The sequence below is a fragment of the Phodopus roborovskii genome, unplaced genomic scaffold (assembly GCF_943737965.1).
Source record: "Phodopus roborovskii unplaced genomic scaffold, PHOROB, whole genome shotgun sequence".
Lineage (NCBI taxonomy): Eukaryota > Metazoa > Chordata > Mammalia > Rodentia > Cricetidae > Phodopus > Phodopus roborovskii.
The window spans coordinates 484,844-556,932 of NW_026125489.1; the positions used below are offsets into that span (position 1 = coordinate 484,844).

At 37.6% G+C, this 72,089-nt stretch overlaps 5 protein-coding genes and 2 pseudogenes across 5 annotated transcripts; 6 read left to right on the plus strand and 1 right to left on the minus strand.

Annotated features, from left to right (window-relative positions):
• Positions 1 to 9,949: 9,949 nt before the first annotated feature.
• Positions 9,950 to 10,900, plus strand: LOC127215830 (olfactory receptor 6C76). The gene has a single exon (XM_051176322.1). The coding sequence runs from the start codon at positions 9,965 to 9,967 to the stop codon at positions 10,898 to 10,900; it is 936 nt and encodes a 311-aa protein (XP_051032279.1). The 5' UTR covers positions 9,950 to 9,964.
• Positions 10,901 to 16,129: 5,229 nt separating this feature from the next.
• LOC127215765 (olfactory receptor 6C65-like) lies at positions 16,130 to 16,933 on the plus strand (annotated as a pseudogene).
• A 10,542-nt stretch (positions 16,934 to 27,475) lies between these two features.
• Positions 27,476 to 28,411, plus strand: LOC127215831 (olfactory receptor 10P1). The gene has a single exon (XM_051176324.1). It carries the CDS (start codon positions 27,476 to 27,478, stop codon positions 28,409 to 28,411), a length of 936 nt encoding a protein of 311 aa, XP_051032281.1.
• An 8,823-nt stretch (positions 28,412 to 37,234) lies between these two features.
• On the plus strand, positions 37,235 to 38,221 carry LOC127215832 (olfactory receptor 6C68). The gene has a single exon (XM_051176325.1). It carries the CDS (start codon positions 37,283 to 37,285, stop codon positions 38,219 to 38,221), a length of 939 nt encoding a protein of 312 aa, XP_051032282.1. The 5' UTR covers positions 37,235 to 37,282.
• A 9,901-nt stretch (positions 38,222 to 48,122) lies between these two features.
• On the plus strand, positions 48,123 to 49,058 carry LOC127215833 (olfactory receptor 6C2). Its single transcript, XM_051176326.1, has one exon. It carries the CDS (start codon positions 48,123 to 48,125, stop codon positions 49,056 to 49,058), a length of 936 nt encoding a protein of 311 aa, XP_051032283.1.
• Positions 49,059 to 57,606: 8,548 nt separating this feature from the next.
• Positions 57,607 to 58,580, plus strand: LOC127215834 (olfactory receptor 6C2). Its single transcript, XM_051176327.1, has one exon. It carries the CDS (start codon positions 57,607 to 57,609, stop codon positions 58,540 to 58,542), a length of 936 nt encoding a protein of 311 aa, XP_051032284.1. The 3' UTR covers positions 58,543 to 58,580.
• Positions 58,581 to 64,542: 5,962 nt separating this feature from the next.
• Positions 64,543 to 65,481, minus strand: LOC127215835 (olfactory receptor 6C3-like; annotated as a pseudogene).
• Between the last annotated feature and the right edge of the window lie 6,608 nt (positions 65,482 to 72,089).

A 72,089-nucleotide genomic window follows, 5' to 3' on the forward strand; every position in this document is an offset into this window, starting at 1 on the left:
ACAAGATAGACAAACCTTTATCCAAACCAAAAAGCAGAGAGAGAACATGAAAATTAACAAAATTAGAAATGTAAAAGGAAACATAACAATAGACACTGAGGAAATCCAGACAATTTTCAGGTCATACTTTAAAAACCTGTACTCCACAAAATTTGAAAATTCAAAGGAACATATTTCTGGATAATGATCACTTACCAAAATTAAATCAAGAACAGATAAGCAACTTAAATAGACCTATAACCCCTAATGAGATAGAAGCAGTCATCAAAAGCCTCCCAACCAAAAAAAAGCCTTGGGCCAGATGGCTTCAGTGCAGAATCTACCAGAAATTCAAAGAAGAGCTAATACCAATACTCCTCAAATTGTTCCACACAATAGAAGCAGAAGGTTCATTACCAAACTCTTTTTATGAGGCCACAATTACCTTGGTACCCAAGCCACACAAAGACACAACTAAGAAAGAAAACTGCAGACTAATATCCCTGATGAACATTGATACAAAACTACTCAATAAAATACTGGCAAATCGAATCCAAGAATACATCAGAGAAATCATACACCATGATCAATTAGGCTTCATCCCTGGGTTGCAGGGATAGTTCAACATACGAAAATCTATCAACTGATCCACCATATAAAAAAACTGGAAAAGAAAAACCACATGATCATCTCACTAGATGCTGGAAAAGCCTTTGATAAAATTCAACACCCTTTCATGATAAAGGAGAGATCAAGGATAACAGGAACATACCTAAACATAATGAAAGCAATATACAGTAAACCAACAGCCAATATCAAACTGAATGTAAAGAAGCTTAAGGTGATTCCTCTAAAATCAGGAACAAGACAAGGTTGCCCTCTCCATATCTCTTCAATATCGTACTTGAAGTTCTAGCTAAAGCAATAAGACAACAAAAGGAGATCAAAGGGATCCAATTGGAAAGGAAGAAGTCAAACTGTCTCTATTTGCAGATGATATGATAGTTTACATAAGTGACCCAAAAAACTCTACCAGGGAACTCCTACAGCTGATAAACACCTTCAGCAAAATAGCAGGATGCAAATAATACTCAACTTCATACGGAAAAACAAAATCCCAGGATAGCCAAACTATCCTATAAAAGAAAAAACCTTCCAGAGGCATCATCATCCCTGACTTCAAGATCTACTATAAAGCTATAGTAATTTAAAAAAAAGCCTGACATTGGCATTAAAACAGACAGGTGAAATAATGAAATTAAATCAAAGACCCTGATATTAACCCACACAACTATGGACACCTTATTTTTGACAAATTAAAACTATACAATGGAAAAAAAGAAAGCATCTTCAACAGATAGTGCTGGCATAACTGGATGCTGACATGTAGAAGAATGCAAATAGATCCATATCTATCCCCATGCATAAAACTCAAGTCTAAATGAATCAAAGATCAACAAAAATCCAGTCATCCTGAATCTCATAGAAGAGAAAGTGTGAAGTAGCTTGAAACACATGGGCACAGGAGACCACTTCCTAAATACATCAGCAGTAGCACAGACACTGAGAACAACAATTAATAAATAGGACCTGAAACTGAGAAGCTTCTGTAAGGCAACAAACAGTAAATAAGGCAAAAAGCCAGCCTACAAAATTTGAAAAGCTCACCAACCCCACATTGGACAGAGGGCTGATCTCCAAAATACATAAAGAACTCAAGACATCAAAATACCAAATAATCCAATTAAAAATGGAAATCAACCTACCTCAAGACCCACCATTACCACTCTTTGGTATATACCTGATGAATGTACTCTCATACCACAAAGACATTTGCTCAACTGTGTTCATAGCAGCATTATTCACAATATCCAGAACCTGGAAACAGCCTAGGTGCCCCAAAATGAAGAATGGATAAAGAAAATGTGGCACATTTACAAAATGGAGTATTACTCAACAGTAACAATCAAATGGCATCATGAAATTTGCAGGCAAATGGATGGGGGAAAAACCATCCTGAATGAGGTAACCCAGACTCAGAAAGACAAACACAGTATGAACTCATAAATGGATATTAGATGTAAAGGAAAGGATAACCAGCCTATAGTTCACAACTATAGATAAGCTAGGTAAGGTAATAAGGAGAAACCTAGAGAGACATACATGGATACCCCCAGAAAAGGGGAAATACATAATATCTCATGAGAAATTTGGGAGCATTGACAAGGGGAGAAGGGGCCACAAGCGTGTGGGGAAGAGGATAAGGAGAGGGAGAAAGGAACATGAGGGAATGAGGAAATGAGATGGTTGAGATGGGGGAAGGACAGAGAGGGAGAGCAAGGAAAAGAGATGTCTTGATTGAGGAAGTCATCATGGGGCTAGGGAGTAACCTGTCACTAAGGAAATTCCCAGGAATCCACAAGGATGACCCCAGCTAAGACCCTAAGCATTAGCAGAAAGGATAACTGAACTGGCCTTCCCCTATAATCAGACTGAAGACTACCTGAATTATCATCATAGAACCTTCATCCAGCAACTGATGGAAGCAGATGCATCAGTTACATCAAATAATTCAAAGAGTTTAAAGAAGACACAAAGAAACAGCTCAACAATATTAGGGAGAAAGAACTTAAGGAAGATAAACAACTGAGTGATACCCAAACAACACATATGTAAAGTTATTGGAAATGGTGAAGATAATCCAAGACTTAAAAACAGAATTCAGTAAAGAGAAATGTTGGAGATGACTTAAGGTGGAATGAAAACTAGAATATTCAATAGAGAGCCTTACAAGTAAAATGAATCAAGTATGAGGAAGGATATCAGGACTCTAAAATAAAGTAGAGAATCTAGACCAAATAAGCAAGGGATATTTTTTTTTAAATCCAACACATAGAAATGGAACATACAGTGAATGTAGAATACCATAAGGAAAAAAAAAAAAGAAAACACTTTTAAATGTTCAGCGTAAATGAGGGAGAAGAATCCCAAGTCACTTGCACGATCCTCAACAAGATCATAGAAAATTTCTTTAAGGAAAGAAAAGGCACACAATATAGATATAAATAGCACATTAAACACCAAGTAGACAATACCAGAGAAGAATTCCCATAGCATGTCACAATTGAAACACTAGGTATACAAACAAGAAAATGAAATCTGCAAGAGAAAAAATGCAAATCACATATAAAAGGAAACCCATCAGAATAACAGCTCGTTTCTCAATTAACTTTGAAAGCCGGAAGAGCAATGCATTCCAAGATCTAGAAGACTATAAAGGAAAACCTAGATTACTAAACCCAGCAAAACTATCTGCCATGATTGAAAGACAAAGAAAAACTTTCTATGACATAAATATCATTTTAAAAGATTTATACCAAGCTGGGCATTGATGGCACATGCTTTTAATCCCAGCACTTGGAAGCTAGAGGCGGGCAGATCTCTGTGAGTTTGAGGCCAGCCTGGTCTATAGAGCTAGTTCCAGGACAGGCTCCAAAGCATACAGAGAAACTCTGTCTCAAAAAAAAAAATTTATACCAACAAAACAAACATATAGAAGCATTATCAAGTGTCATAGGGTTTCTATCGCTGTGACAAAACACCATAATCATAAGGAAAGGATTTACTTGGTTTACACTTCCACAGTGTTGTTCATCTCTGAAGAAAATCAGAACAGGAGCTCAAACAGGGCAGAAGGAGGAGCTGACGCAGAGACCATGGAGGGAACTGCTTACTGGCTTGCTTCCTCTGGCTTGCTCAGCAGTCCAGAGATGGTACCGCCCCCCACACCATGGGTTAGGCTCTCCCCCATTGATCACTAAATTAGAAAATGCCTTACAGTTGGATCTCAAGGAAGCATTTTCTCAGCTGAGGCTCCTTCCTCTGATGACTATAGCTTGTGTCCAGTTGACATACAAAACCAGCCAGTACAACTGATCCCTTGTAAACCTAACACACAAACACATCACTGTTAATCCACAACCTTTCCTTTCTTATTCAACCGCAAGATCTTAAATAACTTTAAACAGTCCCTTTACAAACTCAAACACATTTAAAAATTCCAGTTCCTTTAAAATAGTCAATCTCTTTAAAAATACAAAGTCTTTTAAATGTATCTCTCTCAACTGTGGGTTCCAACAAAATATTTTCTTACATCCAGATTGAAAAAAAAAATCAGGGCAAAGTCATAATCAAATCAAAGCAAAAGAAAATTCCAACAGTCCAGTGTCTGGGATCCATTCAGGATATTCTGGACTCTTCCAAAGGACTTGTGTCACTTGTTTGGCTCTACCCTCTGAAGCACACACATCTTGTCTTCTAGTCAAACAGCTGGCTCCACTCCATTGCTACTGCTGTTCTTGGTAGTTTTTCCATGATACGGGCATCTCCTTTTGGAGATGTTTGGGTCCCTTGCTGCCAACTGGGCTGCACCTTCCCCAATAGCCTCTCATAGACTCTCCTCATGATGCTAAGCTGCTCTCCATAACCTCTTCATGCCTTCAAAACCAGTACCACCTGAGTAATGCCTATACATTACCAGATGTCTGCCAGCGCATGGTACAACCTTAACTACCTCTAGAACATAGCTTCTCTGTGCTTTCAGGAAATACTTCCCAGAAGATTTCATCTCAGTGATTCTGATCTCTTATTAATCATCACTAATTTCTTAGTTCCAGCTGACCAGCATCAAGTATTCCAGCAAAGCAAAACTTCCCCTTAGTAGTTCTGGTATTTTGTTAATCAGAGCTGATTCTTCAGCCCCAGCTAACCAGAACTGCAGGATCTTAATTCAAAACAACAGAGGTTCCTGATAGAGTCTTTGAACTTCCCTCTGAAACTTTGCAAGCCAGGCCTCCACCCTCTGTATTTCTCTGAATATTCTTAACTTCCAAGTTCCCACACAAAGTCCACTGAAGTCTTAACACATAATGGTTTTTCTAGTCCAAAGTTCCAAAGTCCTTCCACAATCCTCCCCAAAACACATGGTCAGGTCTGTCACGCAATACCCCCACTATACTGGTACCAATTTGTCTTAGTTATGGTTTCTCCTGCTGAAATGAAACTCCATGACCAAAAAGCAAGTGGAGGAGAAAAGGGTTTATTTGGCTTGCCCTTCAGCATTCAGAATTCTGCTGTAAAGCCATATGGTCCCTGAACTTTTTTGTGGGGATGGGCAAGACATTCTATTACTGTTCTCATTGTAGGATATGGAACTGTTTAAGCTATGTCATCCTGGTTTAAACTGAAAAAGTAACTCAGTCCCAGTACTTGAAGCTTCCTTGTATTGTTGACAAGAGATGTCCAGCGTGGTCTCTGTGTACCCCATTATTAGATGATTTCATTTAGATTACCTTCATATAGAAAATTTTACTGTATTAGGTTTTCATACAATCCATCAAATGGCCCTTAATTTTAGCTGTCTTTCCCTGTATTTTTCATCATGGCAGGTAGCATGGCACCAAACAGCAGACATGGTGCTGTAGAAATAGTTAAGAGTTCTGCATCTAGTTCCATAGACAGCAGGAGGAGGGCCATTGGGCCTGGTGTGAAACTCAAAGCCTACCTCCAGGGATACACTTCCTCCAATGATGCCACACCTCCTAATACTTTTAAATAGTACCACTGCCTAGTGAGCAGGTATTGAAGTCTATGCACATATGGGACCATTCTTATTCAGACCAGCACACCGTCTAATCCATCCCTTCATGATTCAGGGAACCCAGCAGAAAATGAGGCAGAATATGTAAGAGCCAGAGGGGGTGGAGGACACACACACACACACACACACACACACAGTGTCCTCCTCCTAGTTTCTTCCCATCCCCTACCCACCACCCACCCCACCCCACCCCCAGCCAATCTGGATCTATCCCCTTTCTGTCTCTCATTATAAAACAAACATGTTTCTAATGGATGATAAAATAAGACAAAAGCTAACACATCATAATTGGACAAAACAAAGAAACAGAAGGAAAGGAACCCAAGAGAAGGAAAAAGGACCCACTAGCAGGAGTAGATGGAGGAGAAACCATAATCAGGATACATTATGTGAGGGGAAAAATCTATTTCATTAAAATGAAAAATAAATGTGTGAAATAGCATGATATATGGTGATTCACATCAATTTCACAGGTACTGAACATGTATACAAAAGGAAGAAGACAGTTGTTAAAAATACATTATGTGAACTACTCTAATTTTATTGATTTCCTTAGTTCAAAAGGTAAAATTAATAAGGAAGTAATAAAAGAATAGGTATAATAAATAATAGTTATAAATTGCAATTATTATAATTAAGGAGGTAATTAATTAATTACAAAAATTAAGAAATAAAGAAACTAAACTTTTGTCACATAAAATTTAATAATTTGATCTGTATGCAATGTTCTGTTACAAGAATGTACCTCCATATATTTGGCTTAAGAAAAATAACAACTGAGAAAAAATACTTAAATGTCATAAGTAATCTGGAGAAGGAGCTAAAGGCTCTACATCTTGATCCACAGCCAGCAGAAGGAAATTGTATGCCACATTGTGAGTAGCTTGAGCATATAAATCCTCAAAGCCCACCTCCATAGTGACACACTTCCTCCTACAAGGCCATGCCTACTTCAATAAGGTCACACCCCCTAATACCTAATAGTGCCACTCCCTATGGGCCAAACATTCAAATGCTTTTCTCTGTGTGGGCCACTCCTGTTCAAACCACCACACACAGGAAAGTGAAAGCTCCCAACTACTTTCAAAAGCTACAACAGTGAAACCAGTCCAGCACAGAAATAATGATGTGAAACTCAGTGGAAGAAAGGGTGGTGGGTGTCAGTGAAAGACGTGGAATGCATGAAATGATGGGTGAAACGGTTCAAAAAGCTAAAAATATTGTAGTGCATTGGGTGTTTCTGTTACACACAGAGAGACAAAACTCTACATATGCAAATCAGGATTCTGTTTCATTTTGAAACATAAGAACTCAAGAAAATCAAAGGGACTGGTAGGAACCACATTATCTTGTGGGAAAGACCATCCCAGACATTCCCTAAGGAGATGGCATGACTGAAAGTACACACAAATACATCCACACACACCGATGCAGACCATCACATACTGCAAAGTAGACTTAGCAAGGGATCACCCCTCTGCCTCCTCTTTAACAATGAGTGTGCTATGTTAGGTGACGAAGCACACATTGAACCTAGCCATTAGACTAATGCACTTCTCTCTCGGGTTTTTGCATTAACTCATTTTGTGCTCAGTGTGCCTTCTGTGGTTTTTCAGATCTTTTTATCTTGTAATTTTTTTCAACCGGGGGCAGAATTTCCATAAGTATCTTCTGTTAGGATATCCTTGTGAAGAAAATGGGAAAGAGCCTCTCCATGGTAGCAGAAAATTCAGCTGAAACAGGTTAAACACAACACTTTCCTTCATTAAATGTGCTCATAAAATAAGATGAGCTAAGACACCATATTTCTCTCTGTGCAGTCAGCCAGCTGCTGTCAGTGCACGTAAATGCAAATGGAACTTTGTGAACAAAAAAAAAAAAGAGTTTCAACTTCAGTATCCATAATCAATATACTGTATTTAAAACTTCAGTGGCTCACAGAAATAAAGCAGACTCCAAATTGTCTAACAGAGAAAAAAAAAATCAGAGGATTATGATGGGGAAAAAGTAAATTTGTTTTTTCTAACATGAATTAAATAATCACCAAGAAAATATTTAGAATGCTGGTTTTGTGAGTTGTAAAAATATTGTCTGTTTTATTGTATCTTGAGGATATGTCTATCTTGCTCAAATTACCCAGTATGTTTTTATTATCAAATAAAATAATTACATGGCACACTTCATGTCCCAGTGGATATTTCCTCTTGCTATTTTCTGCTTCATTATCTGCTTATATGAAACAGGAGTGTGTTACCGTTTTGACTTTAGGAAACACAAAATGAATTTGGTGTTGTTTCTTCAGTACTGTTTGCTCTCTACATTTCTCCAACATGAAATATTTCAAAAGCTAATTTCTATAACTCACCTAATTATTCAGCTTAGCTTTAGGGCACGATCATCAACATCATCTCTCTCCAGAGACATGTTAACTCTGCTTTCCTGGAAGAATCCCTTGTGTCTGTTTTAAGGAGGTGAGAACATAAAATAGAAATGCTTCTTCTGCAGAGACTACTTAGGGGGGAAAAAAAAAACATTTTCTAACAGTGATGTAAAAACCAAATTACAACCCATCTTTCTTTCCCAAGAGTTACTGGAAACTAAAGAGGAAAATGGTGTTTGTCATTTTTCATAGTTCCCACGGTAAGGACTTGGTTCTTTCTTGGAATTTTGGAAAACAGGCACTTGCTGTTAGGCCTACAACTGGGAATTACAAGTCACGTTCTGTCTCAACAACTTCTACTCACAGGTCATGTAGCTCAGCATCTTCCACAGATGTTGATTCTTGATTCTCACTCACACTTTGTGCCTTTTCCTCTTTTACCAGGTAAGAACTTCACATGAGGAACAAGCAACATATACAGCTTTATTGCCTCCTAGCTGTAAGTATTGCTCCAAATACCTTGACAATGGGCATGCTTTCTTCCCATTTTTTTCTTTCTTAGTTTTGTTCCTTTCTTGCCCCTCTCTCTTCCTTGCCTTTCTCCATCTATCTTAAATGTTCTTGAGAGTTCCAAGATACCACGACCTCTAGTTCTGAAACCCTGTTCTTTGTCGGCTGCATTGTTTTGTTTCCACAGCATTTAGATTTACTACTAAATACTGAGTTGCAGCCAGAGACACTTTTATTCAATTAAAAAAGAAAAAAAGGAAAAAAAATCTTTTTCAGTCTGAGACTGTCATGCACATGTATACCGTGCATTGACCTGGGAGTACCTGTCCACTGAGCTTTTTGCTGCTCTTTGGGACACAAGGATTTCTCAACTTTATTAGATCATGGATTGTAGAACACAATACTTTGATGAGTTTGGCTTTTATCAGTTCCACCAACACCCAAGACCATACCACCTATCACACCCCTCCTAATTTAGAGATTTTCATCTCCATAGTATGCTCCTGCTACTGTGTTTAGCCCAATTATCTTTCCAAATTTAAGCTACACAATGTACACGTTTGTTATGTTTAAAAAATCACAGTAAACATAAATGAGAAGTGTGAACAAATGTCCAAAAGCAAGGTATCAAACACTGACAGTCCGTTTAAAAGCCCCACTGAGCACTGTTTGCATTCTTCAGCTGTGACCACATGGCATTATACAATTTTAAGTCTATTTTCTGTTCCATGGTTCATGTATTCTTTTTCTTTTTTTTTTAATTATTCCATGCCATTGTTTATTGTCTTGCTGTTAGGATCGAATCCATAAAGTAAAAAATATTATTTAGTTCAATAGAGAAACACTAAAAAGGTTTTTAAACTTCGGAAATTTCTGAGTTTGTTTCTTTAGGGTTGTATAAATATTGGTTTTGATGGCCCTGACTCGTTTGCTAAATTATTAATTCTTCAGACACTCAAGAATAGTTTTACATATTTTCTAAAATTGACAACATTTAGAATGATTTATTCACATAAGTAATACATTCCTTTGTTGGGATATTTTTGAGAATAAAATAATATTTTTTCATTTTTAAGTAGTTTCATCATTTTCAGATATATCTACTCAGACTACAACAAAAGACCTACAGTGGTATTATTTTCATCTGTTGCTGAACTTGCTAGATCTATCAAATGACTACTTCAATACTAGATAGCTCTAGATTCAAGTCAATTATCAGACATGTACTTGTTTGTGGTAATTAATACTCACTTTTAAAACTCTGTAATTTGGTGAATGACTTAATGTTTCAGGTTGTTAATGGGTTTCTACAAATATTGCTACAAATCTTCAATGATGTAACAAAACAAACATATATCACAACACAAATATAATTCAAACTTATCCTGACTCTCTAATTCATTCACAATTATAGACCTGGCAGAACTCAAGAAGAAATGAAAAATCGAACATCTGTGAAGGAGTTTATTCTTTTGGGATTAACAAATGACCCAAAGCTAAACATTTTGGTTTTTACATTTTTATTTCTCACTTATATTTTGAGCATCGCTGGAAATCTGACCATTATTACCCTCACTCTGGTAGATTCACACCTCAAGACGCCCATGTATTTCTTCCTTCGGAATTTCTCTTTCCTAGAAATCTCATTTACAACTGTTTGCATTCCTCGGTTCCTTGTGAGTATTGTGACAGGGGATATGACCATCTCCTATAATTCGTGCATGGCCCAGGTGTTCTTCTTCATACTCCTGGGCTCAATTGAATTTTTCCTTCTGGCCGCTATGTCCTATGACCGATATGTGGCTATCTGTAAGCCTTTGCATTACACCACAATAATGAACAGCAGGGTCTGTATGCAGCTCCTAATTAGCTCCTGGTTGGCTGGATTCCTCATCATCTTTCCACCTGTGATCATGGGGCTTCAGCTGGACTTCTGTGACTCCAACATCATTGATCATTTTGCCTGTGACTCCTCTCCCATGTTGCTCATCTCCTGCACAGACACAACCTTCCTAGAGCTCTTGGCTTTCTTCCTGGCAGTATTCACTCTCATGGTAACCTTAACATTAGTGATTCTCTCCTATCTATTCATCCTTAAGACAATTCTAAGGATCCCTTCTGCTGAGCAAAGAAAAAAGGCCTTTTCCACCTGTTCCTCACACATGATTGTTGTCTCCATCTCCTATGGAAGCTGCATCTTCATGTATGTCAAAACATCAGCAAAGGAAGGAGTGGCTTTGACAAAGGGTATAGCAGTGCTCAACACCTCCATTGCCCCAATGCTGAATCCTTTTATTTACTCCCTTAGAAACAAACAGGTCAAAGAGTCCTTTAAGAACTTGGTCAAAAAATGTGTGTCAAATAAAATTTAATGGTAAAGAAATTCACTGTTATATGAATGTGTATTCAAATTGTTGTATTTCCCTATCCACTGCTGTATTTAACTTAGATGAATGTTTGTTGACATGACTTTTTTATTTTAAAACAATCTTTTCTCATTTTATATCCCAATCCCAGTTCCCACTCCCTCCCTTCCTCCTTCTCTCCCCACATTTCCCCCACCCCCACCCCACTCTACCCCATCCACGCTTCAGAGAGAGTAAGGCTTCCCATATAGAATCAACAAAGTCTGGCACATCTCTTTGAGGCAGGAAAAAGGCCCTCCCCCTTATATCTAGGCTCCAAAACAGCCAGTTCAAGCATTAGGTCAATTCTGGTCCCACTGCCAGTGGCCCCACAGACTGCTCATTCCACACAACTGTCACCCACATTCAGAGGGCCCAGTTTGGTCCCTTGAATGTTTCCCAGCTGTCAGTCCAGAGTCCATGAGATCCCACCAGCTCAGGTCAGCTGCTTCTGTGGATATCCTCAAAATGGTCGTAACCCCTTTACTCATCCTATCGCTCCTCCCTCTTGGACTGGACTCTGGGAGCTCCGCCCTCAGAGCTTAGCTATGGATCTCCGTGTCTGCTTCCATCAGTTAGTGGATGAAGGTTCTGTGATGCTAATTCAAGTAGTCATCAAACTGATTACAAGGGAAGGCCAGTTCAGGTACTCTCTCCACTAATGCTTAGGGTCTTAGTTGGGGTCATCTTTGTGGATTTCCAGGAATTTCCTTAGTGCTAGGTTTCTAAATGGTACTTAGCTAAATGTTTTTTTATCTTTTCCATTTCAGCTTTACTTGACACAGTTATCTTTTAAAATTTAGATGCACCTCAAAATTTTCTGAGTGTGACTGATTTGATATTGCCAAAATAGGAATGACATTTTAAAAGAATGATTTTATTTTCAAATAATTTATCCTTTGGGCAACAAGCAAAAAGTAAGAAAAGAGCAACAGGTAACTCTGAAAAAATCATTTTCCCACCATATAAGCACTGATTAAAATGAGCTCTTCCGTGAGGCAATGTCTCCTACCTCTGCTGTGTGGTTACTTCTCATTGTATCTCTAAAGGTCTACTCATATTAAATATTGCCCTGTATGCTTCAATCCACCCTTTATTATTGTAATGTGTGGTACTTGGTGCTTTTTTTGTGGCTCAATTTCCAAAAGTTGCATAAGAATTAGGGGTGGAATGGGATGGGAGGGCAATTGGAGGAGGAGGGAAGGAGGGGTGAGAGAGAGGGAGAGGAAACTGGGATCGATACGTAAAATAAGATAAATAAATAAAAAGAAAGAAAGAAAAAAATAGAATTACTGGTAGCTGGGGAGATAACTCAGCCGTTAAGAGCACTGGCTACTTGTCCAGAGGTCCTGAGATCAATTCCCAGAAACCACATGGTTCACAACCATTTATAGTGTGATCTGATGCCTCTTCTTTTTTTTTTATTTATTGATTTTTTTTTTTATTTTACATGTCGATCCCAGTTCCCTCTCCCTCCCTCCCTCCCTCTTACACTCTCTGCCCCCTCACATGCACTCTGACCATCCTCACCTCCCATCCCCCACCCCAATTCAACATGTCGGGCAATGCCATCCAGGTGGGGTCATGTAGATCTGTCAAGTCATTTGAAGTAGGGACTAGGACTTCTCTCCTATCTCTAGGTTAAGGCAGTATTCCCTCCATGGGGGATGTGTCCACAAGGTCCTTTTGTGCACCAGGAATACATCCTGGCTCCATTGTCTGAGGTCCCTTAGACTGCTCAGTCCTTCTAGCTGAGACCCATATTCAGGGGGGGCCTGAGTCAGACCCATGCTGGCTTCCAAGCTATCAGTTTGGTGGCCGTTAGCTCCTCCTTGTTCAGGTCAGCTGTCTCTTATGTGTTTCTGCAACCTGGTCCTCTCCCTCTGCACCTGGATTCTAGTTCAACTCAGGGTTTTGTTATGGAATATTTGGGAAAGGGGAGAGAAACAATGGGAGACCAAAGGAGACAAAAGAGAATAAGAATAAATAAAAGTAATCAAATTACATTATACATCTCTATGAAAATGACCTAGGGAAATCCATTATTTTGGACAAATAATGGACACTTATAAATTAAAAACAAAAGTTTAAATGTTAATGAGTGTATCCATTGTCCAAAGTTCAGGATTCTAAGACTAATATTAATATATGCATGAGATGGCTTTCCCAGTTACACTAAGTCTCCTGTGATTCATGTGCCTGATACTATGACTTCAGTCCCACAAACACTCTATGTTATCCCAACTATTAAGTACTATTTTATCTTTAGCATGGCTTAGTATGAGCCACAGGCTAGCAGTCCCATGATTAGGATGCCTCTGTTCATTGGAAACCTGGAATCAGTATGGTGCTAATGAATTGTCTAAATTTAACTGTGAAATAACTACTCATATATCAGACTCCTCCTTGTGTCCTACTAAATCTTTAATGGCTCTTGGTTTCCTTTGAGAAGTTTTGGTACTTCTTAAAATTATTCAACTAGAACTCATTGTCTTTCCCAAGGCCCTTCACATCTACACTGAAAAATCATCTTTTCGTTTTGTGGTATGGTTTCTCCATTTGGAATTTATGAGTGTCTTTTCACTAACAATATGAAGAGGATAAATCAAGGCAATTTCCTCAGCAAGCAATATGTCCATCAGCAGTCTTTTTCTTTGCTTCATGTGACAATGACATTCTACATTCCTACAATGCATAATGGCTCCCGAGGGAACCAGACTAAAGGGCTGCCAAAATCAATTAGTCAGACATGCACTCATTTTTCTATCTCCAGGGATATGCTGCTGTTTCCCTTTCACAGATTCCTCTAGTTTTATATTTCAAAGCATGCAAAATGTGTCTGTGGCTTTTGGAGAGACTTTTGAAAAGCCTTATGACTAAACAATATCAGCAAAGTCAAAATATATACACTGTTTGTGTGACATGACAGAAATTTTGGAAGTATGGTGACTCAATTTTTCTCATCCTTACTAACTGGAGTTTAAATTAGAAAGATGATTTATAACAATGAAGAACATTTTAAAGTGATTAAATTTTAATAATTAAGCTACTTTACAAAAGTGACTCAGTCTGATAAAAGGGATAAAAGTGAAGTGACATTTCTTACCTAAAATAATGTATGTCCTCTAATTACAAATAATTAGCAAGCTAAATTGAGATGTGCATGGGAAAAGATGAAATTGAGTATATATACATATATATATGTATATATATATGTATATATGTAGTCTACACTGGCATTTTCCTTTATAAATCAAAGAAATCAATCATTATTTTTTATTGGTTATGGAGATATTTGGTCAATTCCTGCCTTAGTGTTTCTACCTAGATGGTCCTCAATTTGTTACAGCATAGTTCAAAAATATATACCACCAGCCTCAGGAGAAAGTATATTTTCCTAACCATCTTTATTAAAAAAAAAAAAAAAAACCTTTACATGCTGCTTTCTGTTATGCTAGAGGGGATATGGAGTAAGAGGAATACTCCTCCATTGTTGGTGGATATGAAAATTTGTACAGCCATTTTGGAAATCAATATGTCAGTTTCTCAGAAAATTGGGAATCAATCAACCTCAAAACCCAGCTATACACTCTTGAGCATATACCCAAGGGTAGCTCAGTTATACCACAAGGACACTTGCTCAACTATGTTCATAGAAGTATTATTCATAATAGCCAGAACATGGAAACAACCTAGCTGCCCCTCAACCGAAGAATAGGTAAAGAAAATGTGGTATATCTATATGCGTACTCAGATGTTAAAAACAATGACATCAGGAAATTTTCAGGCAAAAGGATAGAAAAAAAATTCATCCTGAGTGAGGTAACCCAGACCCAGAGAGACAAATATGGTATGTACTCACTTATAAGTGGATATTAGCTGTAAAGTGGAGGATAACTGTGCTACTACATACCAGAGAGACTTGGTAACAAGGAGGACCCAAAGGGAGACTCATGGATTTCCCTGGGAAGGTGAAATAGAAGAGACCCCTAGGTAGACTGGGGCAGGTGGAGGTGGGAACATGAAGACTCAGGTTGGAGCAAAATAGAGGGGGAGAGTAATGAAATGAATGTCTTGATGAAGGTGCATTTCAGGGTCAGGTAGACACCCAGTGCAAGGGAAACTCCCACAAATCTACAAGGATGACCCCATCTAAGATGCCTAGCAATAGTGGAGAGAGTGCCTGAATTGGCCATCTCCTGTATTCAGATTGGTGACTACCTTAATTATCATTAGAGAACCTTCATCCAGTAACTGTGGAAGTGATCCACATCTAAGCATTGGGCCAAGACCATGAGAGTGAAGAAGGATTGTATGAGCAGGAGGCAGGAAGTATCAGGGTCATCACAAGGAAACTGGCCTGCTTTTGGGAGCTCAGACTATGGACTGAGGGCTAAGGAGCCTGCATGGGACCTGCCTAGATGCTCTCTACATATGTATGGTGGTTGTGTGCTTGATCTATTTGTGGGACTCTTGGAAGCAGAAGCATATCTGTCCCTGATGCTTTGGCTAGCTTTTGGATACCTGCTCCTAACACTGGGTTGCCCTGCCCAGCCTTAATACAAGGGGAAGAGCTTAGTCCTACCTCAATTTGATAGGCCATGCTGTGTTGGCACCCTTTATGAACAGAAGTAGAGTAGGGGTGGGTTGGGGAGGAGTATAGGGGTGGGGAGCAAATGGAAGGAGGTGAAGCTGAAATCGGGATGTAAAATAAATGAAAAAATTAATAAAACAAATTAAATAAATAAAACTCCAAAATTTTAAAAAAAAAATGTTTACAACTCAAAAAATAATTTCCATATACCAAGTCATCAAAAATGTATGACATATAACTATCAAAATAGAATATGTTTTGATTTACAAAATACAGGTTGATCATTTCCATACCTAACAACTTTGCCTATAAGCCTTCAACTCAAATATATAGCTAGTTTGCCATTTTTTCTGTCAATAACATACAGTTTCTACATTTTCTAATTATTTCTTTTATTTAGAGATTATGATACAGTCGCCTCATTTCCCTCTTCTTGTTGAACACATCTAGTAAAATCGTGTGCCAAAGTAAAAACACTATCTATATATTTGAAGTGCTATCAGTAGCTTCCCATCCTTTTTATCTTCAGACCTATCAGAATCCAGGACTTAGCCACACCAATTACATCATAAATTATAGAATTTATTGATCTGGAATTAAAGATGACTAAGAATTATCAAATTGTGATATTCTCTTCGCTGGTCACATACCTACTGAGTGTAAGTAGAAACATGACCAATGACCATCATTACATTGACAATGTCAAATGTCCACTTGACATTTCTTTCTCAGGAATTTCTCCTGCTTAGAAATCTTATTTACAACAGTCTGCATTTCGAGATTTCTAATCAGCATTGCAACAGAGAACACAGCTATTTCCTATAATGCTTGCATGGCACTTTTTTGTTGTTGTTGTTTTGTTTTTGTTTTTGTTTTTTGTTTTGATCCTTCTGGGAGTGACAGAATTTTTCCTACTGGCTGCAATGTCCTATGATCGTTATGTGGCCATCTGCAAACCTCTGCACTACACAGCTATCATTAGTAACAAAGTCTGCAACCAGCTTGTAATTGCCTCCTGGTCAGCTGGTTTCCTCATTGTTTCCCCCCACCCCCGTGATCATGGGCCTCCAGCTGGAATTCTATGACTCTAATGTCATCAATCACTTCACCTGTGACTCTTCTCCCGCGCTGCAGATTGCTTGCACAGATACAAAGATTCTAGAGTTGATGGGATTCTTCTTAGCAGTACTCACGCTCATAGTAACTTTGGCCTTGGTGATTCTCTCCTACACACTCATCCTGAGAACAATTCTGAAGATCCCTTCTGCACAGCAAAGGAAAAAGGCCTTTTCCACATGTTCCTCCCACATGGTTGTGGTTTCCATTTCATATGGAAGCTGCATTTTTATGTGAAAACATCTGCTAAAGAAAGTGTGGCTTTGTTTCTCCCATGCCACGTCCTTTAGTGTACGTCTTAACAAAACTTAAATTCAGTGGACAGACCCACTGTGACAGACTTCTCCTGAATGGCAGGCTTTCAATGCAGAAGAAAGTCATTGTGTCATTTTCCAAATCTAGGTGAGATATAGTGAGTGCTGTGTTTTACTGTCTGAGCTCTTTGGAAGCCTGCTGCACCTGCGTGGCCAGAGCATGGAGCTGGCGGAGGGTGTCGAGATTGGAACACTTAATAGACCACAATGAGAAGTGAAGAGGAAGCTGTTGCCATTTATTACAGAGAGTAATGGGCTTATATACCCAAGCCAGGGGATGGGCTAAGCATAGGAGGAAGTCATGCACCATCCACACCTGGGGTCAAGGCACAGGCACTGCACACCAGAAATTTCTGAGAACAACCTTGTTTGCTCATCCTTGAGAACACAGGAGTTCTGCAGCTGGGTGGGGAGGAAGAGCGCTGTAAGGGACAAGTATCTAAATTTCCCAACAGAAACCCATCACCCAGCTTCCAAATAAATCACATGGAATCTTATGAATGCCAGGTCTTAGCTTGGCTTGTTTCTTACCGGGTTTTCTTAGCGTAATCAGCCCATCTACCTTTTCCCTCTGGGCTTTATCTTTCTCTATTTCTCTATACCTTTCTATCTTTCTTACTCTGTTGCTGGCTGTGTAGCTGGGTGGCTGGGCCTGATGTCCTCCTTTTCTTGTTTCTCAATCTTCTCTTCCCTCCTGTTTATTCTCTGTGCCTGCCAGCCCCACCTATCCTTTCTCCTGCCTCAGCATTGCCATTCAGCTTTTTATTAGAGCAATCAGGTGTTTTAGATAGGCAAGGTGTCACAGCTTCACAGAGTTAAACAAATGCAACATAAAAGAATGCAAAACATCTTTGAAGCATTAAACAAATGTTCCACAGCATAAACAAATGTAACACATCTTAAAACAATATTCTACAACAGAGTACCTACCTGAATGGGGCTGCTCTGAAGATCTAAAAACAAGAGATAATCACAAATGCAGTAATCCCAGGAGCACCATTCCAGTCTCTGGATGGGAGACATCTATGAGAAATGACAGCGGACACTGCCATCTGAGAAGTTACAGCAGCACAGACTCAAACTTTGAAGAGTGAGATAGCCAGTGACCCTGCCTGCCGGAAAGAAAACATCATCCCCTGAGAATAATGGTGAAGACTGACAGCCGTGAGGCCAAGGCCAGATGACTCTAGGACTCTCATTCTCTAGAGCTATGTCCTGCCACATGTAGTTCACTGCTGGCCCTGAAACCTGTGAGCCCATATACAGCAGGTCATTTCATTTCTGTAGTCTCTTGCCTAGTGCAGGGTGGTTTACTGCTGAAAAGGATCTAAGAGCATGGAGAACTTCGGAAAGAGTTCTAGGTCCCATAAGTACACCTGCTCCAGGGCAGATCTCAATTCTTTATTTGCCTCCCCCACTCTCCAATGCACTGAGAACACTCCATGGGATGGATGTTAGCCATTCTAATGTGCACAATCAGACAGTCTCTATGGGTGAGAACCTGCCTAGCCCAGAGGCTGGTACACAGGTAAGGGTAGCTTCTAAAGTGAACGCAGTTAAAACAGACCACTTTCTCTTCCCAAACTTAGGATCAACACCAGCCTAAATAGTAATTGCTGCTGGAGGGACCAGCCTTCAGCAGCTCAGGAATTTAAGGGGAGCCATGGAGCTGGTTTTCCAGACTGAACAAAAAATAGAAAAGGTAACAGAATATCCTTTTGAAAGTAGGTTAGAATTAGTGACTACATGATAAAAAACATGAAGAACATGATGGGATATGATGTTAGCTTGGAAAAATATTTGACTCATCTTGAGTTCTCCCTACTTCTATTTTTAGACCATATATTATTTTATTTTTGAGATTATAATATAATTACATAATTCTCCCTTTACTTTCAACACTTGCCTTCAACACTTTTCCTCTCTTCTAAATTCATGGTCTCTCTTTATTTTGCATTTCTATTTTGTGACTTATCCAGCTAGTGAATTGGGTATCTTCTTTGATCTTATTTTTGTAGAGAATAAGCCTTCATCTGGCTTAGATGCTCTACTCTTTGGCATATACCTCAGGGACTCAGCATCCTACTCCACCGATACTTGCTCAGCCATGTTCATTGCTGCTCTATTCGCAATATCTAGGAAATGAAAATAACTTTAATGTCGTTCAGCTGATGAGTACATGATGAAAGTGTGGTGCACATATGCTATGCAATAAAAATAAAATATAAATAAAAATGAAACCATAGACATTAGAGGTCAATGGGTGGAATCAAAAAATATAGGTCATATTGAATGAGGTAAGCCAGACCTAAGAAGATAAATGTCACATGTTCTCTTTCATCACAGGCCTCTATCTCCAAATTTTCAAATGTGAGTACATATCATGAAGCAACTACACAAAAACCAGTAGGGATTGTGGTAGTTTGAATGCAATTGGCCCTCATAAATGCAGAGGGAGTGGTACTAGTCTGAGGTGTGGCTTTGTTGCAGTAGGTGTGGCCTTGTTGGAGGAAGTTGTGTCACTGTGGAGGCAGGCTTTGGGCTCTCATATATGCTCAAGTTACCATCCAGAGACACTTCCTGTTGCCTTCTGATGAAGATGTAGCCAGCACCATGTCTGCCTCTAGGCTGCCATGCTCCCCCCATGAGGATAATATACTAAACCTCTGAACTGTAAGCCAGCCACCACAATTAAATGTTTTCTTTGCAAGAGTTGTCATAGTCATAGAAACTCTAACTAAGATAGGGACCATTGCCAGTATAGAGAGTGTTGGGAAGCAAACGATAAAAATTGTCTGATCAGGGAAATGGAAAAATGGAGACATGAGGAAGATAAATACGGAAGGATGAGAGAGGTGGGTTAAAAAAAAAAAAAAAGGAAGAATATCATGAAAGGTCATAAGAAATCATGCTATCATCATCTACTGAAAAAAAAACCAACATCCATAATTTTGTGTATAAATATACTTGCATAATTTATTGAACTTTTCTCATCTGGACTGATAATGCTCTGTAAGAGCCAAAGATCACTTAAGGAAAACCACAACACTAGAAATAAGAAACTATCTTTTGAGTTGTTAGTCAAGGTTGTCCAAAAGACTCAAAAAAAAAAAAAAAATGACAAGCTGTTGCTGTTGCCCTGGGTTGCCCTCCCCCAAGAGGAAGCTAAGCTCCTATTGTTGAAGACACCATGCACTTCAGAGAAGATCCCCAGGGATCCCTGACCTAACACTGGCCCAAATGTCTCCTTGCTGTGGACTAGCTTTCAGGGTATCAAAAGGAGCCATGTAAGGTTCCAGAGGGGAGAGGCGACTAACAGTCTTGCCCCGCTATGATGCCTATGAACTACAACAACCACTGTCATGGCACCATAAGCCTAAGTGTGCAGTAGTGGCACACATACCTTGATAGCAGCCAACAGCTCTCTCTTTGGACTTAAGGCCTCTCAAAAAGAGGAAACCATGCCCAGTACTAGAAACCTAGCCAAGTACTCAAAGATAGTACAACCATGGACCTTGGAGGAGAACCTGTTGACTTACTAAGCCAGTATAATCCCTAACAGCAATCTAAACATTTGTTCTTAAACCACAGATAAGAGTAGCCTTCAAGGGTGTCAGTTAGGTGGCCTGGGCAGTCTATGGGGTCTCTGGTAGTAGGACCAATATTTATCCCTAGTGCACAAATGGACATTCTCCATGGAAGGACACTCTCTCAGCCTAGATAAACAGGGGAGGGAGGCCCTCCCCCAAATGATGTGACAGACTTTGATGATCCCTCATGGAAAACCTCACCCTTCCTGGGGAATGGACAGAGGGTAGGATGGGGGGGGATTATTGGAGGGATGTGGGAGGCTGGGAGGGAGAGGGAACTGGGATTGTTATGTAAAATAAGATTGCTTCTTTAAAGACAAAAAGAAAAGAGTAGTCCTCAAATCTCATCAAGAAAACTTCTCTTTGCAAGAAATGGCAACCATTACAGAAAACTACAGCTAATCAAAGTACATAGTTGTGGATCCCATTCCCAGTAGATACTATAAAAATACCCCTATATTAAGGCTTGGGGAACACATGAAGAAGAGGGAGTAGAGAGATTTTAAAAGCCAGAGGATGAGGGAGTTTAATACAAAACTGTGAGTCCTAGTAATATCTGAATCTACACCCATAGAGTCTCAACAAATCACTGTCCAAACATGAGCAGGGCAAGGACAATAGACATGCCAAAGCAGATAGGGGAAAGATAATGAAGTCTCAACCCTACACAAAGAATATGGGATGCTGAGAAGGGAAGAAATAGTCTTCCCCAAGGAAGAAAGAGCACACCAATTTATTACCCAATGGTCATCCCTGAAAACATCAATACAATATTATATAGACTCACCAGGTTATATTTAGGGATATACTTGTTTATAATAAAAAGAGGCCATGAATTTAAAAGAGAGTAAGGAGAGGTTTTGATGGAGTCAAGAGAAAGGGAAAATGAGCTAATTCTATTAAAATCTCAAAATATAAAAGAAAAAATATTTTTAAAAGAGAATAGGTTAAGGGAATATCCCTCCATAGGGGATGTGCTCCCAAAGTCCTTTTGTGCACCAGGGAGACAGGAGAGATGGCTAGTCCCTACTCCAAATGACGTGACAGATTTAGATGACTCTTCCTGGAAGGCATCATCCTACATGGGGGGAGGGGCGAAGGGGAATGGAGGGGGCATGGAAGTGAGAGAGAGAGAGAGAGAGGGAAACAGGGAAGGAGGGAGGAAGGGAGGGGTTGAGGGAGGGATCCAGGGAGGGAGGGAGGGAAGAAGGGAGGGAGAACTGGGATTGACATGTAAAATAAAAATTAAAAAAGAGAGTGGGAAACACTGTGCCTATTACCACACCTAAAACCATGTTACTGTCACCTTTACACAAGTCTAGAAAAATGCATGTAGCACATCTTGTGTTTTCATCTCATGTGCTGAGCAGCTCTGTCACCACAGACTAGAATTATGGAAGGAGCGAGCTAAATAAGAGAAGCTTCTGCATCACTTTCCATCCTCCTGTGGGGGCTTCCTTCAGCCTGTCAGCAATTAAGTTATGAGTGAGCTTGGAAAGTATATTGTTAGCTTTCTGAACTCCAGCAGATACAAGGGTAGGTGTTCAGTAATAGCTGGAACAGAATTTAATGAGGAATCTGCGATTTGTGCCAAAACACTCCCTCTATGTGCCAGTCTCTTCCCAGCTTAAAACCATCACTATAAACAAAACAAAACCTTCTCTATCTCTTGTAGTGGAAAAGAGCTGCTCTAAACACCCAAATCAAAAGCAAATATGACCATTCTCTTGGAAATGTGTGAAAATAGCATTATGAGATTTAAGGTAGCCATAGTGTGTTCAAGGTCTTTCTAAATAAGTAAGTCTCAATTTCAGTTGAGACTTCAGTAATGAAACTTTATAAATGCATGCAATAACAATTAGTAAAAAAAGAGGACATCAATTTGAAGAAGAGTGAGTGAGGAGGAGTGTATAAGAGAGTATGGATGAAGGAACGATAATGGATAAATCTAATTAAATTATGATTTCAAAAATAAAAAATTTTTTAAAGTCAGATATGGGTATAGCTGTGTGTTGTAGAAGAGAAGAATGCATTTTTAAAAAGAAAGAGAAGGTTCACAGCTGGATTAAGCCCTGAGGGACTGGTGGGTGATTTCAATAAGAGTGGAGTGGTAAGGACAAATGGAGAAAATGAGAGGGAAGTGAAGGTGACAAGTGTCGATTAGAGGGTATCAGGGACTGAGAAGAAAGTCCAGATTGTTTCAGACAACACAGAGGTGTTGTTTATTCTGCCCCAGACTTCTCCCACTTCCATCATCTATTCCTCCTTCCCCAGACTAATAATATTAAGAAGGCTGGACTCTGAGTTCCTACTCAGTGCAGCGGCATGAGGGAAACAAGTTGGCAGAATCCCAGCCCTTCTTATATAAACCCCTAAAGTACAACACAGGCAATGACCTCACTAGAACACATTCATTTGCAAAGCAAACCAAGCAGGAAGAGCAATATGACTAAGTCAAGATTCAGTAATTAACTAGAATATCTGCTAGAAGTGTTTATTTAACAGGGATGTGAATTTCATACACGGAATAAATATCCCTGGGGAGAGTCTACTTATGAGGCAGGGAGACCCTCAAGCCATGTCATCTGTGACCAAGGAAAAGCAAAGAGAAGCCCATGGCATCCAGGAGTGGAAACAGGGGAGATGAGAACAGGGGCAGCCATTGGTTTTATTTTAAGAAAAAGGATGGATACAGCTGACATTGGAGACATACACACAATTATCTCACTCATTGACACTACATAGCTCAGGGCCTCTAAAGCTCCCTGGGGATAAAGTCACTGTTCTAATCTCAAAATAGTTGTGGCCACCAAAGAGGTTGACTTTCAAGGAGGAAGAAAGAGGGGGTAGCCTCTCGTGTGCCTAGCATCTCCTTTTCTGACTGGGTGACCACTTTCACATATCTTGGGTACACACCTGGGCTTTTGCCTGATAAAGCTGGACTCTGCCAGAAACAGAAAGAGAAGGTGAAGGGCAGAGCAGGACTCACTTGGGTCTTAGACCCCTGTGTTTGGAGGATGAATACCTGTTCCTGGGGACAGGAGAAAAGAATCCTGGAGAGGGGTTTCTGAGTCTTGACTATTTTCTTTACAGATGTATGATCCAGATGCCACACCTTGGTGGGGAGAAAAATCTCGAAAGGATATAGGGAACAGTATATATAGTGACATAAAAGTGCATATAACAGAGAAAAGCCAAAGTATACACAAAGAGACAATGCAAACCTTTGATGTGTAAGGTAAGCAAATACACTATTGTTGGGAAGCCATGCCATATGATGTGTTATGATTTTATGCTGTAATTATATTTGTGCTGTGTAGGGTGAAACAATGGATTATATGTGGGTCTGACAATTTCCATGTCTTTGGCCTGTCAGATGGTAATCATAGCTTCTATATTTCTATGATCAACATCTTGTAGGGTTTTCTTAATGGTCTACATCTCAGGGTTTACAGACATAGCTGCCTGCATTCTGCTTTGCTGTCCTTCTCCTGCCCTGATGATAAGTGCTCTCTCTCTCTCTCTCTCTCTCTCTCTCTCTCTCTCTCTCTCTCTCTCTCTCTCTCTCTCTCTCTTTCTGTCCTTGCCCTTACTGATCCATCAAGACTGTCACCCTCCCATTTCCCACATTCCCAACTATTCTCCAGTATCCCCATTTTCTTCATATACAAAACACCAAGTCTATCCCTCAAGAGTTGTTTGTTTGTTTTTATTATTTTATATTTACTATATTCACCCTCTAATATCCTCAGCCTCTACATCCAGAGACAGCAGATCTACCAGGTATCCAGATAGCCAGACACATCACTGTCACTTAGTAGTACCACCTGAATTTGCACTAACTGATCAATTTAGCTGGCTGGTTATGTCAGATTTTTTTGGAGGTGCAGAGGAACCAGCTGTGAGAAATTTATAGTAGAGAATTGTTGAATGGGTACATTCAATGCTTTAGTTTTGAAAGATGAAAAACTTGGGAGATTTGTTGCAGATAAATAGAAATGTACATAACAGTCTTGAAGTATGAATATTAAAATGATAAGCTCTTTATGTCTATCAAAATTAAAAATTTAAACCTCAGACAAGAGCCTTGTGAGTTAATGGGATCTCACGTTCATGAGACCTTCTCTTCAAAGCCAAAATAACTATATTTTTTAAGTTCTAACCTCTGTCTGTGGCCCACAGTGCAGTAATTCTTCATCATATCTGGTCTTCTGTGGGGAATTTTGAAAAGTGGCTTCAATTCCAGTGATTCTGTGAAGATAGCCCCAATGGCATCAGACAAATGGCTGATAAAAACAAGCTAAAGAAGAGAGGTAAACAGTGAGCGTAAAAGCAGTAAGGGAAGGCTGACATGTAGGGAAAGCAGCATTGAGGATCTGGTGCCCACCTCTTAGATGACATATTGAGGCAAAATGTCAGAGGATTGAGTGAAAAGATGATCACAGTGCGGCAAATGTGACATGGAAATGGAGAGGTGGACAAACAGATTTCCCCAGCTTCCTGGGGAAAGAAAACTGGGATTGCTTTTGGCAAATCTTCAGGAGATTTAAAAAACATATAACAGAGCAGGACACACAAAACTTGTCTGCACAACCAATACTTCTATATCTGGAAATTTACCCTAGAAAAATATGTTAACAAAAGTAAATGAAGATATCCACAAAGATATTGTTTATGTCACATATAATACCCTCAAACTGGAAAGGTTTATAAACTGCAAAAGTATGCATTGATTTATTAAGTGTTATTGTAGAAAAATCAATAGATTACTACAAGAATTTGTGTTTTATTGTTATTGTTTGGATTTGGGTTTGGGTTTCTTTTGTTTTAAAGAACCATTTGGGCCACAGTGTGATTCTGTGGTAAAAATGCCTACAGAAAATATTGAGATGATTGGAAGAAGGCAAAACAGTGTACATACTATAGTTATACATACACCATAGGTGTTCTGTGGAACACAGGCTTGAGAGCAATTTACAGGGAGTGAATCCAGCAAAGGTGATCAGAATCACAAATTTCTTCATTCCACGTGTTTCTTAAATGTTTTAATTGAAAAAATACACTAGAATTTTTTTTAAATCAGGGGATATATTACATGCTATCTAAGTGGATGTGAGTACTGGAAGGAACCATGACCACTGAGGTTAAATACTTCTGTTCAAACTTACTCAATGCAAGTTCATTTTTCCAAAGTACATGGCTTAAATATACAATCCTAGCTCTTCAGCCCACTATCTGATCTTAGGTGGGTAGTTTAAACCTTAGAGCTCTAGTTCCTTTCCTACACTGACAATTAGATTAGTACTCATGTTTATATACAGAAAACTGAGAAACCACAGAACTCCCAGCATGTAACAGCATCTAAATTTTGAAAGGGCAAAGGGTAATGAATGTTAGGTACATGAGAAAGCAAGTAAGCAAATGGTTAGACTAACCTCATAGAGTTTAGTCAATAGAGAATAAATAGCTGTAAATCTTAGGACCTGTGGCTTCTGGAAACTGAAGACAAGGTGTTCGATCTTTTCTTAACTAGTTATATAACTTTAAATTAGTTATGATGTGTTCCTATCTATATAATTGGGGGGGTTATTAAGCCATCTTGTATATGTCTGGGAAAGACTTGGCATGTTTCAAGTACTGTGATAGTTAAATTAATATCTGTAATACTTGATAACTTAGTGGCTATGAACACATATTTCTAGAGTTAAAAAAGATATGGACTTGAGCCCAATCTTACTTATGGGGTAAATGGCTTGAGGGAAATTAAAGTTACTAAGGCTGTCTATAATTACATCCTCTCATCTTCAAAACAGAGAAAAGGAAGGTTATAGACTGTACTCTATCAGTGATTTGACAAATATTAAGCCTTAGGTAGAGAACACTGAGCAATGAGGCACCTGGGAAAGGTTAGCAACTTCTCCCTACCATGTCCTGTAGGATCTCACACTGGAAGTAACACTAAGAAGTCCTGGGTCTGTGGCATGTGTCTCATGAGAGTAAGAATAAGGAAAAATGTTCTCTCCAAAAATCATTTTCTTCAACTAGATGACAACTGCATGGTAAAAGAGAGTTTAGAATGCCAGTTATCCAACACCTATGTGCCCAAACGCACTGTAATTAAGACTTTCCTATAGTCAGAAGAGGCCAATGCTGGGAGGAACTGCTTTAACCCATAAGTGAGTCCCCTGTCACTACTACTGTGCATGAACACCAAACACCTTTCTAAAATGTTATACATAAAATGTTATTGTTGTTCATAGAAATACTTAACCCTAAATGTCCTTTTTAATCCTGAAATGCCATAGATAAACGCATCTAAGTACAAGGAATACATATGCTGCCACGGGGATTGAACTGAATGAAGCTTGAAGGATAAGTGGAATTTTAACCCATACAGTGTGCTAGGTCACAAGGATGCAGATAAAAAGAACGGAACCGGGGCAGGTGCCAGAATCCCTAACTATGATGTGTCTATGCTGTGAGGTAACAAATATTCACATTGTTATGGAGCATCCTAAATCCTAGACACAATGTGATGATCATTAGACACTACCTTGGGACTGTCTCTATTGTGGCCATTTGAGTTTCAGTTTCAGTATGTTGGGTACAAAGGGCACAACAACTGACTGCTTCACTTAAAGCACAAAGTTGGGTCTCTCCATGTGGAAGGTGAGACAGAGAAAGTGAACACGGAAGATACACAGGCTTTGGAGTCAAACGGCCTGGATCAAATCACAGCCATGTTTTCCTCATTATCAGTTCAGATGAGTTTAATGTCTGAGATGCATGGCCCATCTGAAAACAGAAGACACCAGCTGTCTTGATTTGAGAAGTAACTGTGGGGAAAGTGTTTTACTGAATTACACAAATGGTTATTTCAAAAATATTTCTCTCTCTTTTAGCTGTGCAAAGCTTGTGCTCTGGAGTGATGGCTGAGGAAAACCAAACTTCAATAACTGAGTTCCTCCTACTAGGGTTCTCTGACCTCAGAACCCTTCAAGGACCACTATTCTGGTTGGTGCTTCTGGTCTACCTGATAACTTTGCTGGGCAACTCACTGATCATCTTTCTTACAAAAGCCAGCCCTGTGCTGCACTCCCCCATGTACTTCTTTCTACGCCATCTCTCCATAGTGGAGCTTCTCTACACCACCGACATTGTGCCCAGAATCCTGGCTGATTTGACCTCCTCTCACCCCCAGACCATTCCCTTCTGGAGCTGTGCAGCCCAGATGTATTTCTTTATTGTCCTGGGCATCTCAGAGTGCTGCCTGCTCACAGCCATGGCCTATGACCGTTATGCAGCCATCTGTCAGCCCCTGCACTACTCCACCCTAATGAACCAGCGGGCCTGTACAGCCATGGTGGGAACCTCATGGATCATGGGCATCATCACGGCCACTACTCATTCCTCCCTCATCTTCACTCTGCCTTTCCCCAGACGCCCCATCATCCCACACTTCCTCTGTGACATCCTCCCAGTACTGAGGCTGGCAAGTGCTGGGAAGCACAGAAGCGAAATCTCTGTGATGACAGCCACTGTGGTCTTCATCATGATCCCCTTCTCTCTGATAGTCACTTCTTATGCCCGCATCCTGGGAGCCATCCTGGCAATGGCTTCCACCCAGAGCCGCCGCAAGGTCTTCTCTACCTGCTCCTCCCACTTGCTTGTAGTCTCCCTCTTCTTTGGAACGGCCAGTATCACATACATCCGACCCCGAGCAGGCTCTTCTGTCACCACAGACCGCATCCTTAGTCTTTTCTACACAGTTGTCACGCCCATGCTCAACCCCATCATCTACACCCTCCGTAACAAGGAGGTGACAGTGGCCCTAAAACACATGATGAGGAGGTGGGTTCCCTAACCCTGAGGGGAACTGAGGTGTTCTACTCATCCACTCTTCTTCCAGCATTCAAATGTTCAGCTTAAACTTTAGCCAAAAGAATCCTTTAAAAAAAAATCTCAAATAAGTAAGTCCTCCTGATAGAAAGTGCTGGTATGTATCTTACCTCTTTTTCCATACCCCGGATATTCTCTCAGAGCAGGGGTTACTAGGAAACAGTGGAATGGAAAAGATCCTTGACTTGAGAAAAGAACAGCCTGTAGATTGTTCTAGACCCTGGGCAATCTGCCATGTTCACACCAGTAGCTAGAGAATCATGTAGGTCATGGAGGCAGATATCTATGAACTTGACAATAGGCCCCAAGAACCTGGAGGAAGTAACTAGCTTTTGGTTACACTTGTGTGAGCTTTCATCTGATTAGTGATACATTTGCTTTGGGGTCCCTCTCACAGACATTCCTCCTCTGGAGTGGTGACTTAACTGTAGGAATCCTCTGTATTCCCTCCTATCTCCTTATTTAAAGTTCCTTTCCAAAGAGCCTCCTGTTCCAATGAAGTCCTCTTATATCTCTCTATGTCTTTCAAAAGCAATTATTTCAGAAATTCTTCTTGCACATCTTACTCATCATGTCCCCCTAGCAACTTCCCTTTCATTCTATAATGCTCAACTCAATTATTCCTCCTTGAAATCTGGTGTCTGAACACATCTCATTACTACACTATGCCACAACCATTTTAAATCTGTTGCAAAAAACAATGTAATTATTTTTATATTTCTAAATTATCATGTATAGAAAGTGCTAACATTTGAATGGCACTTAAAGAAAAACTAAAATTACTTTTTAAAAGTTTTTTTCCTTTGATAATTTTTATGTAAATTTGAAACAAGCTTGTTTTATCTGTCAATCCCAGTTCCCTCACCCACCCCTCCTCCCCTGTACCCCCTACCCCCATCCCATCCCCTTTTTGCTCCCCAAAGAGCAAAGGCCTTCCATGGAGAGTCTTCATTTGAAGCAGGCTCCAGGCCCTCCCCCATGTGTCTAGGTTGAGAGAGTATCCCTCTATGTGGAATGGGCTCCCAAAGTCCATTTGAATACCAAGGATAAATACTGGTCCACTACCAGAGGCCCCATAGACTGCCCTGTCCTCCTAATTAACACCCATGTTCAGGGGGTCTGGGTCAATCCTATGCTGGTTTCCATGAGCTCTCCCTAGTTCAGGTCAGCTGATTCTGTGGGTTTCTCCAGCCTGGTCTTAACCCCTTTGCTTATCACTCCTCCTTCTCTACAACTGAATTCCAGGAGTTCAGATGAAATTATTTTTAAAATTCGGTAAATTCTTTTACTTTATAGTTATAAGGAAAATAAAATATACAACAATAGAGACGTCTTTTAATGTTGATTTTTATATAAAACTTCCCCAAAAACTTGCTTCTGTGAACACAAATTTTGTACTTGATATTTTTAAAACCCTACCTCTTTGGTATATATCATTGGTGTATATCTAAAGGGTTAGGCCACCATAGCCCAAAGAGATAGCCACACACGTGTTTATTGTGACACTAAATAGATTTGAATCAATTGAGGTATCATCAACAGATGAACAGATAAAGAAAATGTGTATGTACACAATGGAGTTTTACTTGGACATAAGGAATAAAATTAAGCTATTTGCAGGAAAATGGATATTACTGGGGATCATCATGGTAAGGAAGATAAGCAAAATTCAGATAAATATACACTTTCTATCCACATACAGAATATGTGTACTTTAGATGTAAGATATTAAAATAGAGGTGGAACCATTTGGAAGGAATAAAGGTACCATCAGGTGGAGGAGACAACAGACAGTAATGGGAGGAATAAATATGGTCAAAGTACATTATGTGCATGTTCAAAATGTGATAGTAAAAACCCACTGTTTTGTACAAATATATGGTAATTAAAAAGAAAACATGTTAAGAGAAAAGGTTAAATACATTTAAAATAAAAGGAAGACTTGCGAGGTCTAGGAAGTTTCTGCTTACCCCAGAAGCTGCAAAGAATATCCAAGAGTATCATGAGTCACTACCATCAGTCACTCTTACATTCTGGATGCTTCTCTTGATTCATTTGTTTTTAATATACCAGGATTTTTGCTTCCTTCTTTCCATAAAAGATTATCTTCTGGCACATAAATGGTACTGTCCCCTGCAGACTCCAACTCATTTTTAAATAGTTCTTGCTTTTAACTCTACGTTTGATGGTAGCTATGTTGAGACATAGTTGATATACAAAAAAACAAACTGCATTTTAAGGAATATATTCATCCATGAACCCTTCATCGCAATCAATTAATAAAAATATCCAACAGTTCCAAACCACTGCCTGTCTCCCACTTATGTCTGTTTTATAATTTGGAAAGAAGGCTTAACATGAAATCTACCATTGCAACACATTAGTGAACCACATACTATTGTCAACTATGAGGATGTTATGCTGTAGATCTTTAGGACTTATTCAATGTGGTGACTAAAGTGATGTAATCATTGATCAGAAACTTCCAAGCTCTCTAATTCCTCACATCTGACAAGTACCTCTCTACCCTCTGTTCTGAGATGAATTACAATGACTCCTACATTATTTATCACTCTATGACCTGATTTTTTGGTTTAGAACATCTTCCAAGTTCATTTCTGTGTTGTATATGTCAAGATTTCCTGATAACTTAAGGCTGAATAATATTCCATTTTATACATTTCATGCATTTTCTTTTTAAATTATTTCTTTTATTTTTGGATACTGCACTATGACTTCTTTATTCACTAATTTTCAGACAGACATTTAGATTTTTAGATGTCTTCCTAGTGTAAATAGCGATGAAAATACATGAGTATAAAAATGCTTATTGAAGGTCATTGTTTCTGTTCTTTTGCAAATATATCCAAGGTGGGATTTGGGGGTCATATAGTAGTTCTGCTTCTTGTTTTGTTTTGTTTTGTTTTGCTGTGTTTTTTTGGATTTTTGAGGTTGTTTGTTTGAATTTTTTTTAGTTCAGTTTTTAATGTTTCAGGAACAGTCTCGTTGTTCCCTGTTATGATGGAAACATTTTACCTTCCTGTTAACCATATATTTTTTGTTCTTGTTTGTTTGTTATCACTATTGTCACTGAGACAAAGTCAAACTGTATCTTCAGACTAGCTTGGAACTTATTATCCATGAGCAAAGCTGAGATTACAGGCACGAGCACTGTACACGCCTCCCACTCCCCCCAACCCCTCCACGCTCACCCCCCCCCACCCCTCTGCTTTTGATTTGCATTTTCCCAACCAGTCCCCAAGCAAGGTGTGTGTTTGAGTTCACTGCCTGCTTTATCAATCGAAATAGTCTATTCTTTTAAATTGATAGCATTCCTTGAATATTTTGTAAATTAGCTACTCATTAACTATATTTATGAGTAGTTTCTTCCATCCCGTGAGTTGACTTTCTCTCTGTAGTTTGCTTTGCTACACACAATCTTTTCAGTCTGTTCTTTTCCCATTTGTCTATTTTTGCTGAGGTTATATATAAAGCAAGCAAAACACTGGTCAGCAACTTCATTTTATCAAGATTTCTTTGCGTAGTTTCCTCTAGGAATTTCTGTTTATGTGCTAGTTTTAAGTCTTTGACCTATTTTACTTGCATCCACAGGAAGGGACTGTGGATGCACCCTGACCCAGTGCTCTTTTCTTCACATTTATACATTCATGGTTTTGTACCTAATGTTAACTTCTGTATTATTTATTGATTCTGTTTGTTTATTTGTATTTATTAGTTTTATTTTCATGTAAAGTATAAGGTAAATTGGAGCTGGAGAGATGGCTCAGGGGGGCTAGAGAGGTGGCTTACAGGTTAAAAGCACTGGCTGCTCTTCCGAGATCTTGAGTTCTGTTCCTAGCAACCACATGGTGGCTCACAACCCTCTATAATAAGATCTGGTGCCCCCTTCTGGCGAGCAACATACATGCAGGCTGAACACTAAATAAAATACCTAAAATAAAATAAATTGCTGTGGAAAATCTTTGTATGGTGTAAATACATATTACTCTCATTGGTTAATGAAGAGCTGACTGGCCTATAGCTGGGCAGAAAGAGACTGGGTGGGAAAGTCAGACTAGGAGGATGCTGGGAAGAAGGAAGGCAGAGTCTGAGGAATCTCCAGCCAGACACAGAAGAAGCAGGACACGTAGCAAACGAGGTAACAAGCCATGAGCCTCATGGTAGAACTTAGATAAGAAATATAGGTTAATTTATAAGTTGTAAGAGCTAGTTAGTAACAAGCCTAAGTTTGGATTATTCTCTTCCTTGTGTCCTTTTGGATGTAGTCAACCTCTTCAGACTTAAGTTTTCCCTCTAGTACATTCTGTAGAGCTGAATTGGTAGATAGACATTATGTAAATTTAGATTTATTGTGGAATGTTTTTCTTTCTCTGTTAATTGTGATTGATCGTTTTGCTGAGTATTGTAGTCTGGACTGGCATTTGTGGTGTTTTAGATTTTGTAGAACATCAGTCCAGGCAGCTATGGGTTTCAGAGTCTCCATTGAGACGTCAGGTGTTATTCCAATGGCCCTGCCTTTATATGTTACTTGGTCTTTTTCCTTTTTCTGAACATTTAGTGTTTCAATGATTCTGTGTCCTAGGGAATTTTTTTTTCCCTGCATACTTTGCATTCTGTCTGCATGCTTCCTGTGCTATGACAGGCATCTCTTCCTTTAGAGCGGTGAAATTATATTTTATAACTTTGTTGAAAATGTTTTCTGGGCCTTTGGCCCGAATTTCTTCTCTTTCCTCTATACTTATTAGTCATAGGTTTGGTCTTTTCACAGTGTCCCAGATTTCCTGGCTGTTTTGTGACTTGATTTTTTTTTTTTCTTTTAAGATTTAACATTTTTTTTTGACCAGGTTATCCATTTCTTTTCTCCCCAAGTTAACCAGACACACTCTACTTTTTCCCACACTGAGGCCTCACAGATCTTTTAATATGTCTGATAAAAAACAACCACACTAACATGAAATCCTTCCACCTGAGCTGAGAGTAAAAAACTCTGTGTGATTGGTGTGGTAGACCAGTAATCACAGGTGACAAAATGGCCACACAAATCCTTAACGCAGTATGCTATTGCAAAGAAGCAATGCTAACAAGTGTCTCAATTGACATTGGGCAGTGTAAGTGTGGTGATAAAATAAAAAATCCATCATACAGAATGACATCCTCAAGTTTTTTCAGGTTTTTTTTTTCAATTGATTGTCAAGTTTTTGAAGGGGGGGGTGTTTGTTTTTTACTTTGTTTTGTTTGTTTTTCTTTTATTAGAGAATTTTCATAATGTCCATGAGTTACTTTGTAAAGACAACATGGTCTTATGCCAGTTTTATTACCATGGACAATACAGGGAAAACTTTAAGTAGTATTGTTTAACTCCTGTTGTCCAGCACCAACACTGTGTCTAATGTTTTACATTTTCTCATCCCCTGGGCTTTTCCTTGTTATTGTCTGTGAGGAGCTGATTGCAAAAAAAAAATTATCTTGATTCCTAAGTGATTTTAAACACAAGACTCCAAGGATTGTTTTGTTTCTTGTCTCCAATGTCTTTTATTATGGTTGGAATATATAAAATAATAGTAACAGTCTTTGTGTTAAATATATCCAGAAGCTTATCTGTCCTTAACTATCCAACTTCCCATTACAAAACCAGCAATTTTTGCTGTGCATTGCTGAATTGTGGCTAACAAGGAAGCAAGAACACGTCTTCTGTGCTTTAAATGGCAGGTGCTCCCTTATGGAAAAAGTCTCTGCCAGGAGCTCAGGTACTTCAGGGCCTGAGTGTGTTTCCCTGAGAAAACTTAGTGTTGACATCTCTGATGCAGTGTCACTGTTCAGCCTGGACCTTGCTGCTAGCAACTACAGATAAACTGACACCAGATGTCATGCAATGACCTCCAGCCATAGGGTAAGTATGAACATATTTTGACTCCACCTGTGTTCATGTGTATGCCTTTATGTTTTGTTTACGCACTTGCAGGAAAAGATGAGTGGGAAATATAGTGCTCTGATTTTCCCTTTAACAAAAGTTTTAGACTTAGACAATCAATGTTGAATACTTGCCATAGCATTTCATGGAGCAAATCTACAATCATTTGTGAAATGATGACCCTGGAATGATGACCCTAAAAATTATGACTGTGCCTGATTTAGAAAGATTCAAAAATAAAATTCCTCACAAACAGACATATATCCATATTTTTAAATATTTTTAAATTAAATATATGTACACATATGTACACATTCTTGGTCTCTGGAAAATAAACATCACTTAGTTAAGATGAATATCTTGGTATTATTAAATTTTAAGCATTTGTTTAAGACTGAATTCAGGAAAAGCCATGTATTTATGATTAAAAGTTAAAGGGAGTCTTGAGATCTAAGCAAAGCTGAGTTCAATGACAAAGAAGCTGGGTGGTGAGTTGAGGCTTGAAGAGAAGATGTGGCCTGATGTGGGGACTGTAAATCCCGTCAACTAGGATGCAGTGACAAGAGGAGAGTGAGTTTGAGGCCGGCATGGGTTAGACAGTGAACACCTATATGACTTACAAAAAAATAATATAGTCTAAATCATATGTATTTCATAATTATGTAAATTATATAATATTATATGTAATATATTATACTTTATATATATGCAGAAGCCCAGTGAGAGATTCTCAGAGTGTGAACCCTAGTCACCTTCTGATGACAATGGACTTATCAAGTGATGTAAGCTCTCTATCACATTTTATTTCCCATTTTATTTTTTAAATTTATATTTATTGATTTGATTTGGATGGAGTCCCAGTCAAATGGTGATTATCAATATATGTGGGACCAGTAGGAGCTAAAGGCAGTGCTCACTCAGACCAGAAAATGAAAAAGAAAAAGTAGAAAAACATTGCTCAAAAGTCTACAAGTACATGAATCAAGACTTTCTGAGGTTAGTAGATTCAGCAATGCATTTAGAGAGAGGGAATAAACTTTGATGTTCTATACACTGCAATGCATTGAGATTCTGTGATAACTCATATAAACTAAGTAAGGTTCTTAAGAGAAAGAAATGATACTTGAAATAATAGACAAGCCACATATTACATGCTGGGCTGAAATGTTCCATTAAAGCCCATAAATATGTTAGTTACTATGATGCATTTGCCTAAGTCATTATATTTTTGAAATAACTATCTGATGGAAATGTTTCAAAACCATAGGAAAACAGCTTAATTTTGAAATAGTTACTTGAGTCTTAGTCATGAAAAAATTTTTGAGCTCCAAAAACATAATTTATAGAAAAAAATAGTATCTATCAATATAATTGGGGAAATATTTCCTTAGTCTAGCTGATGATTTTAACATTAACAAAGTCCCTAGCTTCTGGTCTTAATTCTTCATGGAGAAAAATACTGAACAAACATAGAGAAATCAAATTACTAAACAGTCTACAGACTCAAACAAAGAAAAATAATTATAGTTGGCATTTTAATATCTCTCATCCCTGATATTAAGCATTACATAAACAAAAAAATTGCATAGAAATATTTATTAGGTGGTGTCCATAACTATTCTATTTCACCAATTGTACCAGCATGACTTTTAATTGTGCCTTGCTTTATCTCTCAACCACTTTAGTTTAGACAAAAAAATCTGGCTAACTATTCCTTTGTTATGATGACTAATGTAAAACACTGTGTTGGTAAAAATGAAACATTTAGTCATGTATATTTTGATAGTGAGAGGACAGTAATGAAGACATACTAAGACTCTGAAGACTGGCTCGCCACTGATGTAGAAAAGAGTGGCACCTATTGGTGCCTCAAATTTCCCATTTTCAAGTGAATATAGGGCCAAAAAGATATCCGTATGTGTTTCTTGTGCTTTTCCTGGTCTCTTTTTATGTTTGTTTGTTTGTTTAGTCATATTCTGGTTTGTTTTTATTTTATTGTATTACTATTATTATTAATTGTTTTATATGTTTGTTTTATTCTAATGATAGATAAAGGGTGTGGGTTTGGGTGGGTGAGAAGGATCTTGGAGGAGTTGAGGATGGGAAACTGTAATCAGAATATATTGTATGAAGATAAACTATGTTCAATTTAAAAAGATTAAATGATATGGCTCAGTGATCTAAAAGTTCTTGTCTCCAAGCCTGAAATCCTGAGTTTAATACTTGGGACTTGGGACTCACATGGTAGGAGTAGAGACTCAAGTACCACAAATTGTCCTCTGACTTCCATATACATATACTATAGCATGTGCATACACATAAACACACAAAAATAATACATACATTTATAAATTTAAAAATAAATAATCGGAATTAATAAACATCCATACTTTGCAGATTATGGCAATACATAAGTGGTACAGATACAATACTGCTTGGTGTATATCAAAACATTTATATTTGTTTAATTGTTTATAATGAGTTAAATCATACGAAGGAATGCAGTGGCACATTTTTAAGTGAAGAAGATTAGAAGCTGGAGAGTAATAGTTTGATAACTAAATAACTGAGGCAGAAGGTAGATCTGACGTAAAGGAGAAGGGGGAGTACAGTTCTGTGGTGAGGATATTTTGCAACATTGTTTTAATATTCTCCATAAAATGTTTTATAAATGTGCACTCACATGCACACCTAACTAAACCACAAATGTATATGGACATGTAAGCATATATCTTCTCACTCTAAAATTCTTCACGTTAATAAAAATAATACATAGACATTAAGTGAATTGAATGTTTTTTTTTATATAAAAATGTTCAGCGTTGATGACTTTTGTCATTAAATTCTACAGGCCAAATCTCCCTGACATTAACATTTGGGTTCAGGAAATTCCTGATATTGATAATGAGAAACCACACATCAATTACAACATTCATCCTCCTGGGACTCACAGATGACCCTCAATTACAGGTCTTGCTTTTTATTTTTCTATTTATCACCTACCTACTGAGTATAACTGGTAATTTAACCATCATTACCCTCACCACAGTGGATCCCTACCTTAAAACTCCCATGTATTTCTTCCTCCAAAACTTTTCTTTCCTAGAAATCTCTTTTACAAGTGCCTGTGTTCCAAGATTCTTATACAGTATTTCAACTGGAGACAGGACAATTACATACAATGCATGTGCAACTCAATTATTTTTTACAGATCTCTTTGGAGTAACTGAATTTTTTCTTCTGGCTACCATGTCATATGATCGCTATGTGGCCATCTGTAAACCTTTGCATTATATGACCATCATGAACAACAGGGTGTGCAGAACAATGGTTGTTTCTTGTTGGATGGCAGCATTCATGATTATCCTCCCACCACTTAGTTTAGGCCTTCATCTGGAATTCTGTGATTCTAATGTCATTGATCATTTTGGATGTGATGCAAATCCTCTTCTGAAAATATCATGCTCAGACACATGGTTAATTGAGCAGATGGTAATCGCTTCTGCAGTATTAACCTTCATCATTACTCTTATATGTGTAGTCTTTTCCTACATGTACATCATAAGGACAATTCTAAAATTCCCTTCTGTTCAACAAAAAAGAAAAGCTTTCTCCACCTGTTCTTCACACATGATTGTGGTTTCCATCACCTATGGCAGCTGCATCTTCATTTATATCAAACCATCTGCAAAAGAAGAGGTAACCATTAATAAAGGTGTATCAGTGCTAATTTCTTCCATATCACCCATGCTGAATCCTTTTATATATACTCTAAGAAATAAGCAAGTTAAGCAAGCATCGCATGACTTACTCAAGAAAATCGCATTTCTTTTAAAGAAGTGAAGTGTGCCCAAGTTGGCAAATCAAGGTTTCCTCTCTCCTCTTTCATTATAAATAGCAAGCTTTGAAGTGTTAGTGGTGGTGGCAGTTTTGGTGGTGGTGGTGGTGCAATACCCATAGAAATCAGGAAACTGGTAAGGGGTAATGGGGATTATGACCTTTAAAGAAAGAAAAGATACAATTCACATTCACATGATGTGAAGGGAGAATTAGGGGTAACAAAACAATGAAGGTTAAGTGTGGTGGAAGACAGAGCAAACAGACAGAAAAAGCAATGTGGGAAATCATAATAACACTAAAAGCCTTCTGGAAAGAAAAGTGCAACCTATTACTTACAATCTTGTTAAAATATATATGTATACACACACACACACACACACACACACACACACAAAATGGAGCAACAATGCTCCTACTACACACCACAAGCTAACAAATAAAAAGTCCAACAGAAATGGAATGCCTCTTTTGGCTTTATTGATAGGTAAGGTCTCACAGAGCCCCCTAAATATTACAGACTACTGTCAATGCTTTTGGCTGCCCTCCAGAAGTAACACCCTATTGCTTAACACACCACATACCTGAGAATATGGAGGAATCAAACTTGTGCTTACCTGGAATATTCATGCCTTTTGGATAGCTGTCATAGTTCTGGACGGTATTGTGTATGTTATTTGGGGATAAAACTACTCATCAGTCTTATTCCAGCTGTGAATCCTGGAAGCTACAACAGTGTGGAAAAATATAACCTCTAGTGTAGCAGTGGTATGAATGTTGTATGAGTATCCAACCATTTTCTAGCTGGATTTAAAACACTCCACAAAATGGAACTCATACCCAGTACTGTTAATGAGTCTGGGTAGGTCTCCCTAAGTGAGAACCTATTACTATTCTGATAAATAGACCTAGTATTAAACCAACTACTAAAGACAGAGTATTAAACTGACTCTTAAAGGCTTATAGTTATACCCATAGATAAGTTTGTCTCTCAATCCTCATATGAGAATCTTCTTTTGTGGTAAATGATGAACAACACAGAGACCCATAATTGGCTAGCATGACATCTGAAAGGTGCTTAGTCAGTCCTAAATAGAGCATCTGTATCGTGCTTCCTCATCTCAAAGTTCAAGGATCATCATTGAAAAGTACACAGTAACATTATGAGCCAATGGACAGTTATAACAAAACAGTGTTTTCTTGACACATCAGTTGCACATATTAACTGACAGTGTCTGCGGCTGCATATACAAGATCAAGCCAGACAAAAATCAGAGCATGGAAGAGGAAGGTGGTCAGGGAGTTTCAACCCTAGTTGGGAAGCTATTGGCAAATGGCTGTTCTAGGAAAGAGTCAGGTTTTGTTCAGGGATGTGGCCCCTGAAAGACTACTCATGCTCCAATAGATGGCCCAACACACCCATCACATTCTGTTAGCACTGTCATGTAAATCACATGATCATCTCAATAGATACAGAAAATGTTGTTGACAAAAATCAGCATAACTTCATGACAAAAACATTTGGAGACTAGGGGTAGAGGGAACATAGCTCAACATAATAAATGCTATATATGATATAGCTTTAACATGATAAATGTAGAAAATCTCTAAACACAGTAAAATCAGTAACAAAAAAAAAAACTGGGTCCATTCTCTCCATTCCTTTTTAATACTTGAAATCTTAGCTAGAGCAATATTTGTGGAGCTCAGTCCCAATGGATACAAGATACTCCCACGTGTAAGAATGAGAGAACATTGTTTAAAGGGGGATGGGAAAAGTGTTAAAGCCAGGGAGTTTCCTGTGAGATTGGGTATCCTAGTAACATCAGAGCTTATACCCACAAAGTAACAACAACAGGGCTGCCTAAAATTGAGCTGAACAAGAATGACACCAACGAACATCTCAAAGTGGACAGGAAAAAGTTTAAAGGGCCTCAGTCCCACACAAAGAAATACAGACAACTCAGCAAAGCTGGGAGAGGTGGCCTTCCCTAGGAAGGAACACATCAATTGATTGCCAAAAGGTCAGCACTGAAAGCATACATACCAGTAACATATGGCCTCAACGGGTTATATTTGGGAAATACATATACATATGTGAAAGCGGAGGATTAAATGAGTTCGCCAGACCCTATCTAAATGATAAGTAGGTGTTTCTTAGGGAAGGGCTTTCACAGATAAGAGTAAACAACCACAATAACAATTGATGAAAAAGAATTTGAAGGAGGGTGGGGAAGGGTTCATGAGAGGGTGTGAATGGAAGAAAGGGAAAGGAGAAATGTATTTAAAATACAATCATAAAAATTAAAAATAAGAATGAGCAGAATTAAGTTTTTGAAGGATGAAGCTGTACTTTTATTTCATTTAGAATGAAGAGGGGCACAGCATTTTGTTTTATAATGTATTGCTATGACTTATTTCTAAAAACCTCTATAATAGAAAAATATCTGCTTAATTTGAGATTTATCTACATTGTTGAATTCCTTGACTGTGAATGTTATTTGATATCAAATTGTCTGTTATTCCACACCCAGATAAATCAGCATTAGAAAAACATTAGGTCAACAAGGAAGGGCTTAGAAATGGCCAGATGCCATGCTACCCACAGAGTTAATCAAGTTTAAGAAAAATATTCTGGCAAATATTACTAAGGAATACATATTCCCTACTCTAGCTATTTCTTTCTATGTTGATATATATTCTATTGAAGTATAATTTTCAAAAAAATTTAAATGTAATTCATACAAATAGAATATGTGGTTGACATGGCTAATTAATTTATCAGTGATACCAGGTGGCAAAGCTGTTTCAAAAAATAACTCAGGGAACACATGCTACATGATTGTATGTCTGTCCACATAATATTTTAACAGATGTTAAACTGGTTAATGACTTACAGAGTTTTGGTGGTTATCTTTTCGATTATATGCTGTGTATAAATTCATTTATTCTGTACCCTAAGCAAAAAGCATTAAGCATGCACACATTTTTCTTTAAATTTCAATATCTTTTGGATGGACCTGTGAAGCAACGGCTTTATAAAATCATGAGGTTGAATTTCTTCTTTATTTCTAAGATTTCAAAAACTTTTCATCAATTGATTTGAGCAGTTATCCTGTATACTTCTTCCTATCTGTTCTCTTGGGTTGAAAAAACTGACATATTTTACAGCTAATTTTTATCAAGAAAATGGGATAACTTAGGTATCTCCTTTTAATCAATTAAATCTATTCTTTGATAATTTTGTATGTATATAGAGTGCATTCTGATTACTCTCATCCTCTACCCTCTCATATCGCCATCTGACCATCCCAGTCAAATCTCTAGCCTCTAGCAATACTTTTCCAGTGTTCATGTCTTTTAGATCTGTGCAGAGATGGAGTGAGAGGAAACGGGGAGAAGGAGCCAATAAGGAAGGTAGTTTAGTAAGAATATGATAGAATTGCATATTTTCAACACAGAAAAGTATTTAAACTTAGATACCAACTTCCTTTGAGTATATTTCTACTTTTTCAATCAAAACATATATATCAAGCAACTTTTATCTTTTATTACCTATGAGTTAAGTTAAACTTTCTGGGAATTCTGATTTGTCCTTTTATCAGACAGTTATTGATTTGTATTTACAACTTGTCTAGTAAAACTGTTGCATATTATTAAAGGGGTCAAGATCATTTTGGGAATACCCACAATGACAGCTGACCTGAGCTAGTGAGAAATCACTGACTCTGGACTGACAGCTGAGGAACCTGCTTTGTGACCAAACTTGGCCCTCTGAATGTCGGTGACAGTTGTGTGGGTTGGGTAGTCTGTGGGGCCACTGGCAGTGGAAACAGGATTTATCTGTAGTGCTTGAAATGTCTTCTTTGGAGCCCATTCTCTTTGGAGGTATACCTTGCTCAGCCTAGATGTAAGTGGGGGGGCCTTGGTCCTGCCTCAAAAAGATGTTCCAGACCTCGTTGGCTCCCCATGGGAAGCCTTATCCTCTCTGAAGAATGGATGGGGTGGAGTGGGGGAGTAGGGGGAGGAGGGGATGGAGTGGGAACAGGTATTGGTATGTAAAATGAGAAAAGATTGATTTAAAATAAAAAGCATGTCAAAAATCTGGTGCATATTATTATCTCTAAGGACACAAGTCCCACTGTTGCTGCTGCTTGGTAGTCTGCCAATTAACAACTATTACAGTCATTAACTTTGTTTGTTTTTGGCCACAAAGGAACCACTTCTTTATCCTCTACACATGCATAAAAGACTAGCATAATAAAATAACCACCTTTCTTTACAATTTGAAATTCTCTTTGTCCAGAGAAATTGGAAATTATCCACCAAAATACTCTGAAGATCATTTTATATGTCTTAATTTCAGTTTTGAGATGGAATAAACCAGTTACTGAGTTTAGAATAGACAGTCTTTAAATATGTGAATCTGGTAACCAAAAACAGCATTATCTTCTGTAAAAGAATTCTCTGTGTCTGTGTGCATCTTCATATGGTTTCAGCACATATTTGATCACACTTGTACTATAAGCTTCACCTTTAGGAAAACCAAGATTATAGATCAACTAGAGACATGACTGCCTCCCAGAAGAGTAAGTATGCTTTATTCTGTTTGTTCTGCACTTACATTACTTCAGTTCCTTTGTTCATCATTCTATTTTCTTAGCCTCTTTAGCAGTCACACTTGTCCATTTAAATATCAGAGGTAGCAAAAAACCAATACTAGTGTTGCTAGACAAGGAAATATATTCATGGTGTCATTTTCTGTTCTACAAAAATTAAATAGATAAAATAATTGGATTCATTTGAAATAATTTATATATGCATTCTTGGGAAGAATATAGTCATATCTTGTTCACTCATTCTATCCTAATTATTTAATCTATACCAATCACATATATTTCCAAGAAATATGCTCAAATAAACTCATGAGTATTCTCAGATACAAGGTAATTTTAAAGGCAAGCATAAGTGGTCCACAATGACACTTTTACCAGTCTGTATACAAATGGAAACTGTAATATCCTTCATGAAACCTCCAAAATATTTGCAGTGTTGTCATTTGTGACTACTGAGTTCACAAGTGAACTTGAAATCCTCAACATTACTCCAGTCTGATAGCTGAGAAACCAGCATAATACTGACCCAGATACCCTAAATGTGGTTTTAGTTGGGAGGAATGGGCAGTCTATGGTCCTCTGGTAGTGGACCAGTATTTATCCCTAGGTACAAATGGACTTTGGGAGCTCACTCCACATAGAGGGATACTCTCTCAGCCTAGACGCATGAGGGAGGGCTTGGCCCTGCTCCAAATGATATGACAGACTTTGAAGACTCCTATAGAAGGTCTCATCCTCCCTGGGGAGCAGAGAGGGAATGGGATGGGGATTGGTGGAACAGGGGAGGAAGGGGGGTGCAGGAACTGGGATTGGCATGTAAGACAAGCTTGTTTCAAATTTAAATAAAATTTTTTAAAAAAAGAAAATATACCTAAACTAAATTGATTGATCAGAACGTTCATTTCGTATTCTGGTTCAAAGGGGAAAAGGCATTACTGATCAGGCAAAAAGAGTGTTTTCAACATAAAAACCTAAGGGCAGAATTTTCATATTTGGGCTCAATTCCCAAATGATCTTGTCTGGAAGGATACTACCCCAATCCTAATGAAATCTATCTGATTATCAGCTAATTATTTCTTTCCTGTCCTTGGATTCTTTCTCTTGTTCTGCAGAGATGCTTACAAACCAAAATGTATTTGTCTGATTATGATAATCTACTGCCTTCACTTTAACTTTCTTAGTAGACACAGCATGCCTCAATCCACTAACTTTAAGGAAATAAACACCTAGATTTCTTCCAGAGTGTAACTCATAAGAAATAAGAGTGACCATTGTGCTGGAGCTATTATTTTCATAAGAAACCTTTTCTAGTTTGGACAAAAATAGAATTCTTTATTTACAAAATAGACTTAATAGACTAAATTTTTTCACAACACATTTGGAAAGATTAATCCTATCGGGATTTGAGAAAAATATTCTGATTGCATTGATAAAGGAATGAATGAAAATGAAAACCATAATGTTTTCAGAAATAAAATTAGAATCCTACTATGCATTCTCCAAACTGAAGAAGCCTCACTCTGCCTCTTGTTAACTCAATAAAAAAGCATAGAAGGTTATCAAAGGCACCAAAAGTTTTCATCTATTATCAAGAATACAAGAACAAAAACATAGTATTCACAATGGCCATTGATTAATGACAAAATAAATTAGCAAAAATGTTAGCGCAAATCAAGGAGCAAAGGAAGAAAGGCAAAATGAAGACATAAATGAACAAAAGACTTTGAAATACTGGCCCTAACTTACTATCTACCAAGAATTCTTGGGGAATTATCCAACCAATTATCACAATAGTCCCATAAACTAGATACTGTTGAAGAAGCTGAGGCAAAGAAATAAAGAGAAATGGAAAGCTTAGATGGTTCCTAACGATATAAAGGCACAAGAAATATGCTCCATCATTAGGCATTAGTTAATAAGAAAGAATTATAGAGTGTCAGACCAATTACTATAATATTAAAGATAGTCTTAAATCATCAATGAGTTTTTACTATGAGGTTCATTTAAAAAGAAAATTCTCAGGACTCATTCTATGAGTAAAGCAAATATTTTTTTAATTCTTTTTTAATTTTTTACTTCTTTTTTTGATTTTTTTATTTATATTTCTTATTCCACATATCGATCCCAGTTCCCTCTTCCTCCCTCCCTCCCTCTCTCTCACCCTCCCATGCCCCTGACCACCCTCACCTCCCACCCACTCCCACCCACTCCCACTCCACATGTAGGGTGATGCCTTGCAGGAGGGGTCATCTAAATCTGCCAAGTCATTTGGAGTAGGAACTAGGCCCTCCCTCCTCCCTCTAGGTTAAGGGAGTATCCCTCCATGGGGAATATGCTCCCAAAGTCCTTTTGTGCACCAGGGATACATCCTGATTCCACTGTCAGAGGTTTCTTAGAAACATTATGTTCTTTACAGCATTACTCCTACAAACTTTTACATAGTGCTTTCTAGATCCATGGAAATACATATTCAAAGAATTGTATTGATATCAAAGATGACATGTTGAAGGTATGTCTGTACTCCCATGTTCATTTTGTCATCATGACAATATACAATATAAAAAACTAAGTGCCCATCAATAGACAAATAAATTTAAAAATGAGACACATACACCAAATAATATAATATGCAATTTAAGTAGAAAGAAAGTTCTGCCATTTGTAATAATATATGGAACAAAATGACATCATTCTAACTGAATAAACCACACCCACAATGTGGTAATTTAATTTTCAATCTTATTATGATGGAGAAAATTATACATAACAAGGAACGGGACTGAAACCACACTGTAATTTTAGTTTTTATTTCTTTAAAACCTTTATGTCACTTTCTAATATATCTATACTACTTTGCATTCCTGATAACTAAATGGAGGGTTGCCTTCTCTGCACATACTTGCAACACTTGTTGTCATTCACTTTTGATGTATCAATAAAAGTCTTAAGTGTAAGACCTACAAAAGTAGACAGATGAGATGGCAACAAGCTAAAAAATTTTCACACACCAGAGAATATACTCCCCCATTGACTATCCAATACCAAGTGATCAGCCCCGAAATTATGTACATAAAAACATCTAAAAGACTGAGCAGGTTGTATTTAGTATTTAGAAATATATATACATATATGGAACAATAATTAAAGTAGTCATGAATTTGAGAGAGAGCAAGAGGATTCATAAGAGGGTTGGCCTGAGGAAAGGAAAGATGGAAACATAATTATTGTAATTTCAAACATTAAAATAAATGTAAAATAAATTTTAAAAAGTACAATATCTCTTCATGGAGACTCTTATGAAAAGATGAATAACAAGTATACAAAATGTTTTATTTGAATTTTCACTTGTACATAACAAAAGATAAATGAATTAAGCAAATTGTTCAAGGGCATTCAGGTGCAGAAAGTAAACCATGAATTAGAGATCCATAAATAAGTACAGTGGTAAAGTTGGAAAACTGTGCCATATATTTTCCCCACAGATATGAAGCTGGAGGTCATTTCCTTACTTCAAGTCACTTCATTAAGAAAGAAAGGAAGGAAGGAAGGAGAGAAGAAAGACAGAGAGAGAGAGAGAGAGAGGAAGGAAGGAAGGAAGGAAGAAAGAAAGAAAGGAAGGAAAGAAAGGGGAAGAAAAAGCCTCCTAAGTGAGAATCAAAAGCAATTTCTTGAAAGTTTTTTTTTTTACTTTACTCCAATCATAGAGATTAGAAGAGGGAAAAGGAGCCATGAGGGAAAATGGGAATGGGGGGGGGGAAGAAAGAAAGAAAAAGAAAAAAATCAGGAAAATGTGAGATTATATACTGTAAAAAAATGTGAATTAAATGGACTGAGCTGTTTAATTAGTGAATAAAAGAGTGATAACTTGGGCCAAAATAGTTTAAAACGTACAAAGAACACGTGAATCCATGTACAAGTGGAAAGTAGAAGAGCAGAGACAATTTTGAACAGATAGAATGCTAAAGGAAAGGGAACTTGAAAATAAACTAAAGAAATGGCCTACTCTCTTATGTGATATTACTAGCTCATACTGTCATTTATAATAAAGGATTAAGACCACCTCACACTAAAACAAGGTTGCTCCAAAACAGAATAACAAAGATGTGGCTCTTTAATTACATCAGCACACTCTGGTCCCCTGACTTCCCTGAACTGAATCAAAATTATCGCAATAGAATGCATACAGAGAGGAAAACATGCTGCTAATTGACTGTATTTAAAAATAGACACAGAGAACTTCATTTTAGAATTTTATATAAAACTATACCTTTATTGAAACCCCTTCTGGTAGAAATCATATGAAAGAATCTTCACTATCTAGAGAATATGAAACTTGCAGCTAGTTGGAGGGCACCAGGGTTTTCATCAAGAAAAGCAAATACCCAGGTGACTCCGTTCCACGTCCACTTGCAAGCTGGGAAAACAATTCTTTGTATGAGCCTGTCTTGGGAATCACAAAATTGTACTACATAGACATCCCATTTTGACATTCAGAGGAAAATACAAACACCAATTGCCACATATAGAAAATACATATTAACATGTGTGAAAATACAAATCAATATGGCAAAAATCTAAAAACATTTGAACTGTGACACATCTAAATGAATCTTTTTTGTAAGGCAGTGTTGAGACAGGGTCTACCTACATAGCCCTGGTTGTCCTGGAACTCACTATGTGTACTAGGCTTGCCTCTAACTCAGAGAGATCTACCTGCCTCTGCCTCCCAAGTGCCATACCCATGACCTAAATGAATCTTTTAAAGAAAAAAAAGCACAAGGTAAAAAAATATTTTAAAAACAGAAAATAGACTGTAATAAGTATTTACCAGTTAACAACTAATATTAAATATGAACATAATATTAAGATTATTTAACAGAGAACACTCTTCACTCTTCACTTATTTTAGTAGTTATCTTCTAAAAACTTATCTAGGAAAAGCATTAGAAGAAGGCAGAAGTGTTGAACCAAAAGCAATTACTTTAAAAGGAATTTTTGTGGAATGATGTTTCTAAGATTATGTGTTAAACTGATATCGATTACAGCTAGACTGTAGACACGTAAGAATATCAATGTGAAATATATGATTCAAATACGAATTGTTATGTGACACAAAGAGAAGATCAAAAGTCAGCATGCATTACATGCTTCTTTCTTCACTAAACAATGGTACTATAGGGATGACACTCAAGCTAGGTTGTCTTGAGGTTAGCACTAGACTGAACTCTGGTTTTACAAATAAAATGTATTTTTCTTTTTCATCCAGGCTGGGCAATAGACAACAATCAAGAATGAGAAACCGAACAGTAACAACCTTCATCTTGCTGGGTCTGACAGATGACATTAGGCTGAAAATTCTGCTTTTTATTTTTCTGTTCCTTTCTTACATGTTGAGTCTATCTGGAAACATAACCATCATCACCCTCACTCTGACTGACCCCCGCCTTAAAATACCTATGTATATTTTACTCAAAAATTTCTCCTTCTTAGAAATTTCACTCACAACTGCTTGTATCCCCAGATTTCTATATAGCTTATCATCTGGGGACAAGTCCATCACCTATAGTGCATGTGTCGCTCAACTGCTGTTTATAGACCTCTTTGCAGTAACAGAATTTTTTCTCCTGGCCACCATGTCCTTTGATCGCTATGTGGCCATCTGTAAACCCCTGCATTACATGACCATCATGAGCAGTAGAGTCTGCAGGAACTTAATCTCCTTCTGCTGGGTAGCAGCGCTGATCATTGTTCTCCCACCTGTCAGTCTAGGCTTGGGCCTGGAGTTCTGTGACTCAAATCTCATTGACCATTTTTGTTGTGATGCTGCTCCTCTCCTGAAAATCTCTTGTTCAGACACGTGGCTGTTAGAACAGATGGTGGTAGTCGATGCGGTGTTAACATTCATCATCACCTTTGCGTGTGTTATCCTTTCTTACATTTGTATCATCAAGACCATTCTGAGATTTCCCTCTGCCAAGCAAAGGAAAAAGGCCTTTTCCACCTGCTCTTCCCACCTGATTGTTGTTTCCATTACTTATGGCAGCTGCATCTTCATTTATATCAAACCTTCATCCAAGAGTGATGTAGCTATCAATAAAGGGATTTCACTTCTTATCATATCTATTTCGCCAATGTTAAATCCCTTTATTTATGCACTAAGAAACAAGCAAGTGAAGCAAGCTTTCAATTACTCAATTAAAAAAATTGCATCCCTCTCAAAGATGTGAAATAAATTGAAGAGTACTAAACTAAAAGATGGGGGAATGGACACAAAATCTGAAGCTTTACTATATTTTCCTATATCTTTTAATCTTTTTATATTCACATTTTCTCTTTAAACTTGAGTACTATGAACCATGACATTCTTTACCTCCATTAAAACTAAGCTTTTTTTAAATATGTTTAGTCTTGCAGTGAACCAGAAATTGTTGTCTGGCTGTTATCCCTGGAAACAGAGTAGTTTGTGGTTTTCTACCACTTTCCACACTTTTAGGTATGCCTTTTTATTTTATATTGAAGCTAATCAAATGGATGTGGAAGTGATAAGTACCTTGATAGATGTGGTATATAGAAGTATTCATTATCCATTTTGCCACTTAGAGGAAAGATGGTACTTCTTACAGTACTTTATATGCTTTGTGCTGGTATGAACCATCTTATTAATTTTTCCTCTTAAAAATACTATACAAAGACCTTCCAATCACCATCAAACCTCCATAAACCATTTAGGTAAACTGATTTCAGTTCTTGTCAACGAATTTTCCTGAAATTTCTCTTGGGGTAGTTAGCTGTTATAACAAAAACCTAAGACATGCGGTATTCATATAAAATGAGAAAATGAATGGAAGACTGAAAACATAAAAATTTATACAAAGCAGTGGGGGAAAATTGATAAGGCTGTTACTTAATTCCCTTTTCAGGGAGCCATGATAGCCAAGGAATCAGGTAGGCAATCTTTACTCTCCCTCCTCCCTCCAAATCCAGTTCCCCAAGGTCATTCCCAGCTCTGTAGCAGGCCACCTACTGTGACTACTCCTGCCTCTCTGTCCCAATTCCCAGGAGTCTATGCAGATCCTGGTAGTACACCATACTTTACTCCCTCCTTGGAGCACCCTGGGAGAAAAAAAAAAAAAAAAAAAAAAAAAACCTTTTGCCCATTCCTGTTTTTAAGTGTCAGCTCCAAATACATAGAAACACATTCTACCAAGAACCTCCAGTGTTCACACCTGGTAGGATCTCAAAAATATTTCCCTACCAGGCAACTCACAGCCTGGAGAACACGTCTCCAAAAAACCAGGAAGGGCAAGAGAAACCTACCCAACAAACACTGCCAGACATCAGCGCCTATATTTCCCTACCAGGCAACTCACAGCCTGGAGAACACGTCTCCAAAAAACCAGGAAGGGCAAGAGAAACCTACCCAACAAACACTGCCAGACATCAGCGCCTAGAATTACAATCAACCTAAACCCAGATTCCTAAGTGCCAGAACAGTAACAACTAAGGTAATATGGCTCCAATTAAGCACAGCAACCTTACTACAGTAGAAATGCAATATAGCTGAGAAACAAGACAAGGACGTCAAAATAGGCTTTAAAAAAAAATGTTAGAGATCATTAAAGGGTATATTAATGTACCCACTAATGAAATCTATGAAAACACAAATATTAGGATAAAATGAAGAAAATAGATCAAGACATGAAAATGGGAATAGAACCAATAAAGAAAACTCAAACTGAGGTAAAGCTTGACGTGAAAAATTAGAAACAGAAGTAAGCCTGACCACAGAATACAGAAGATGGAATAGAGACTCTCAGACATTGAAGACAAGAGAGAATGATTGAATACTTTGGTCCAAAAAGAACTTAAATCTTTAAAAAAAAAATCACAGCATAAAACATCCAGGAAATCTGGGAGTCCCTGAAAAGACCAAATCTAAGAATAATGGATAACATGCAAAAAATTATGGGTTCAATCCCAAATATCACATAAAAATACTAAATAAGTAAATATACTGCCAACAAAGAAAAGCCCCAGACAAGACTTTCAGTATCAAATTCTACCAAGCCTTAAGTTAAACTGTTCCAAAGCATCAAGAGAAGAAATACTACCAGACTTGTTTGATAAAAATTCACCCCGATATTAATACCAACTAAAGGCACATTTAAAAAAAATAACTACAAACAAGGGCTGGAGGGATAGCTCAACTGTTAAAGGTGAGTCTCACAACCAAAAAACTAGAAATGAGTGTCCCTGATAAACATGAAGTTCAAAATCTCAATAAAATGATCACAAACTGAATTCAGCAACATATTATAATGATTGTAAACAAGCTGGCTTCATTCCAAGGACAGTTCAATATACAAAAATCAATTAATGTAATATAGAACAAAAATAGACTCTGAAACAGAGCTGTCATGAACACATCTATAGAAACAGAAACGACTATTGACAGTTTAACAACTTATATACAATAAAAACCACAAGAAAACTAGAAATAAGAGGGACATACTTCATCAAAATAAAAGCTATATATGTTAATGTCATAACATACTAGATAAAAAAATATAAACCTTAAGATTTCTCACATGAAGAATGACGAATATATATACATCCTCCACTCTTACTCGATATAGTACTTCAAATCATAGCCAAAAGAATAAGGCAAAAGAAAGAAGTTAAAAAGTTACAAATAGGAGATAAGTCAAATTATCCCTAGTTGCATGTGATATGATTCAATAAATAAAGACTCTGAATACCTTATCAGATAATCCTAATGTCTGACACTTTAAGTAAAGATACAGAATACTAAATCGGAGTAAAAAAAAAAAAAAAAAAAAAAAAACAAGAAAAGTAGCTGTCTGTATACCAGTAATTAATGAATTAAAGATAATAACACTATTTGTGATAGTGTTGAATAATAAAGTACCTAGAAGTAAACATTCTTCTAGAAAAGAAAATAAATTTTCTCTACAATGAAAACTACAAGACAGTGAAAAAAAACAGAAATTGAGGTAAACACTACACAATGGGAAAACCTTCCATGTTCATGGGAAGGGAGAAATAATGTGGAAATGGGTATGTGACTGAAAACAATATACAGATTTAATGCATTCCTTTTAAAAACGCAATGCCATTCTTCATATAATTTCTTCAAAACACTAAAGTTCATATGGAAGTACTAATTGTGCTGAATGATGAAGGAACAAAAGAGCATGTCAGGGGATAAAAAGACATATAAATTAATGAAATGAAATATAGGACACATATATAAATGCATTCAAAAGAAGTTACCTGATTTCCAACAAAAGTACCAAAAGCATACAGTGAGGGGAAAATGGTTATCTCTTCAACAAACAGTGCTATAGTAAAATCAAACTAGAACTATATCTCTCACCTGTACAAAAATTAATTCAAATATGTTAAGACTTTAATATAAGACCTAAAGTTTTGAAATGACTACAGAAAATCTTATTAAAAACACAAGTAAAGAATTCTGAAAATTATTCCAGTATTTGTAGAAAAAATTTCTAAGAGTAGAGAAATGGGATTACATGAAATTTCAAAGGTCCTTCATAGAAAGGAAGCAACTATGAAAGTGAAAAACCACGAATGTGAGGAAGTCTTTGACAGCTATAGATCTGACTAATATCTTGAATATATAAAGAACTCAAAAATCACCAGAAATATCACCCAATCAATAAAAAGACAGATTAATTACACTGTACATTCTCCACAGAAGAAATGCAAATGATCAATAAGCATATGTTTTAAATGTTCAATATCAGCAGCAGCAGTTGGGGAAAAGCAAATTCTAGCCATTATATCACTTATGGGTTCTGGGGAAAACAAATCTGAATTTGAACTGAGATTCTACCTCATCCTAGTGAGAATGGTTAATCCAAAACACAACTAATCTAGACATGGATTCGGGGGAAGAGGACAAAGGGACTCCTATTCACTACTACTAGAAGTGGAAGGAAATATGAAGGTTCCTCAAACAACAGTTTTTGAACTACCATACAATCTGCCTACTATAGGAATTTACCAACATAGCTGAAGGATATAAGCAAACCACAAAGACAACTTGGTACATCAATGCTTGTTGTGGCAAAGAACGAGTTTCAAATTGTGTGGACACTCAACAGATGTGGAGCCGTAGAGATTCTTAAATGGTAAAACATTGCATGACTTTAAATGTTAGATATGTTACCCCATAAAAAGAAATTTATATTTCTGCTTGCCTTTAGAATATTTACAGTTGCTAAATCTACAAATATTTAATATTTTGGATGAAGAAGTTTTACAACTTGTGTTGGGGGCAGCGCATATGGCACTTACCATGATTGATATATATATATATATATATATATATATATATATATATATATATATATATCCAAATCCATTTAAATGAAAACAAACATTTATAGACAATATTTGGGGAATTTGGGCGTCGTTCTTTCCAAACTACTTCCTGCTGGTAAGGGGCGCTGTCATGGGGGATTTGAAGAAGATTCAGATATCCTGGCTGTAGTCTGTAAGGCTGCTTTATCCAGCTGTTTTGAATGTAGGATCACCTGGTACTCTGTTTCAGGCCGTCTGGCTTGATCAAACCATATTCGTCTGGAAGGAATCCACAGCTTTTCATTTTCTGTGGAAACAAAATTAGAAATCCTTTTCCCCAGTAACTTGTCCTTGAACTTAAATTTTGGAGTCAAAGCATTTTTTTTATTTAATTTATTATTTTACATGTCGATCCCAGTTCCTTCTCCCTCCCTCCCTCCCTTTCTCTCTCCCTCCTTCCCTCCCTTTTACCCTCTCTACCCTCTCTGCCCTCTCACATGCACCCTAACCACCCTCCCCTCCCATCCCCCCACCCCAAATCCATATGTAGGGGAGTGCCATCCAGTTGGGGTCATGTAGATCTGACAGGTCATGTGAAGTAGGGACTAGGGCTTCTCTCCTATCTCTAGGTTAAGGCAGTTATCCCTCCATGGGGGATGTGTCCGCAAGGTCCTTTTGTGCACCAGGGATACATCCTGGCTCCATTGTCTGAGGTCCCTTAGACTGCTCAGTCCTTCTGGCTGAGACCCATATTCAGGGGGACCTGAGTCAGTCCCAGGCTGGCTTCCCAGCTATCAGTCTGGGGGCTGTTAGCTCCTCCTTGTTCAGGTAAGCTGTCTCTATGTGTTTCTGCCGCCTGGTCTTGTCCTCTCCATCTGCATCTGGGTTCTAGTTCGACTCAGTGTTTATGTATGGGTGTTTGCTCCTGTTTTCAACAGGTATTAGATGAGGGCTCCATTTACCATGACACTCTTGTGAAGATCGGATAACAACCTCTAGTGTTGCTCTTGGCATTCTCTATTATTTGTAATAACATCACCCTTTGTGTTTTTCACGAAGATGTCAGGCCCATAAGCTTCTGCGGGTTCTCCTGTCCCTACTTCCCACCTTCCACAGGAGCACTATGATTAGAGAGGCACACTAAGCTAACCAGTTTCACATGTGTTCTGGGGATTGGAATTCAGTTCTTCATATTTTCACATCAAGCACTTTACTCTTGGCACTGAGCCATCCCTTCAAGCCCATGGCTTGATTTTCAGAAATAATACTCAGGGGCCTTAAGATGCTTCATGGAGTAGAAACCCTTATATGGGCCTGGAAATCTGAATTTGATCCCCTGAATCCACTTAATCGTGGAAGGAAAGAAACAGCTCGACAAACTTGTCCTCTGGCATCCACACATTGCTATGGCACACACACCCATATGTAAACACACACATCATGTATACATATACAGGTTGATAAGTAACTAATTAATTAACCTTTAAAAACAAAACATTATTCTCATAGAATAAAACTGAGTATTATTTCAAGCCTGTGTAATTTATTCACCACAGAACAAATAACACAGAAAATGAGACCTAAATATTTTACACCTGGCATAACAAGAATTAATTACAAGAAACTGAGTTAGGTTTTTTTTTTTTTTTTTATTAGATTCTACATTTTCCTTGAAGTTTCTTTTAAGCGATTTTGATGCTTCATCTCTCAAGTCTCCAAAGGCCCTGTTCCCACAGATGATTCATTAGTTATTTCTGAGCCTGGGCCACTGAGGACTTTTGTTTATTTGCTGTAGATGTGGCAAATTAATAATAAGCATCAAGCTTGATATTAGAAAGCCCTCTCTCTGAACAAAAGAGTTCAGAGCATCAGCCCTTCCCAAACTACCAGGCATCCTTTGAAACTATTTTTCAGGGATGGAAAAAGTAAGAAAGTTATTTTCTTATGATGGTACTGCATCATCAACGGGAAAGTTGACGTAATTGCTTAAAAACAGGGAATTTAAATCCCTATGCATGCCCAGACCACTGTTTTTATTGACATTGACCATTTTCAAATCATATTTACAATAATTATAGTTAAATAACTAAGAGAGAGAAGCTGTGAACAACTGCTCTTTTTTGATACTCAGATCCCATATTCCTCTAGTAAAAGTCTTCACAGACTGTATTGAAATTAGGAATGGGAGCTCTAATATAATACTAATTTAAATACCATTTCAAAGTGTTTGGTGTTGGATGTTATGTTAAGCAACAAGGAGAACTGTTATCTTAGATGCATGCCTTTCTTGCTAGGATTGGCTGATGACCAAAAGTGATGATTAATTCCTTATACCCATTTCTGCCCTCAATCTCCTGATATAAGAAAGAAACCTATTGATGAGCAGGAATGCACCCTAAAGATTTAAAGTAGAGCTGACTGTTTTTCATGCATAAAAGTTTAAGTTTGTGATTCCTTTAAGATTCCTTATCCAATTGCCTTTCAAGTTAAGTAACAAAGTGGTCCTTTCTTTGTAACGGCAAAATGAAGCCTTCCAGTGAGAGACCTGGCAGAGAAGAATATCTTGCTTGCTTATACTCTGTTAATCTTGGGTATGAATGTATGTGGGTTTGGGGGAATTTTATTTTTCACCTGTAATACATAAAATGTTAAGGGATGTGGATGACTTGCTGCTTTTTACCTGTATTCATTGTAATCATTCACTTGAAAAAAAAAATGTAACTGTGTTGTAATTTTATATTGCTTAAAAGATTTTGCTGGGATATATAAGCTGTAAGAGAAAAAATAGAGTTAGAAAGAAAACATCAGGAATGAGAGAATGAGAAAGAATAAAGGTAGAGTTAGAAGGAAAGCAAAATGAGAGAAGGAAATCACTAAGAAAATAAAGAACAGAGGATACAGAAAAAGAAGAAGGAAACCATCAAGAGAGTGTGTGTCTTTCCCCTTACTTTTTAGTCATAGTACGCCATATAAGGATTCCCTTTGAGCCCTGCGCTGCTGCAGGTCGGCCCACCCCCCCAGGCAATGAAAGTAAGCCAAGTGCTTTTCAGTATGAAACCTATTGTAAAGGTTTAGGAATCATAACATGCTAGTTTGATTTGAAGATACAAAGAGAAATAGACTATAGGTATGGGCATCAAGTATTTCATTTTGGACTTGTGTCCTGGGTATAATCTGTTATATGACTGATATGAGGAGTGATTATTTTTAGAGAGTCATGAAAATAGGAAGAGTTATGTTAACAAATAATAAACTACAATGGGCTACATAAAAATCAGCAAGAAAAACAAATGACTCAAATTTACAAAGAAATGTGACAGATAAAATGCATATGGCGTCACAAAGGTAAGCTATGAAATACTGCTATGAATGCTGTGTACTTAAAAATACTCATTCTACTCACAAAGTCCTTAAATTGAAACAGAAATTTCACAGTGTTTTAATAATATTGCTATAAGTTGTTCAATATTAATAATGGACAAAATGTGACTTTGGTCTATTGACAACTGACATGTTAACCAAAAAAAAGCATCTGGGTCAGGCTGAAATAGCTCAAATGTGCCCACAAATACTGCATTTTTAGTGTTTCAACCTGGAAAATGTGTGATTATCATCATTGTTTCCATATTAAGACAAAACTAAATGACAGTGAAACTAAGATACCTTTGAAGACAGGCTTAAATAAGGCATTTTTACTTAATAGTATTGATAGTGACATTTTCTATGCATTCCAAGATTAAGTAGTAAAAGCAATTGTTGTGATCTTGTCAAGTGTATATTTTATGTATGGGTTATCATACAATACAATAAACCTGCCCTCAAGACATTTCCTTTCTTTTATCCCATGATAGGATAATAATGTAATTTTAAACTAAGAAGAAGGAAGGTGTTTAAAGGAAGTATGAATTCCATAATTATAATACCAGACTGCAGCATATTAGAAAGCATATAGAAATCCTATAACAATTAACTTGAAACTATGTTTTTTGTGTGATTTTTATAAATAACAAAACCTCAAGAAACACATGAACAGGACAAAGAGCGTATGAGATTTGACTTCAGGAATCAACCCCTAAGTGGGAACTTAGTCTCATGAAGCATTAGCAGCCAACTCAAAGTGCTTGGAAAAACATGAACCTAAAGAGCAATTAAATAAAAAATAATAAATTAATAATCAAATGCAAAGGTAATGAAGCACCCATAACATTTTGAAATGTGATGCAGATCAGGCAATTTGATTTTCTAATTCTACCCTGAAAAGATCAAACTACCTATTTGTAGGTCGTAAGCAACCAGTGTGTTTATGTTTGTAAACAGAATGCATGAACACATGTGTGTTGCATTTCATAATATTTCTCCTTTTAATTGTTACTCCTGAACAGGTATCTGAATTTTAAATGCAGACTAGGTAGAGATAACAATACAATTATGAGAAACCGCACGGTAACAACATTTATCCTCTTGGGACTGACTGATGACCCACAACTGAAAACTTTAATCTTCATCTTTCTGTTTCTCACCTATCTGCTGAGTATAACTGGGAACCTCACAATCATCTCCCTCATCTTTACGGATTCACACCTAAAAACTGCCATGTACTTTTTCCTACAAAATTTCTCCTTTTTAGAAATCTCATTTACAACTGCTTGCATTCCCAGGTACTTATACAACATCTCAACAGGTGACAAGACAATTACATATAACAATTGTGCCATTCAAATATTTTTTACTGACCTTTTTGGTGTGACAGAATTTTTTCTCCTAGCCACCATGTCCTATGACAGATATGTAGCCATCTGCAAACCCTTGCATTATATCACCATCATGAACAACAAGATCTGTAGAAGGCTTATCCTCTGTTGCTGGGTAGCTGGCTTGGGGGTGGTCCTACCACCACTTAGCCTGGGCCTCAATCTGGAATTCTGTGACTCTAATGTTATTGACCACTTTGTCTGTGATGCATCCCCTCTCCTGAAGATCTCATGCACAGACACATGGCTCATAGAGCGTTTGGTGATAGTTTGTGCAGTGCTGACATTTATCATGACCCTTGTGTGTGTAGTTCTTTCCTACATATATATAATCGGGACCATTATCAGATTCCCTTCTGCCCAGCAGAGGAAAAAGGCCTTTTCTACCTGTTCTTCCCACATGATTGTGGTTTCCATCACTTATGGCAGTTGTATCTTCATCTATGTCAAACCATCAGCAAAGGACTCGGTGGCCACCAACAAGGGTGTGACAGTTCTCACCACTTCCATTGCCCCTATGCTGAACCCTTTCATTTACACCTTGAGGAACAAGCAAGTCAAGCAGGCCTTCAATGACTCAGTTAAAAGACTCGCACTATTCTTCAAGAAGTAGAAAAATTTACTACTATAGAGAGTCAACTTTCAATTAAAAATATATGCCACCCATAAACTGTATCTATAAATTTTCCATCTTTAACTTTCTCACTGGGAAACTTCACTGCATTTAAATTTCTTAATAATTATGTAGGAAATGCTTCCAGGAAATAAATATCTGCCTTCATACAAGACAAAATGTTAAAGCAAACAATGATGAAGCAAGCCCAATGAATTGTGTTTATTGTCTAAGTCCAGCTTTCATGAGGATCTTGGCTCCAGGCACTAGATTAAGTTCTTTCTATTCCTCAGTACATTCAGGAACCCCCATGAAGATGCTAAAATCTGTACCTTATATTAAATGGGTCAGTATTTCCACATAAAATGTTCATCGTTCTTGTATACTTTAAAGCATCTTGATTACTGGAAGTGTCAAACACAGGGTAAATTCTATCTGAACAGCTATAATGTTCAGGGAATTATGACCACAAGTTGTGTATGTTGACTATGTATGCAAATTTCTGTTCAAATGTTTGACTCCTGAATAACTTGTGTGTATGGAGGGACCCCTAATACTTTATTTCTTACTCTAAACAGCAAACAAACAAAAAGAATGGGTTTAGAACAATATATTTAACATTTAAGATAATATTTCAATCTTGATTTAAATATTGTTAATGGTTTCATCTTTACACTATAGTGATAATGGTTATTATATAATTCTATTACTTTAGGACTTGCAATAACAAATACAAATGATATTTTATATTATGTCTAATACAGTATTTGACACCTTACTAAAATATATCTAGCATAAAGATATCCTAACGTATAGCTTTAAAAAACTTGGGATACATAACAAGAATATTGATTCATTAGTGAAAACTAAAAAACTGGATTTAAAAGAAAAATGTGGGGGCTAGAGAGATGGCTTAACAGTTAATAGCACTGGCTGCTCTTCCAGAAGACTAGATTTGATTCTCAGGACCGACTTGATAGCTCACAAGCATCTGTAACTCCAGGTACATGATCTTTGACACTCTTCTGGCTTCAAGAAACAGGCACAAACATGGTACACAGACATGCACTTAGACAAATACCCATACATATAAAATAATAAGACCTTGTTTTCATTTTCAATTATAATACAACTGCATCATTTCCCCCCTTTTTTGATTTCTTCCCTCTAATCCATCCCATGATCCCTTCCTCTAATTCTTCCATGTTCAGATCTTCTTTAGGCAGCCAAATTGTTGAGATATCATGGCTACAGATTTCCCATCATTTCTTTGTTGTTGTTCTTGTTCTTGTTCTTTTTGTTTATTTTTTATTATTATACTAATTTATTATTTTATTTTTATTTTACATATTGATCCCAGTTCCCTCTCCCTCCCTCTTTCCCTTTTTCCCATCCTCCCCTCCCATCCACCCCCACTCTACATGAAGGGTGATGCCCTCCAGGAGGGGTCATCTAAATCTGTCAAGTAATTTGGAGTAGGGACTAGGACTTCTCTCCTCTGTCTCTAGGATAAGGCAGTATCCCTCCATGGGGGATGTGCCTCCAAAGTCCTTTTGTGCACCAGGAATACATCCTGGTTCCACTGTCTGAGGTCCTTTAGACTTCTCAGGCCTTCTAGCTGAGACCCATATTCAGAGGGTCTGAGTCAGTCCCATGCTGGATTCCCAGCTATCAGACTGGGGGCCTGTTAGCTCCTCTTTATTCAGGTCAGCTGTCTCTGTGGGTTTCTGCAGCCTGGCCTTGTCCTCCCTCTCTGCATCTGGATTCCAGTTCGGCTCAGTGTTTAATTGTGGGTGTTTGCTTCTGTTTCCATCAGCTACTAGATGAGGGCTCCATAATGGTGGATAAGTTAGTCGTTCATCTCATTATCAGGGAAGGGCATTTATGGTAGCCTTTTCCCTGTTGCTCAAATTGTTAGTTGGGGCCAATCTTGTAGGTCTCTGGATATTTCTTTAGGTTCAGTTTTCTCTTCAAACCTATAATGGCTCTCTCTTTTATGGTCTCTCTCTCTCCCCCCCCCATCATTTCTAAGAGACAGAGTCTCACAGTAGACTTCTCTTCTGGCCCTTGCAATTTTCTTTCCCCCTTTTCAATGTTTCTTGAGCCTTGGGTGCAGGAGTTGTATTATAAATTTATCCACTGGTGTACGGAACCTCACAATAGATTGATCTTTGCATTTTGACCAGTTTTGGTTTTTTGTAACTGTCTCCACATGTTGCAAAGAGAAGTTTCTTTGATAAGTGGTAAAAGCTACACTTACCTGAGAGTATTGGGGAAGTATATATAGAATGAAGTTAGGAATTATGCTGGTCTAGTAAACTAGTGATAGTGGGTTCTTCTCTGAGACACATAACCTCACTAATGCTCACTAGTTGGCTAGGTTTCCAGAATCAGGCATGATTTCACTCAAGCCGAGCAGGCCTTAAGTCCAAGTAGAGAGTTCTTGGTTACAGCCAAGACATAAGTTCTACTACTGCTTGATCCTTTAGGAGTATCTTGCCACACTGGTCATTGGTGTGGGTTGGTGCTACATCTGTGGAGAACTATTCAGTTTATTGATCATTCACAAAATAATTGAACATTAAATAAAATGTATAAAATATAGGGATAAATAATTAAAATGTGCATACACTTGGTCATGTGCTGTGTGTGTGTGTGTGTGTGTGTGTGTGTGTGTGTGTGTGTGCGCGCACAATTGTCTTTCAGATTCATTGAGAAATTGGCAGAGTGAGATATAACAGAACCTGGCTCTAGTTATGTTCTTAAATAAAGCGGTTCTTATGTAGAAAAAAATAAATAAAATAAAATATACTATGTTATTTTTATCCTCATTTTTCTGGTTCTTTCAGGATTTTGTATCATATTTTTTATAATATCCCCTCCTGCAACTCCTACATAATTCATATCCTCTTCCCCACTCATCCACTTTTTATGTTCTCTTAAAAAACATCAACTATGGTTTGTGCTGCCCATATACCTCTGGATATGTGTCCTTCCACTAGAGTACAGTTCACCTCCCAGGGCCATACTATTAAAGAAAATGACCTCTCCTTCTCCCAACAGTCATAAATTGTAAATAGCTACACACAGTAGCTACCTCCCATCTCCATGCTGGGATTTACTCTGACTTGACCTTGCACAAATCTTGTCCATGCTGTCACAATCACAATCACTATGAATTTACATGTACTGTTCTGCTGAGTTTGAAATGCCCTGTTTCCTTCAGTCATCCCACCACCTCTTGCTCTTCCCATCTTCCCTTTCCCTTTCCACAATGATACCTCAGCCTTGAAAGAGGGGCTGTTGTTACCCACCCTGGCCATCAAGCCTAAATCTTCACTGATAGAGGGATATACCAAAATATCAGCATGGAGTAAGCAAGGGCTCCAAGCCTTAGAGTTAAAGAGTAGTGCAAAGGACTTCTCACTTCTGTTATTAAAGCAAGCAAAGCACAAGGTGACATCTGCAGTTAGTTTAAGCACATACAAATTTAGAGAGGGAATACACCCAGTGTTATGTCTTATCATCTTTGGTCCAAGAATATTCCTCCCAGGTATTTGCCTTTCCCATGGAGACGAGGTGAACATGGCAGGGCATTCTGTTCGTGTCCTTGCTTTCAAATGCCCTGACTTATCATTCTCTCTAGGAGGCCATCTTGTGAGAAAAACATTCTGCACTCTGCCCCATCCAGAGTTGACAGTACGTCTGCAGCTTTTCCACACAGGTTCACACAGGTTGTGATACAGATGCCAGTTTATAGCTTAACATTCTGAAGTCTCTTGTCCCCTGATACTTGATCAATTGTGTGTCTGTTTGCTGCCACCAACTGATTAGACTGTCCTGATGGTGGCTGATTGTTGCACTCATCTGTGAGTACAGTCACTGAGAGTCAGCATCATTCTATGGCAAGTTAAAACAGAAGTGGTAGTAGATTCTCCATGAGAAGCTACACCTGTCTAGCTACAGGTGTTTTGGGCCCCTATATCAGAGGCCAACTATCAGATTGGGTTGAAAACCCACTCCAAAAAATGGAACCCATGCCTAACACTGTCCAGGTGGTGAAAACCTGGGACTAAATGGGCCATGGACATAGGAAAAGCTAAATACTATTATTCAGCTTAATGGCTGTGCAAATGTAATGACTCATAACAACATTTTGCAGACCCAGAGATAAGTGTCTTGCTCAGCCATCATCAAAGAAGTTTCCTTCCACGGTAGATGGGAACAAATGTAGAGACACACAGCTGGACAACGTACGGAGAGAGGGAGGCTTCAGAACACTCAGTCCTAAACAAGATGTCTCCATAAAACCACTTTCCTGAGGGCTTAGGGAACCCTGCAGAAGAGGGGGCAGAAAGATTACAAGAGGCTGTGAGGATGGAAGGCACAAAGGAAGCGATGCCTTCCAGACACAACAGACTGGCATTTATATCAGCTCACACACACTGTGGAACCATGAACAGGGCCTGCACACAGCTAAGCCACATGCGGGGGATCCGCACTGAGACAGGGAGGTGAACATAATTGCCCATCCCTAAAAAAGAAGCTATCTCCAATTAACAACTGAAAAATGGAGTCTCACTGAGTATATAAACCACATTTAAGGGCAGGGCCCATGCCCTGCAGTAGATGGCCAACACAAAAATGAACTCAGTGATATACTCCCTCTCACTGAAACAATTTGGGGTATTAGTTTTACCATTTTATAGATAGTATTTGTATTAATTTGACTGAAGAGATAGAAGAATAAAACTTTTTGGTTGTGAGCCTAGCCTTTAACGGCTGAGCCATCTCTCCAGCCCAGGAAGAATAAAACTTTTAAAAGAAAGAGTATCAGGCAGAAGACATTCTTGAATTACTTAGCATAGTTTTACATACATTGTGTGTAAAATAATATAATGTAAGATTATATTACAATATAATAATATATAATATCATATTATATGAAGAAAATATAATGTGAAATCTTTCCTCTGCCACCAGATGGACTAATTTATTGCAATAAAATTGCAGTAGACTGGGCAAGGAGAGATTGCTCAGTGGTTAAGATGTTGGGCTTCAGTAGCCACATAAAAACTGAGCACAGTCCCATGCATGCCTGTAATCAAAGAACATCAGGTAATAGAAATAAGTGGATCACTGTGTCTTGTTTGTGGTTAGCATAGCTGAACTCCAGTTTCATCAAAAGTTTCTGCCTCAAAGGAACAAGGCAAAAGTGATAGATGAGGACACCCAGTACTGTCCTCTGGCCTCCACATGCACAGGCACGCATATTCACACACATGTAATAAACTTCTACACATGAACACCACCCCACATGTATGCACAAAAAGGAATAGCCATGATAGAATACAAATGCAATTTAAAGGAATATAAAACATGATACACATTTGTATCAAGGTTAGAAAAGGAAGATTGAGAAACTGTGCCCAATGAAATGGAGAAGAAAGTAATAACAAGCAAATAACAAGTGGAAATATATTTGACAACTAGCATCATATTTTTGGAGACAAAGGTAGTAACCAAACACAGGTTGATATTGCACAATATGGATGTCTATCAAATATTCCATGACATTTTATAGTAATTCCACCTCCTCCAGGATGGAATGGCTCAATGAATATGAAATTTTTGACGATACCTATACAGACATAAAGGATTACTAGATCCTTTTAAAGGTTACTTTAAAATGAAGAAGAACTGGAGATATGGGTCAGGAGTTTAAAGGGCTTGCTATTCTTTATTGGTACAATGGTGCAATTACAAGTAACCACAAGATGGCTCATAACCATCTATAACTCCACTTCCAAGAGACCAAATGCCCTCTTCTGACATCTATGAGGATCAGACTTCAACTTGGTACACATGTAAACATGCAGGCAAAACACCCATACACACAAAATAATTTTTTAAGAAAGTTGAAACCAATGAACTCATAATATAAAATTCCATCCCTCCTTTTTTGAAGGGTTACAATGACATTCAAGTTAACCTGTACTTTCATTTGTTTCCATGAGACATTATTTTATTAATTAAATCCTGAAAAGCTTTTTTTACTTGTTGATTTCTCAATGTGTAAATAAAAGGGTTCAACATGGGAGCTATAGAAGTGTTGAGAACAGCCACCCCTTTGGTCAGTGATGCCCTTTCATTAGCTGAAGGTTTCACGTACATGAAAATGCAGCTCCCGTAAGAGATGGAGATGACAATCATGTGAGAGGAACAGGTGGAGAAAGCCTTTTTCCTCTGACTGGCAGATGGGGACCTCAGAATGGTGCTGATGATGCAGATATATGACAAGATCACTAGGGCCAGTGTGAACAGCAGAGTGATGGAGGCAACATAAAGGCCAAATGCCTCTAAAAGCCTAGTGTCTGAGCAGGAGAGCTGTAAAATGGGGAAGTAGTCACAGCAAAAGTGATCAATGACATTCGAAGCACAAAAATCTAACTTGAGGAATAACATGATTAATGGGAAGATGAACAGAAATCCTCCCAGCCATGAGGTGAGGACAAGAAGGGTGCAAACTTTCTGACTCATGATGGTGGTGTAATGCAGAGGCTTGCAGATGGCAACATAGCGATCATAAGACATGGCAGTTAGAAGGAAGAACTCAGACACCCCCATGGAGATGAAGAAAAACAACTGAGCCAAACAGTTATTATAGGAAATGGTCTTTACTTGAGTAATTATTGACTCCAAAAATCTAGGGACAGAAACACTGGTGAACATAATTTCTAACAAGGAGAAATTCTGGAGGAAAAAATACATAGGAGTCTTTAACTGAGAGTCAAGCAAAGTGAGGGTGATGATGCTTAGGTTTCCACACACACTTCATATGTAAGCAATGAATAAAAAAGTGAAAATTGCAACCTGAAGCTCTGGTGTGTCTGATATGCCCAAGAGCACAAACTCAGTAATCATGGAGTGGTTTCTCATACTGATAGTCCATAGATCTATTGATAAGAAAGAAATTAAAGCATAAATACAATTTCCAAACTTCTTAGTTTATAGGTACAAACTCAGCACCTGCTCATATTTACTAAACCTAAATGCTGTCATGGTCATTTTCAATCTTAATATATGTGTTGTTTAAAAGAACAGTAAATAAATGTATTTGGCAATATAGAAATAAGATTAAATTCTTAATTCATGGCAATTAAGTTAGGGCCCAGAGAAAGTCATTTAAAGAGAGCCAAGGGTCAATAACTACTTTGTATGAATTCTAAAATACTGATAGCATTTTAAGATTTTTTTTCTAAGTTCACTTTGGGATTTTATCTTTAAATTTTTTTGAAGACAAAAATGAACTCATATGGAAGACTTTATATCTCTAAGTATAATAGTGCCTCACTTCTCAAAAATTAAACAGATTAAAAAATTTTCTCTAGGATTTATTTTATCAATTCACAAACCTCTACACTGAAACCCATACAACTTCTATCAGTCCTATTCTCTCCTGATAGCTAACAGACAACAGTCTGTGTATAGGTTATCACCAAATGTGATGTATCAGCAAGGGATATGTACTGAAGCTGATAATGGGCATTATCCAACTTTTTCTATTTTAGTCTTCTCAGTCTCATTTTTTACCTCTTTTAGGAATATACATATCTTTTTCACCAATATTTCATCAAAGCTGAGATGTAACTGTTTTGTGGTTTAAATGATAGTTAAAGTGTACTAAAATATAAAATTACAGTAATAAATGTATTTAAGTGATAATTTGGGGGTCTTTGCATTTTTTCAGTATAAATTTATTTCTTCTCAAATGTCAAGCACATGTTGGTGTATATGATAACACAATTCAGATGTAAAACACTAGAGTTTACAGATATGACTTAAATTCTACCACTTAATACACGAACTTTAATATAGTAATAGTCTCCTGAAGTTTTTCTCATTTATATCTCTCAACTATGTTTATTACATTGAAGCCTGTCACATTAAAAACTCCATGCTGAGTTGTTTGTAATACTTCTAACAGCCTCACTTAGAAATGAAAATAAAAGTATCTATAGAACTGCTTAAAAACATAATATTGTCATCCCTGCAATTCTTTAAGAAAAGTAAGCAACTGATACTGTTTTAACACTAGAAGGTGAAGTGTTTTGAAGATTCCTGGATAAGATAAAGATTGAAATCTGCACAAACATCAATGCAACCTTACCTTCTCTACTCAGTGTATAAATCCCTGATACACTCAACTAAAGAACAGGAGGCAAACAGGAGCTCAAGACATGGACATACTGATGTCATGACTCATCTCTCCTCAAAACCAAACAATACAGACACACAGGAAAAAGTGTACCAATCAACTGATAACACTCAAGCTGGCTTCCCTTTGGTCAATCAATTTTCCTAATAAGACCATGGACTCCGTCTATGCTCAGGAGATAATTCATTCTCAATTCATTTGGGATTAGTTAAACTCAGGACTAAACTGCCCTACAGTGGGCTTTTTTTGACAGTCTTACTGATATTTTATTAATTAACAAATTCTGCCTGTGCAGAGCAGGATAGGGAACTAAAATAATAAACATTATTTTAATATCCTTAAAAGTTAGGATTATATCTTCTCTTTGTTTTCTATTTTTGTAATGTCAAGATTGCTATGTGCAATCCACAATATGAGATCTGGAGCCACAATAGTGTACAGAGACCTATTCTCACCCTACCCTTGCATTTCCTTCAAATCTTTTGATTAGTCAAAAGATGATATACTATCTTATACCAAATTGTTTTTATGTATTACACAATCATGCACTCAGATATTGTATTGTATTTGTATTTTATTGTATTTTCCACATCCTTTAAATACAGACCTCATGAGATTTTACTGCAGAATATGTTCTACAGGTTTCCTATCTTGTTTGTTTTTTCAGTTAACACTGAGCAATGAATGTCAATCCTTGTCAAGTTATCTAGAAAAAAAATCATCCTTCTGTAATAATTGCATTCTATACCAAAGAGACTTATATGTGATTTATTAGTTTGACTGTTGGTTGAGATTAGAGTTAGAACCACTTAAATATCTTTAAAAGTAAAGGTTATACTTGAGCTTTGCATAAATACATTCATGAAATCACAGTAGCTACTGTTGGCTACTGAAGACATTCACAAGATCATGACTTGGGAGTCCTAGCTGTTCCTGAGGATCCACAGGCTGTGAATAGTTACTGCAGGATGGAGAGTCATTTCCTTAAATGGTTTAGCCCCTAGCATGTTACCCATATTCTAGCAAATAACCCTTCTTCCATGCTTATACATGTATCCCTAATTAAACTCAATAGGTTATGAAAGAAATATGAAAGTTGGGGAAATTTTTATTAAGAAGAAGAAGTTTGCTGAAAGAGTGAGAAGTTAAGAAAGGGAAATAGGAAGAATATGATCAAAATAGATTATATAAATATATTTAACTGTTGAATACATTAAGTAAGTGCACATTCTTTTTCTGATTTTAAGTATTCTCACTACTCCATTTTATGGAAGAGATGTTCATATCTTATACAATTTCATCTTTAAAATTTGGTAACATTCATCTGTGACACTGAACTTTTACAAAGTCTTGCCTACACACTCAAATTCTTCAGTAGACATAGTAGTGCTTTCATCGGTAAATTTTGGTGGATGTATTAAAGAAACCTCTTCATTTCACCAATGTTCAAGTATTGTATGAAGCTTTGTTATTTCATATGAAATTCTTCCAAATTTTAACACAAAGTGTTAGCCAAGCTTATGGAGTTCTCTACTGATTTCTGGAGCATAATTTTCATATATATTTATAACTGCCACATGACTTTACATAATAGCTTTATATTTTCTATGTAGCAAGTATGTTTATATGGAAATATGAAACTTACAGATAGTTCACATAATTTGTACTGCTTTAAAGAACCATGGCAAAGTACATCAAATTGAAGAATTTGAGTAAATGCCCTGAGAAGAATTAGTAGATTTGACCATTTACTTAAACTGCTAAGATTTTACTTAATAATACATTTATTGTGGCTACTGTAAAATAATATTGTGAAGTACTCTTTATTTAATTTTATTAAATCATAATGCTATTCATTTTTAGCTGTTCTGTTTGAGTTTCCATGCTGAGTATCTGTTACTTATTCATAAACTCACTTGTAATGAGTGAGTAAGCAAGTCATCATGTGTGTCAAATGAAATACTATGTTTTTGCATTTACTCTGTTTTAATATTAGGTTATATATAAATTACACATTGAAATACAATCATGTTCTCTCATGAAAAAATTATTAGCTGTAACTTATTACCTATAACTAACATATAATAGCACAAAGTTAATATTCTCATTCAAATATGGAATGTTTCACATCAATGTACACAAACACACATTCTATACAAATAAATAAGATGGAAGAGTGAACAAAGAAAACAACACTAAAACCCAGAAAAACAAACTCTTAGACTTGTGGTTAATATCTCAGTGTCCAGAGCATGCAGTGGCATGATGCAAGGCCTAAAGAACTAATAGTATGATAAGCATGGAGTCCTGGTAAAGGAATGGGCTCATGCACAGCCTAGGGAAAGAAAAAGAGAGGACCTTAACCAGCAATATAGCATGGTCAGAATAAGATCTGGGAAAGTCAAGAAGAATCCTCTGCAGCCTGGGGAAGAAAAAAGAGAGAGTCCTAGCAGACTTTGCAGGATCATTCAAAGACAGGCTAGGTCTCAGAAAATAAAGAGACACCAACCTGGTACTGTGGGTAGCCTAGGATCCCAGAAAATATGGGGAGAAGAGAGAGAAAATGGTGAGGACCCTACCTGAAAGCATGGCTAGCATGGTGTGGTTATTTAAACAAGAGATGCCCAAGAGATTGGCCATTTAAACACTGGTTCTGTAGTTGGTAGCACTGTCTGGAAGACTTTGGAGGTATACCCTGGCTGGAGGAGGTTTGTCACTGTGGGAAGCATTTGAGAGTATGTGCCTTTGCCCTAATCCCAGTGTGTACTCTGCTTCATGCATACAGTAGAAGTTGTGAGTTCTCTGCTGCTTATGTCACCATGCCTGTCAACTGTCGTGTCTCCCAGCCATGATATACTCTTTACCCTCTGGAATGAAGTTACTTTTGGTTATGGTGGTTTACAACAGCAATGGGGAATTAAATCAATATGTATGAAGTCTGAGGAAAGGCACAAAGGATTCAAAAAGGCCTGGAAAAAAGAAAGGAGAATCCCTAAACTGCACTGTGGTCAATATGGAGTTCTGCTAAGAGCAGATGGGATCTTGGAAGTCTAAGGGGGAGAAAGAAAAGGACTCTACCAGGAAAGGAAGCACAGTAAGTACACAGTCCTAGGAAAGGAAAATGTCATCTTGAGTATACTAGGGAGATTAAGAAAGAGGGTCCTATCCAGCAACATTGTCAGCACAGGGCACTGGAGAAGCCAGGTTTACTGTTGAGCAGCCTAGGGAGCAGAAAGAATAGCCATTTTGTCACTTCATTGTTTTTCCAGGTAAAGGTAGCTATAATGGCTTCCATTTAAACATTCTGATCATTGTAAGGAGTAGGTTTTTCTGCCGCTGGTCTTGTCCCGCCACCGCGCCAGCCCCAATTAACACACAGAGAGATGCTGTATTTGATATAATGCTGTTGGCCAGTTACTTGTTTCTCATCGGCTAGGTCTGTCTTAAGTATTAACCCATTTCTGTACATCTACATATTTCCATGTACTTTCATCTTACCGGGGAATGGGCTGGCGTTGTGCTCACCCCGGTCTCTCCATTTTGACTCCTCCTTACTACTTCCTATTTTCTCCTTGTCTCCTAATTCCGCCTATCTTGCTTTCCTATTGGCTAACAGTGCTTTATTCATTAACCAGTATGAGAAATATATTTACAGAATGACATCTCCTGTCATCTCCTCTTTTCTGTCTAAAATAAAAGAAGGGTTTTAACCTTAACATAGCAGAATACATAACACAACAGTTATCAAATAAGAATTACAGTTAACAATATTTAGTCCATTAACATTTAGTAAGATTTAAGAAAATATTTCATCATCTATCCTATGTTTGCGTGGCTAAAGTCTATGTAATTTATCTTTAATCCTAACGAAGGAAAACTATAACCATAACTATTTGTCTTCAACTCCTTCAAAGACCACTAAAGGATAATATATAAATCCTAGAAATGACAGAGACAGAGACAAGTAACCTGAAGTTCTTCTGTAATCTTCTATCTTCATCCCATAGGCCACAGTGTGTCTGGCAGACTCCTCAGAAAAGCAGGAAACTTTAAACTGTCTTCTTGTAGTGGCAGTTTGTCAGTCATTTTTCTCTGTGTCCTGCAGACTATCTGGCAGACTCTTCCATGAAGCAGGAACTCTGTAGCAATGTCCATCTTGAATTAGCAGTCACTTTTCTGTGGGTCTTGAAAGTCCAGTTTATACAGCATAAAGTCAAACAGTCCAGACAAGAGCAGTATCTTGTCCAAATGGCTAGTCTTGCCATATTGGAAGTAAACTCCATAACGAGTTTCTTCAATGTCCATCTTCCTTTCTGACGCAGATGGTATTGCCAGGAGCAATGTGCCTCATTGTCAAGAAAAACCCTAAACCATTTTAAATGACATTTTTGTAGGTCTTTGAAAGGTTTGAAGAAAGCCTACTTATCTCAAATACATGTCTGTATAGCTAGAAATCTTAACTAACTTAACTATAAGATTTGACTATCATAGGTATTATCTATAATCTGCATTGAATTATACATTACATTTCTAAATGAGTTATGTAAACACAATACCTAAACAAAAGGAGAAATATTCATATCACAAAATTGACCTTAAACTGTATCAATAAATGAAAATCCATTCCAAAGCAAAGTATCCATTTCTATATCATAATCCCCTTTTTACCTTTAAAAAGAATTGGCTGTGATCATTAACCATTTATAACCAACCCAATTTAAATGAAAACAAACATTTATAAACAATATTTGGGAATGTGGGTGTCGTTCTTTCCAAACTACTTCCTGCTGATAGGGGGTGCTGTCATGGGGATCCTAAGAAGATGCAGAAATCCTGGCTGTAGTCTGTAAGGCTGGCTTGTCCCAACTGTTTTGAATGTTGGATCACCTGGGACGTTGTTTCAGGGGGTCTGGCTTGATTAAACCACATTAGTCTGGAAGGAATCCACAGCTTTTCATTTTCTGTGAAAACAAAATTAGAAATTCTTTTCCCCAATAACTTATCCTTGGACATAAATTTTGGAGTCAAAGTATTTTTAAAATATATAAATTGGATTGATCCAGCAGCATTTGTTTTAACATTTGTTATTTCCTCAGCAGTTAAATGATACAAAGACAATATACCATAGAGTTTCCAGATTCTCTCCATCTTTTTGTGGCTTTTTCATTATTGTTTGTTTTAGTTTTAGTTTTTATTTTTGAGACAGGGTTTCTCTGTGTAAATTTTATGTCCTGGAATTTATTTTGCATACCAGGTTAACTTTGCAATCACAGAGATCTACATGCCTCTGTCTCTGGAGTGCTGGGATTAAAGGTGTGTGCCACCACAC

What these genes read in the sequence shown, in the direction of transcription:
- LOC127215830 (XM_051176322.1), top strand. Translation starts at nt 9,965, where the DNA reads ATGAAAAATCGAACATCTGTGAAGGAGTTTATTCTTTTGGGATTAACA.
- LOC127215831 (XM_051176324.1), top strand. Translation starts at nt 27,476, where the DNA reads ATGGCTGAGGAAAACCAAACTTCAATAACTGAGTTCCTCCTACTAGGG.
- LOC127215832 (XM_051176325.1), top strand. Translation starts at nt 37,283, where the DNA reads ATGAGAAACCACACATCAATTACAACATTCATCCTCCTGGGACTCACA.
- LOC127215833 (XM_051176326.1), top strand. Translation starts at nt 48,123, where the DNA reads ATGAGAAACCGAACAGTAACAACCTTCATCTTGCTGGGTCTGACAGAT.
- LOC127215834 (XM_051176327.1), top strand. Translation starts at nt 57,607, where the DNA reads ATGAGAAACCGCACGGTAACAACATTTATCCTCTTGGGACTGACTGAT.